Raw genomic sequence first — 72,089 nt, forward strand, 5'->3', positions numbered from 1 at the left:
GGGGATTGGGGTTCTCAAAGATGGTGCTATAAGAACCCTCAATCCCCTTGGAACACGTCCCACGTCCTTGTCCTTTTCCAATGAAAGTTTCTCCCACCATTTAGTGGTCTTGGTTCTTAGTAGTTTCTCAAGTTTTTTCAATTTACTTTTTAAATCCATGGCCACTTCCCCCGGTTTAGCGGTGTTATTGCTGTAGTGTAGTTCCTAGTTTCCCACTAGGCCCTGCGCATTGGAATAACATAAACAGTAGTATCGACGTGGAACTGCAGATATTCCAGGCCTCCACTGACTATGCTAAACTTAATTGGGTTGTGTTACCAACTAGCTCAGAGGTCACTGGAAACTTTCTTCTCTGCATAGGAAGTGATCAGCTTCCTTGGCACAGACAAGAAGGGATTCAGCTTTCCAACAACCGTGCAACATGACAACTTTGCTCCTCAGATCAAGAGTCAATCTCTAGGGTTGTGTGAAACAATAGACATGTATTTCACTCAGTCAGTCTAGTGCAGTTTACTTTCACGAGATGTAGAGAATAGAGAGACGGGCGTTTGTCAATAAAGGGTTAACATTTATTGAACAGTCTTTCTTCTCGTACAAGAGAAATGTATTGCCACAATTGCAATAATTGTTATTATAAAAAGTACGTACAGTAAGATAAGTATTGCGAAATAGAACTGTAAAAGCATTGATATGGTTTCTTAGCCATACAATGGTTTAAAAGTAATAAAACATATATACAGTCATATATACATTAGGCTAACATACTCAACTGGTGCTTCTAACTAAGCCTACCCCAGTGTGCCTGACCTAAGCCTAACACGTGAAAGGGGAGTAAGTAAGTAGCTTTAAGTTAAGTTGGTTTTGCCAAGGTTTGTTTCAAGAATTCTCGTCTAAGGGTTTAGTCAACACCATACCTCTGAATAGAATGATGGAGGATTGGTATCTCCTTCAGGGGTCTCTCTCGATATCCCAGTCACCTGCGAGGGTAAACCGGAAACGCTGTAGCTGGATTTCTCTGCACGAGAAAGGCAGCGGCTTTTCTTCAGCGCGTCGAGGAAAGAGGGGGGACAGCGTCCGCGGGCAGCTGGAATCTGCTGGATGTCTTCGCAGAGGGACGGTCTGTTCAGCTCCTTAAGCGTACTGCACCATAGTTCGCACTTTGGCAGCGATAATGGTATCAGCAGCTTCACCACCACAGGATAGCAGGCTGCAGCGACAGAGTGCTAGATTTACCAACACAGGGTCTTGCAGGCAGCCAGCATCAGCAACAGTAGCTTGCAGCTCACATTGCTTAAGGCAACGTTGGTAATATTTATACCTGACAGGTGCCGGGTTTGACGCAAGTTTGCTGGACATAAGACGTCAATTAAAGATGTCACTAGGAAGTGATAGTTATCAGTTGCTCATTAGAGTTCCATTACTAATCAAAACATAGCAAGCGGGGATTTCCAGGTTTGCTAAGTTTTTATCTTGTTGAAGAACTCGGAGTGTTATCTAGGAATATCAGATAGTGACTACTGCTCTGTCATTGCACTAATTGGTCGCAAAGGAAGTGGCAGAGGGAACTATGTTGGAATGTGGCTCTGTTCGTGTGAGGCCAGAGATGACTTTTCTGAAAATTGCACTTGAACGGTTATGCCAATATAGGGAATAAATGGATTTATAGCCGAATAGGGGCATAAGGTCACAGTATCGATCAGGAACCTAGATAAACACGCAACACCCACTCCACGGGTTAATGTCCATCAAAATTACTAAAACTAAAGCAATCAGATGCATGTGTAACATTGCCCACCCCAAAATACATAAATGCATTCGAAATAGGCGTACTCGTAATACATGGAATTTAGGTACTGTACGTTTTTTAAAGCATAGAAATCATTCAAAAAATATTGCATATGAAATCAATGAACGATTATGCATAAAGAATTACTCATGAAGTATCTCTGACAGAAGAAAAGCGAGATAAATCATCACATAAAAATGCATTGTAATAACATGTGTGCTAGAGGCTGGTGTAATATTGTTATGTCTCTAGATGTGTTTAGAAATAGAAGTGTGAAGCTTCTGTTCTCTAAGAATAGTTTTTACGTTAAGCAAGGAATTGTTCGTGCCAAAAAGGGTCAATATTAAAAATGTCCAATTAAAAAAAAAAAATTTTAATGTTTGAAAGGGGAAACATAGAGTTCCAAAGCTTTTTGCAGTCTTTGTTGATCAAAACTGAAGGCCGAATTCAGAGTTCTTGGGAACACTGTGTGTCGGAAAGCTTCTTAAAAGTTATTGTTTCTCTACGGGTGAGAACATCGTATCAGACAGGCTCTCAAAGAATTGGTCTACAAATTCAGGTGATAGTTCAACCAAATTAGATAGCGCTGTAACTTGGCAGGTGTGAGAATGATTGCTGTCATCGAAGGCAGGACCAGCAATGCTCACAGAACGTTGTACCTGGATGATGTTGCTTTTGTCACTCGCTCCACTGTTACCACTTGGGTGTAGTACAGGAGTCTCCACGAATGCCGTCATCAGGATTGGTAGCCGCTGGGGACAACACAATGCGTGAGCCGTTATTGGACTGAGCAAAGTATCGACGTCCATTGGTACTGCTGATGGAAGTGAAAGACAGATGTCCAACACGCATTCATCGCCGCAAAGCATACACCGTAGCACAGGTAAAATGCAATTTTGCCATATCGGTCTGAATGAAAGGAACCAGGTCATGTTTAGATCTCTCAGCCTGGCTAATCCGAGGACGTTAGTTATCCTGTCCCGGTAGCGCATTGCTAGGATTGTCTCTTCCATTCCCATGGGAGCTATGTCTGAGCCGAGGCTTGCCATAACGTAGCAGGAGGGTCAAAAATAGAATCCCTGCGACGAGTCCCAAAAATAATTGTATGCCGCCAAAAATGGAGTGCACAAAATTAGGAAAGATTCCCAAAATTGCCTGGAAGGGTGTTAGCAGTCTCGTAAAGACTGTCTTAAATATGCCTGGGATGCTTGTTGCACTAGACATGTTAAGGAGTTGGCTGAACATTTCTACGAAATGCACGGGGCAATTTGTTGATAAAAGGTCATGAACTTCAGTAGCTGTCCTTGCAACTAGAAGATCATACGTCTCTTTAGATGACGTTATAGGCACTGTTGTCTGAAAAAGTACAGATTTCATTTTGCTTAATGTATCAATTCGTATAGAATAGAGATTCAGACGAGGCCAGATGGGAGTCACTATGTCTGGAGGCCCACTCGGAAACAATGCTTGCATACAGCATTTGACCATGGATGTTACTTCTACTAGATAACTTTTCCCTGGCACGAGGCCACAACATCTGTGATCCGTTCTAAGAATGTAACTCCCGTTCGCGAGTTGCATAAAGAAGGGCTCTATCTGAGTTGCAGGTGTGACTAGCTGGTGGCATGAAAGGTTGTTTGAATTTCCATCACATGCTCCGTGTAAATTAATACCCTGACACAAAAGTATACCGCTTAGTGAATGTTTACAGTTCTCACCACTAAGAAATACATTTTTGTCGCTGTCACTATAGCAAGAATGAGTGTATGGTAATTTCCATATAGATTTTACAAATCCTTTACCCAATTGTTCATATTGGCCAGCAGGTATGTACTCAAGGCACTTTTTAAATCGGAAAGTTGTTATCGGAATTGTGATAATTCCGTGTATTATCCATTCAATGACAGGACTCTCTGACATTGTCAATGGTAATCTCTCGAGTTTTTCGATGCTCAGGATTGTATAGTCTGCTCCTTTCTGTGCCAAACTGATCTGTTTATCAGTAAGGTTAAAACTGGAAAATAATGACGTTGTGTTGATTAAACGCCAAGGCACATAGCCTGAACGAAGATTTTGCAGCGTCCAGCCTAATTCTATAATAGAGCGTAATTGAGACTGGCCATGTTGTAACATAAGCAAATCTCTGTCTATCACATCAAAGGCAGAGGATACAATATTGTCCAACGAATATATTCTGGAAGACAGAGTCATTAACCCATTGTCTACCACAGAAAGTGATTTCTTCAAATTAATATGATCAATTTCTCGTATTTTTTCAGCAGTTTCAATTTGCTTTACTTTCCAAGCCTCGTTGTAAGCAGCATAGATACTGGTCGCTATGAAACGCTTTTGACGCTGTTTGCGTGGTCCAAGAATGAAATCGCGCAAATCAGCACCATCTTTTAGTAAAGACAAGTGTTGCTTAATTTCAGCCAGTGTAGATGATTTTAGCCATTCAAGGCAGAGCTTCCCTACACTGTATGTTGTTATAATCCCTGGATGTTGTCTCTGGGAATATCTTGAGTCTAATCTGGTCATTTTTAAACCCTGTGTTTTGGTCAGGAATCTATCTTGACAGCTATTTGTGTCTGTAGGCCAGATTAACCACTTTTTCCAATCAGGATGTGTTCTGTTGAAATGTAAAATTTGTGACACGTCTAACTCAATATCTGTGGTTGCATTCTCAGGTATTGGCTTTGGTATAGACGGTGTTTTAAGGTCTTTGATCTTAGCTAGGCCAAGACAAGATGTTTGGTGTATTGTGTCATTTAAAAACAACATTTGTTCTGGTATCATGCAGGTTCTAAATAGTGCTTCAATGCCTTGCACCTGCCAATCTTTTGTACCCCAAATTGTTTTCGTTTCAATATTATTTTTCCAATAATCAAAACCAAATGTCATCATTTTGTCATAAAATGCTTCTGAATATATCAATTTAGAATTTGTCAGCATCGTTTTCATTCCTGTTTTATCTAACAGTTTGTAATAAAACGTTTCTGCATCACTGGTGTTAAACCCTGAGAAGTATTTGAATTTCTCAAAAAATGCTTTAGAACTGCTTTTAGGTGGTGTAGAACAATGTTCCCATTGATTATACATAAAAACATTTCTAGGCTGTGCAGATTTATGCAAGTAATGATCCCCATAGTGGGTGTAACAGAACAACTGCTCATAACTAGATGAACCTTGTAAATAATCATGATCTGTGAATCTAGCTGACATTACTAAATCAGACATCATGTCATTAATACTGTTAAAGTCCCAATCATCAGAGTATGTACTAGGTGTCACAAAGTCACTTAAGGAAACCTTTAGTTGATGAGGATACTTCAGGATTTCGACCGGACCATAGATCTCATAGTCTGTTTTCTCCCATACTACCCCACCAGGTATTGGAATTGCTGTGACATTTACTGTTGACAGTTCTCTTTTCTTCACGTGGGATGATCTGTGTGGTTTCAGGACTAGGTTGATGTTCTGACTTGCTGTGTCCATTCAATTGTAATGAACTTTCCTAAAATTAAAACTAAAATTAGGCATAGTAGGAGTATGAATACCCCTGAGATAATCCAATGCTCAATCAACGGTGAATCCAGATATAGTTCTTTGATTTGTTGAAGGAGTCCTGTTGTATTTTCTTTAGAATACTTTTTTGTTTCTGGCATCACTTCGGGGTCATTTAAATCTTCAGAGAAGTTGTCGAAGTTGATGAAATAACCAGAGGCAGTTCTGTCAATTGATGGGATTGTTCTTTCAATCTGTCTCTCGGTAGCACTTTCTGATGCCACATTATTGTAGACTGGTGTTGTTTCTTGACAAACTGTTTCAATCTGTGTCTCAAGAGGCACGAGTTCCATGGCATTATTGCATAGTCCTTCATTGTGCACTGCAGGCTGATCGAATGTGATGAGTCTTTCTGTTTGAACCTCTTGGATTGTTGCAAGTTTGGGTATTCTGTTGTTTCTTGGGAGTCCACTGGGCCTACTGTTGATTATAGGCCACATGCTTGTGGTTTTACCAGATCGATGGACACGACTCTGTTCTCCTTTTTACCAGCAAGGGGCAGTAGCACAACTGATCTTGTTCCGGTGACTGCCAAGACAGGTACTGCTTTTCTGTAAGAAGGCCCAAATTCCTTCTTAACCGCGATCTTTTCTCTGACTAGATCCCCAATCTTTGGAATCCAGACAGGCCTTGCTGGGGCTGTTGCGGGTGGTGCCTCGTCAGTGGTACTTGGCTGTTGCTTTAACTTTATGTTGCTTAAGGATTTTCTTGTTTCATTCAGTTCCTGTAAAACAGCCAAACGATCTTTTACATCAAAGTGCGTTGTTTCTTCTTGTACCACTGACATTTGACTATCGAGGTCCTGAACTCGCATTCTAATTCCGAACAATAGTTCGTATGGGCTGAAACCTTTTAGAGAATTTCTTGGCATGTTGTTAAGACTAGTCTGGACACTTATTAAATGTTTGACCCACCCAGCGCCTGAACCTAATACCTTCGCTGTTATAGATTGCTTTATGTCACGTTTTTTTCTTTCTACCACACTATATCCTTCGGGGTGCGACGGACGAGAATACCGCAACCCAATTCCCATGCTAGCCATGGCCTCCCTATAAGCTCGAGAGCTGAAAGCAGGACCCTGGTCAGAATGGAACGTGGTAATTGCGTATGTGCCGATAAAGACTCGCAAATCTTTTATAACCGTTCTAGCGTCAGCCGAGCGCTGGGGCCACATCCATATGAACCTCGTACAGGAATCCACTGCTACCATGATATATCTATAGTGGCCGTCCCTTTGTAGGGGACCACAGTGGTCCAGGTAAACGCATGCAAATGGTTTATCCGAGATTAGAAGGGGTGTCTGCGCTGGTCGTTTCACTGTTGATACTTTTATCCTTTGGCATATGTCGCATTCCAATACATACTTTTTAGTTTGTATTCTCAGGCGAGGCCACCAATATCTCTGTTTTAATAGTGATATTGTTGCGGAAACGCCAGCGTGTGCAGAAGCAAGCCCTTCGGGTGCCGCTTTGATTAGTCCTAGTCTGTGTTCCCTGTTTGGAATTACTCTATCCCCCACTCCAGGGATTCGAGCAAAAGGAACATTATTTGTATCCGTTAAGTACAAGTACTTTTCAGGAAAGCCTTTTGGGAGTGTTTTCTTATCATTTTTTACTGACGCACTGACAGCTTGTAGAATATCGCTGTCTATTTTTGTTTGTGACCGAGTTATCGCAGCTACGGAAGCCGTTTGCACAGCTGCCTTCGCGGCTTCATCAGCCAATGAATTCCCTGCAACGTGAACGCCATCACGTTGATGACTCAGTGTATGTATCACGTGAGTCTTTTGTAGTTCTTTTTGTAAAAGAACTACCTGTTCCCAAAGCATTTTATGCTTTATTGTGCCACCTTTTGCATCTTTGTAACCATTTTCCACCTAATTCTGCAAGTATTCATTATAAGATTGTACGCAATAAAAAGAATCGCACACTATTAGTGTGGGGAATTCGCGATCGGTATTTTCTAGCGCCATCTTAAATGCTACTAATTCAGCTCGTTGAGCCGAGCAATCTCCTAGAGATTGTGTTTTAGTGACCAGTGGTCTAAATTTTCCTTTGTGCCAGCGACCTTTTACAATCGCGCACGCAGCACTGGAAGCTTGCTTACCCCCAACTGCGGGTTGTGCTGATCCGTCAGTATATATAATACTTCCGTATTCTTCGAGAGGCAGGATTTCAATTGGCAGAGGACATTCATATTCATATTGTAAAAATTCCTGTGTTTTTAGGTTAGGATCAAATTCGTAAACTACGTCTGTTGCAGCCAGAGAATTAACCCACTGGATCCATCTCGGATGCAAAGCTTTAGCATTAGGAATGCTTGCTTTAGTTACCGCTTCTAAAGCTGGTATAGGTGTTACGATTATTATTCGTTTACCTTGTGCTAGGGGCCTTTCTTTCGCTACAGCAGTCTGAACCGCAGTTAGAATTTTCTCAGTTGAACTGAATTTTATTTCAGCCTTTGGGTACAAATGTGATTTGTAAGCTATTGGAACCTTTTCTCCCTCATTAGAGGTTAGGTACGTGAATCCGCATCTTCCTGGGATGACTCGGATTACAAGATCTCGTGTGTTGTCACGTGTATCTAATTTTGTTTTTGCTAACATGTCTGTTTGCAGTGATCTCAAAATTTCTGTGTGTTTTTGAGTCCAATTGATTTGTTTAAAATCAGGTTTAATTAGTTCGTAGAGAGGTTTAACCCTCTCTGCGTAATTTAGGATGTAAGTTCTTCCGAAATTCAGAAAACCTAGTATGGATTGTAAATTCTTCAGCGTTTTTGGAGCTTGGAGTACAGCGCACTTCTCTAAGAAGTTGTCCGCTAGGCTTTTCCCTTCACTTGATAATTCGTACCCTAAGAATAGTACTGTCAGATGGGCAATTCGGGACTTTTTAAAGTTGAATTTGTAACCCTCTGCTGCGAACCCAAGTATTATGGTGTTCACTCTTTTCAAGTGAGTATCCAAGTCGTCGTCTGTGAGATAGATATCATCTACGTAAGACAATGCTTCATCATCATAGATTTGTAGTAACTCTGTTACCCTAGCTGAGAATAGTCCTGGGCTGTTCTTGAACCCCTGTGGGAGTCGACAGAATTTTTTCTGTGACCCAAATGCGGAGAAAGCGGTCAAATATCTGCTTTCTGGTGCAATGTTTTGACAAAAGAAGCCATTAGATATGTCTAATGTCGTTTTATATTTTTTCCTAACTATATTATTCATTAGGGCTGCACTATGCGAGTTTTGTACTGCAAAAGTTTTGCAACATGTATTAAGGTGTCTGTAGTCCAAAACTAGACGATATGAATTGTCTGGCTTGGAGACAGGAAACAAAGGATTGTTCATTTGAGAGGTGCATGTTTCAATCACCCCCTGGTATTCAAGTTGATCTAAGATCTCCCTGACCCGTTTTTTAGCTTCTTGTTTTATGGGATACTGCCGTTGGGCAGTTGGTTCACTTTTTAGCTGGATTTTGTGAGGAGGTGAATCCTCATCCCATCCTACATGATTTTTATACAATGCAGGTGCCTGGGCCACTGCCCATTTCCTTGCATATGTATATTTTTTGTGAATCGGTATGTGATTCGAGAAGGCAGGCATAATCACTTCTTCGCCACGAGGGCACTCCCTGACAAACTCTGGGAGCCAATCTTTTTCAGCTAACAGAATATCATAGCCTTTTGAGAGCTTATCCCAAAATAGACCCTTAATTTTCCTAGTCTTATCACCCTCCATACGCAATGTTATTTCGTATATTTTATGGGGCTCGCTAAGTCTGGCGTCGGCAGTTTCAACTTGAATGTATTCATTCGTGTCCACTGTCTCCAGATGACTCATCAAGATCTTGCGCGCTATACTGATCTCTGCTGCACTGTCTAACATTGTCAATGCCCACTCCCCGTTTTTCAACTGTGTCCTCAGTATTCTCGGCATGGTTGATTACTCTAATACTGGCTACCTTCTTTTTCTGAAATTGAGATTTCTTATTTTGAGCAGGTTCCTTGTCTTTGGACTTGGTGTGCTCTCCTGGGTCTGACCGTCCTCTTCTTTCCGAATTCTGTGGAAGAGATCGAGAGGGACGTGTATCAATACTTTGATATCTATCAGGTTTTTTTATATTATCCCTATTTCTAAGGTTATATCTTTTCTCAGAGGGCTCCCGTTGGGGAGACTGGCGTTCTCGAGTCGGTGTTCTTTCCCTCCGTCGAGGAGACCTTCCTCTGGACTGGAAAACTTTTTCCTTGGGAGTGGATTGTTTATTTCCATCCCAGCTCTTTTTAGGAGTATTTAAATTATTTTTAAGAAATAATTTTACTAACTCTCTATAAGCTTTTGTTAATTCTCCTATGTTAAATAAGAGTTCTTCTTTTGACATTTTTGCAATGTCAGGGTGTGGTGTGTAGCTGGCTAGAACCGGCCACGTTGCTCCTGGTCTACCTAGTGGACCGAGCCTAGTTATGTGATCATTGTGTTTTAGGGCGCCATTAAACCAGAGCAGGTGCTCTTGAAATTTAAGTGGAATTTCAATCTCCTCGAAAGGAGCGTACTCTTCCGGAGGTTTCTCTATTTTGTAATAGTGAAACTCTTTTGTTATAGCGTTTACCGCTGGAAAGTTTATCCATGAATAGAATACCTCTGTCTGCCGATACTCGTGAGCCTCGATCACGAAGACGACCGTACCACCTTGAGGTGTCAGTCCGTTTTCTATAAGTTTTAACTTTATAGATCTTCTTAAGTGGACCGGGATGATAATAGCATCCGGGTCTGTGTGTTCGGGACCCTGCTGAGTCGCATCTACTGCGCCCCCAGTGGTTCCGTTATTCTCTGGCATTGTAAAAATGCAAGGTTTGCAGAGTAGGTCTCCAAGGAAACAAAGATTAGGTGCACAATATTTTGGAACACTGTATTCTTCAACGTTGAATAAACCAGAGCTTTACATAGGAATCTCTTCCTACTAAGGTCGGGCGGATTTTAACCTTTCACCCACTCCAGACGTCTATTGGAGTATTTACGGGAGAAAGGGGTGTGAAATATGCACGACTGAGTTACTCTAAAAGTCTTGCGTTAGTTTATCGCCTTACCAAACGTTAGGGCGGCATGTAGTGTAGTTCCTAGTTTCCCACTAGGCCCTGCGCATTGGAATAACATAAACAGTAGTATCGACGTGGAACTGCAGATATTCCAGGCCTCCACTGACTATGCTAAACTTAATTGGGTTGTGTTACCAACTAGCTCAGAGGTCACTGGAAACTTTCTTCTCTGCATAGGAAGTGATCAGCTTCCTTGGCACAGACAAGAAGGGATTCAGCTTTCCAACAACCGTGCAACATGACAACTTTGCTCCTCAGATCAAGAGTCAATCTCTAGGGACGTGTGAAACAATAGACATGTATTTCACTCAGTCAGTCTAGTGCAGTTTACTTTCACGAGATGTAGAGAATAGAGAGACGGGCGTTTGTCAATAAAGGGTTAACATTTATTGAACAGTCTTTCTTCTCGTACAAGGGAAATGTATTGCCACAATTGCACTAATTGTTATTATAAAAAGTACGTACAGTAAGATAAGTATTGCGAAATAGAACTGTAAAAGCATTGATATGGTTTCTTAGCCATACAATGGTTTAAAAGTAATAAAACATATATACAGTCATATATACATTAGGCTAACATACTCAACTGGTGCTTCTAGCTAAGCCTACCCCAGTGTGCCTGACCTAAGCCTAACACGTGAAAGGGGAGTAAGTAAGTAGCTTTAAGTTAAGTTGGTTTTGCCAAGGTTTGTTTCAAGAATTCTCGTCTAAGAGTTTAGTCAACACCATACCTCTGAATAGAATGATGGAGGATTGGTATCTCCTTCAGGGGTCTCTCTCGATATCCCAGTCACCTGCGAGGGTAAACCGGAAACGCTGTAACTGGATTTCTCTGCACTGGAAAGGCAGCGGCTTTTCTTCAGCGCGTCGAGGAAGGAGGGGGGACAGCGTCCGCGGGCAGCTGGAATCTGCTGGATGTCTTCGCAGAGGGACGGTCTGTTCAGCTCCTTAAGCGTACTGCACCATAGTTCGCACTTTGGCAGCGATAATGGTATCAGCAGCTTCACCACCACAGGATAGCAGGCTGCAGCGACAGAGTGCTAGATTTACCAACACAGGGTCTTGCAGGCAGCCAGCATCAGCAACAGTAGCTTGCAGCTCACATTGCTTAAGGCAACGTTGGTAATATTTATACCTGACAGGTGCCGGGTTTGACGCAAGTTTGCTGGACATAAGACGTCAATTAAAGATGTCACTAGGAAGTGATAGTTATCAGTTGCTCATTAGAGTTCCATTACTAATCAAAACATAGCAAGCGGGGATTTCCAGGTTTGCTAAGTTTTTATCTTGTTGAAGAACTCGGAGTGTTATCTAGGAATATCAGATAGTGACTACTGCTCTGTCATTGCGCTAATTGGTCGCAAAGGAAGTGGCAGAGGGAACTATGCTGGAATGTGGCTCTGTTCGTGTGAGGCCAGAGATGACTTTTCTGAAAATCGCACTTGAACGGTTATGCCAATATAGGGAATAAATGGATTTATAGCCGAATAGGGGCATAAGGTCACAGTATCGCTCAGGAACCTAGATAAACACGCAACATTGCTGGTTTTCAGTGCCGGCAAATTTACAAACATGGCGTCCGCCAATGCTTCCTGGTTCCGTAAAGCCTCTGCTGGGGTCGACATTTTATCAGGGCAAAAACTGATACTTTAACCAAGAATTGTGAATGGCCAAATACTTGGTTGAATATAATGTTTGTAGCGTTAAATTCCTTTCTCCCGCTCAAATGGTATTATGTAACCACAATGGTCACCCTTCGCCGGCTTACCCTACAGGTCTCAGGTGGCACTTCTTCGACGTCCTCCGACTTCTCCGAAATCCCGACAACAAAACCTTCCGGTGCTCAGACGAAGGGCTCAGCGTGAAACCAATGCGGGGGGCTGTATGCTCAATATATATATATATTTATTTATTTATTGGAAGAATAAACCAAAGAAATGTAATGAATTTTATTTTATTCACAATCTTTATTATACAATACCATAAAGCAACATCATAATAAGTGTTTTATTTTTTGATATGTAACATTTTGGTAAATCCTTATGTATAGAATAAACAATTTTAAGCATAGTAGGTCTGAAACAATTTTAGTTATTTTTTATAATGTAGAAGTTGGAACATATGTATATTTTTTGCAAACATAAGATGTAGTTATTTACGGTTTGCTATATATTCATTTCATATATATTTATTTTGTAACAGTTATACAATTTATTTTCTATTGTCAATATGTATTAGATAATGTTGTACAGTTTACATTATTGTTAACATACATTTTGTAAACAAGTTTTCATAGTTTTATCCTTTTTTTATTTTTTATTTATTTATTGAAAATCCACAGTATCGAAACATTGATTAAAAATAGATGAATCATGATTCGAAAGCCAATAATGAATACATATTAGTTGATTCCATACCATACACATAAAATCAAAGAGTCAGATGATCAAGCATAGGACCCCATATTTGCATACCCAGCTCACGCTTCCTTGAACCTTTAAGCGAGTACAAACTGAATTCTAGGTTAAAAATATTATAAAACCTAGAGTGCCACATTTCAAAGGAAGGTGCCTCTGGGTGAAGCCATGCAGATGCTATACATAACCTTGCTTCCCCCCACAGCTACAAAAATAAAATACCTATATTTAAACATCAATGTCCCTTGATGCAGATCCTCTGCAGTACCCAATAACATGATCGAAGCAGAAATGTTTATAACCACATCCACAACCTCTTATAAAAACCTCTAAATATGTTGTATATATAAGGCTAATTTAGTGCATGAATAAAAACATGCAAGGTATCAGCATCGTCCCCACCACAGCGAAAGCATTTCCCATTGTACAGACTCTCCCATTTCTTCATCTTTGATTAAGGTTAAATATTGTTTTATAGTGCTGTGTTTTTAGGTTCGCCGCCATAAAGATATTACCTGCTAAGTCAATTGAATCCTCTAAAAACACAGCTTGTAACCCAAAGACGCTCCCCCACTTAAGATTGTGTTTCTCAAGATCATCAGTTTTAGCACCCTGTAGTATGTCATAAAGAACCCCAATTCTTCCCTGAGATCTAATACCTTCAATTATCTTATGTGGTTTTAAGGTTGTGACATGTTTGTTTAAAAACTGAAGATATTTGAAAAAGTAACATGTAGGGAGCTGATACTTTGCTGACAAGTCAGAAGAGGAAATATGCTGCCCTCCTGCATCCATGAAAGGTTCCAATTGTGTACTTCCAGAGAGTCTCAATTTCCCTGCCACACAATCATGAAATATTGATGGGAGAATCGCTGCAGCAGACAGGGGTATATAAAATGAAAGTCCTTCGAGCTGCAGATTTTTTCGGACTGTCTTACAAACCTTATAAACTGCCCCCAAGGTCTTAAAACAAGTTCTCTTGTAATAGCTACCATCAATTCTTAGGAGGAGACAATTTTTTGCCTGAGTCCCAAGCACCATCTGGTAAATTGATGGAGCTTCAGCAGGTTTATCCACTACTTCCCCCGTTAACAAAAGTCGAATATTGGCTAATATACAAGCATAATAATATAGTGCAAAGTCAGGAACAGACTACCCCCCTCTGACCACCCCCCTCTATCTCGGGGTAGAGTCATACATTTTGCTGCTCTACGTGGTTTCCCTGGGGCTCACAAGAATCTAGAACAAAGAGATTGCAATTGTTGCAGTTGCAAATGGGAAATTTCCAAAGGTAAAGATCTAAAAAAGTATAACACTTTCGGCAAAACATTCATTTTAAGAACATTGGCTCTCCCAACCAAAGATAAATGGAGACATTGCCACCTCTCAAGAGCTTGTTTAACGTTTCCAATGATGGCTCCCCAGTTGGCATTAACCAGCTCTTGTTGTTGTTTTGTTTAGTGCAGAGAACTTGGGGTTTAGATGTGTTGAGCTTATAGCCGGCCATACGGCCAAAATTAAATGCAAGATGTTCAATTTCAGGTAGTTTCATCACTGGGTCAGATGTTTTGATGGCAATATCATCCGTTTTATGCACAGACTGGAAACTCATCTTGCCCCACCATAAAGAGTCTTATGCTAGTGCTCCACTCAAGCATGCCTAAAAAAGGATTGATGTAAAGCACAAACAAGAGCGGGGAGCATGGACAGCCCTGACGTGTACCTCTCGTGATCTGAACTACCTTAGATGTTAGGTCCATAGAACAGACCAGAGCGCCAGGAGAATTATATAAGACCTGTAAAGCCTGGATAGAACCCTGAGGAAAGCCCATCGCATATACAACTCTCCACCGACAATTCCACAAGACACATTTGAACGCCTTCTTGGCATGGAGCAGCACTATACCGACGTCTCTGGCCTCCACTTGGGCAATGTCAAGTATAGGGATAGCTCTCGATATATGGTTCACCGTCCCCCTGCCAGGAATAAACCCATGCTGTCTGAGGGAAACTAAGAGGGATATAACCTTGGCCAGTCTATTTGCAAGAATGTTCACATAAATCTTCCAGTCACAGTTTGAAAGTGAAATTGGGCGATACGACCCCTGGAGATGAGAAGGCTTGTCCTTCATTTTAAACACAATAATAGTAGCGCCATCCTATGATTTAGGTGCCACACCAGTTTGAGCGGCCTGGCACACCACCAAAAAGTACATTTTAAGGTCTTGAAAAAAAATCCGATAAAGTTCAGATGGAGGCTTGTCTGGCCCTGCAGCTTTACCATGAGTCATAGAATTATTGGCCTGCTCTAATTCATCGATTGTAATAGGACTATCTAATACTCCAGCCTCCTCCTGAGCTAACCGCTGAAATTGCACATCCAAAAGTCCAAAAGCCACATCATCAATTTCTCCCTCTTGTTCAGTGTAGAGTTTTTGATAGAAGTTATGAAACATTTCTAAAATCTCATGGGGATCATGTGTCGATCTACCCAAAGCATTCTTCATACCTTCTATTCTTTGTGATGCTTCTTTGGAACATAACTTTTGAGCTAAACAGCACCCTGTAGCCTCATAACGATCTTTCTTGAAAAGCTGGTATTTTAGGGCGATCTCTTTGCTCCATGTCAAATTAATATTGGCTTTACATCTAGCCACTTCAGTTTGCATCTCATTAAGGTTGGTTCCGGATTGAATCCAGCACATTCTTTTTCCCTCTGCTATTTTCAATTTATCATACAGCTCCTGAATCATACGTTTGGCCTGTTTTTGTATGTACAGTCCCAAACTGAATACCTCCCCTCTAAAACAAGCTTTGAAAGTATCCTGAACATTCCCACAGTTTGAAGAATAACGGTTATTTAGAAAGAAATCTCTAATCCATTTACTCATATGCTCGCCAAAACCATTATCCAGTTTTCTATCATACGTAAATACCCTTGGTACTAAGTTGCGACCTAAAGCTGGAATATCCAAGACAACTGGAGCATGGTCAGAAGTGATTCGGGGAAAGACATGAATTTGGGCTTCTGTTAACAGTAAAGGAGAAATAAAAAAGAATCCAGATGAACTAATTTATCATGCAGGTGAGAATAAAACATATAGCCAGGATCAAGTGTTATAAGCAAACCCCACACATCAACTAACCCGCAATCCAATATTAATTGAAGCGATACCAAAGGGGATGATGAACGGAGCGCTTGAGCAAATCAAACACTGATGGGAACAGTCCAGCCTGAGCTGCCAAGATCAGTTGACTGGGGGTGAGAGTTTGATTTGCTCAAGCACTCCGTCCATCATCCCCTTTGGTATCGCTTTGTTCACCCTAAGTTGGCAGGATATGCTCAGACGTGGGTCCCTTGCTCACTTTGCCACTGGATTCAAGTAGCCTGGCTGATGACGGCTGATTATCCAGAAACTGGTCCCAGTATGCTTGTTTCCGGTCCAGGGTAGACATGGCTTGGCAATTCGGGCTGGACTGTTCCCATGAGGCACAGGGCCAGACTGATTTGCATATGGCTATGTCTGAACTGGGGTGGTGGAGTGAGCTAAAGAATGATTATAGATTAAACCCAGATCAGTTGACTGGTGGTGAGTGTTTGATTTGCTCAAGCGCTCTGTCCATCATCCCCTTTGGTATCCCAATATTAAATGATGCAACGCCTTAGGTTTCCGGCCCTTATACCTCTGAATGCCTGCTAGTAGTTCGCCCTGTACCAGATTAATATTAAAGTCCCCACATAACACAAGAGGGGTGGGCCATGATGCAAGTTCTGTGTTTAGGTGTCCAAGAACGGTGGCTTCATCTAAATTAGACCCATATATTGTACACAGCGTAAATGTAAAGCCCCCCTTGATGCATTCAACAATTGCCCACTGCCCATTGCTATCTACAGTTATACGTCCCGAAGTTTGTACACTAGGTTTAGCCAATACGGCCACCCCCCAATTTATAGTTGTCTGTTGTGAGGTAGCTAGAAGTACATGCCCCAAATCTACTGACACTTTACGTTTTCCCCAGGGTATGTGTGTTTCCTGTATGCATACAAGATCTGGTTATATCACCCTGAGCTCTGCGGTAACTCTTTACCTCTTATTAAGGTTGTTGACCCCACAAACATTAAACAAGCATATTCGAAGTCCTAATTTAGCCATATGATAGAAATGGATACCATCCTTAGTTAATTCCTTTGCGTAAATTTTAATGTTTCTCAATTTCACATAATCGATAATACTGTGGATTATTTTTCTTTTTTTCCCTCCCCCAGACATCTCCCTACCCCCAGACCCATAACCCGCCCAGCCCCCCGTCCTTGAGCCTCCCTCCCCCTCCACCACCCCCCTTCCCATCCCAACAAGAAGGCAATAGTACTCATGGTCCGAGTTATGACAAGTTCTTGCCACCTGGGTGCCCCCGTCCCACACTCAAAAAAACACCATATGCGCTAATAAATCCAACAGTGTATCAAAAAAAACCTGTTAATGAATAGCCCATACCTTACTAAAGCCTGGAAGTACTTTTTTAAAGAGAAACAAAATTGTCTGCTAAGGAATACGTATACTCCAAGCAAGATGTACCCGCAGTACTAGCCTTCCCGCAATATTAAAGAACAAGCCATCGTACACATACACATAGATCATTTTATATTAGATGGAGTTTAAATACTCCTTGGTCTGAACCTCTAAGGTGAAAAATCTAGTGTTGTCTTTACACAACACCTTTAACTTTGCAGGGTTGAGCAAAAAAGCTTGTGCCCCCTTAGCCTGAAATAATGATATGAGCTGACGAAGCTGCCAGCGTTTTTAAACTGTATGATGACAGTAATCAGGTAGAACAAACAATTCCACACCCTTTCCTGTCTTCTTTCTATCAGGGCAAGCAAGCTCATACAGTACCTTCTCGAGCAAGGAAATTATTAAGAGAGATTAGAATTGCTGGAGGTTTAGCTGTTTGATTTGCACGAATAGGAAAGGGAAATCGGTGTGCCCTCTGCACCTCTCTCTGCCAATCCCAGTGTTTGAGTTCTGGAAAACCCTCAGAAAATAGTTCCATGATGAACTTGCAAGGATGTTGGCCCTCCACCACCTCAGGAATCTGCAAGATTCTAAGATTATTGCGGTGAGAGCAGTTTTCTAAATCGGCCAGTTTCCACTGGATATCGTCATTTGTAGTATGCAAGGTCTCAGTTAACATGTTCTGTGCAACTAGTTCATCCTCTAAGGAGGAAATCCTTGCCTCAGCTTCATTGAGACTTGTTGTAAATTCTGTACAAGTCTTCGCTATACGCTGAACTGAGTTCTGTAACTTGTGACAAGAGCTCTGTACTTTCTGACTTTCTATCTGCGTTTCCTCCCTGTGAGTCATTATGGTCTGATAAATCAGAGTTAGCGAGATCTCTTCAGATGGATCTATAATTTTACCTTTAACCACCTCTGTACTAGTACCAGAGCCACATTAATGTGTAAGAGAGTAGTCCCATTGTGGAGCATTATCACTATTGGTACTATCCACAAATGCAAGGCCCTGTTTGCTCTTATACTTTTTCAGCACTGTGCTAGGACTGTCATTAGAAATATCCCACTCTATGCCATCCGGCTACATGCTACTGAAATCGGTACCACCCGCTCCCTGTGGTTCATCACAAATCTTGGATCCTAGCTCAAGATCATCACTAGAGTTGGAGTGTTTTGACAATGAATAGAAATTGTCACCAGAGTCTATTTCCTTCACAAGCGACTTTTAATTCCGAAAATCCTTATCTGACTCTGCATGGGCAGCCATTGCAGTGGTTATTAAGTGCACCGATTTTCCCTCAATATTAGAGATATTCCCTCCTTCACCCATGGTTGTTGACAATAGAGGATTTGTATCAGGGTCCCCCATATTCCGAGCAATTATCACATCTGGGGATTCTTGTGGTGATATCTTCATAGCTCCATCTATAACTTCAACTTGAGGGTAGTTAACAATTTTTTTCCTTTCCTTACCACCCGAAAACAGCTGGGGAATAGTGCATTTACCGCTAGTATCCTTATCCTTGCTAATTTTCTCATCTGCAGTATCCCCCTTTTTGCCTTTGTTACCTTGGGCTGTATGTACAGAGTTTCTGTAGTGCACAGCTCTGGCCCCCGCTCCACCGCCAGTAGAGTCAGCCAGGGGGCAAGCTCTCCCTTTAGCAACCTTCAGAGGCATCTCTGGAGAAGAGCAGCGTGAACCTAATCTGCCTCAGTAGAACGCTGCAGTCACGAGAACACCACGCCGAGCGCTCCAGTAGCCATTTTGTAGTCGTCACAGCCCCTGCTTTATCCCAGCCACTGCGAGACACAGCATTCCAGGGAAAGCATTTAATCCTTTACACTTTACACCTTTGCCAGGTATTATTTCCCATAGTTTTTGATAACGTATACACTACCACGCCGGTGTGCCACTGTTCCACTGTTCTTACACGTTCATAAAGCAGGAAAACCGAAAGTAGCCCCAACAGCAGTTGAGGGCACCAGTGTTTCCCGCGCGTGTACCGAAGACTCTAATGTGTTAAATCTCAGTCCACGGAATAGTTTTGCTCCTCCAAAAAAAACAGCGAGTGCAGATGCAAGATAAATCTCGGATTAACACACCATTCTGAGCCCAGACGGGGGGAAGCCAGGAATGGTCAACTCACAAGTCTGAGCTCGCGGACGCCCTCTTCTCAATTGTTTTTCTTAACATAATTGATAATAAATCATAATATATATTATTATTGAATTTTTATCAAAAAATAATATTCTGAAGATAACAAAGGATTTTACGAAGAAGAATATTTTTTAACATTAATACATTTATTCCCAGTTTTGGCAAGCAGTACAGAAATTGTTTTCATAATAATAAGTCATGTGATGCGGTCCCGCTATCTTCCCCGCCAGGACTGGACCCTCTCAGAAACATACCGTTATCGTATGCACCAGGTGTAAGCCCCTTCGGTCATTCTCCTGTGCCGGGAAACAGTCCCGGATCAGAAACCATGACAAGGAGACCCCCGCCCCTCTCTGTATTGCAGGAACCAACCAGAGGTCGATGTCAACAGGAAGCACTTCCCTCCGACCACGGAAGTCCCACCCATGAGGCAGCGACAGAACAAGTGAAAAGTGAATGCGGAGCCCAGAACGCCGTTGGAGCATCGTGGCAGGACACTCGGACTGGCGCAGAAGACGGAGAACAGGCGAACCCCGAAGAAGACGTATGGACGGAAGATTGGTGGAGTCCCGAGGAGGTGGCTGAAGAGCGGCCGTGACTCACTGGAGAGTTGTGGCGGACCGTGTGAGTACCCGTAATACCATCTCAGAGTACGCTAGGTGCTCGTTGTAAATACTGTGTAAATATCTCTCTCTTAGGCACGAACCTCGTCGTAGTTGCATTGTATAATAGTTGTAAAGCACCATCACTATGTAGAAAGCCCTCCCCCCTCACGAATTTACCTGACACAATCTCGCTGTATACCTATCCTTCATTCCCCCCCCCCCCCCTCTCGATACCTCCCTTCCTCACGGTCTTCTCTCTCCCTTCCTCACTACCCGAGTGACGGTGAAAGCAATCTCACTAGAGTCCCAGCCAGGACTAACAGTACCTTTGTTTCTCTTATTGCCCCCGAGGTTCATCCCCGACGTCAGACCCGCGACAAGTCCCCGAGGAAGGAACCGGACCCAAGCCCCGAAGAAGGACCCGGACACTCTCCTATGGATCTCTTTTGTTTATGACCCTCTTGGTTTCTGACTTGTGTCTAAATAAACACCGGCATAGCCCACTATATCCGGCCTCCTTGCCTGATTTTCCAGCCTGCGGCACACCCACCATCACATGAGTCATTACAATTTATTTTAATGTATAATAAAAAAATAATATGTCTGTTGCAATGTTTATTATTATGCATTGCACCATTTTTTACACAATAAAAAAATATGTTTTACATTAGTAATATTTATAAGTATTTTAGACATCTTTTTGGTTTTCAGTTCTAATTTAGATTGCATTTAATGTGGAAATGTATTTTTTAATTTAATTAGGTGGCCATTTTTTGAAATAAGTTCTCCTTTCTCGGCTATCGGTGTTGTTTTTTGGTCATTTCTGAAGGGAGAAGCCCGCGGTTAGGAGCTCCTTTGTATCGGTTAAGGTACGTTTATTTTATTTACTTTTAGACTTAATTTAGGAGTAGGGAGAATGTAGCTAGGTACTTTATAGTGTATATGAGGTTTATATTTTAGGTTTGTTGTGAGGTGTTGATTGTAGTTAAGCGTATGTGTATTGCTTTTAGTGCGTTGGTAGTTTAGTGTTATCGTTTGGTATATATATTTAATTATGTTTAGAGTATTGTGTTAACTAATTATTAGTATGTTTATGTGTGTTTTAAAAATAATATTACTGCATGTTTGTGCGGGAGGGATTGTTGAGTTTTTTACCACAGGTTTTCGAAGTTTACAAATTACCGTGGGAAAATGATGTCGTTTTTTACATTTCCTTTTTTTTCGGGCTTTCTTGGAGCGTTTCTTTTTTTAATTTATTTTTCTGGTTTTTCTGGTTCTACTCTATGGATATTTTGGGGTCTATTACGATAGCGGACGGACAAAGTTCGCCCACCACCGCGACTGCAATAGAGACCACCCGCCATAAGTGCGATGGTCCCCCCATTCAAATTAGGATGTGCCCGACACACTGGCGGGCGCATCCTGCATTTTTTACATTGCGACGGGCGTGCTGTGAGCAGCACCCACAGCAATGTAAAAAATGTATGTCATGCATTTGCATGCACAACGTGACAGGCACCGCGCAATGCCTGCCACCTTGTGCATGCAAAATGCCGGGGGTACTATAGGTACCCCCAATGTGCATCCTCCACCCCCAACACCTTGGGGGCCCCCAACGGGTCCCCAACAGCTGAAACTGAATGCCTTTCCATGGTGGCAGCTCCGCCGTGGAAAGGCTGCTCTCTGCCATGATCATAATATGGATGGTGGTGTCTTGCAGACACTGCCACCATATTATACACGTTTTCCACCCACTCGATGAGTCGACCGGCGGAAAGGCTGCAGACGTTCTTTCCGTCCGCCACAGACCCCCCCAGCCATACTAATATGGTGGGGGGGTCAATCAGGCATTGATGGTTCGGCGATCCGTCCGCCATCATAATAGACCCCTATGTCTGCAGAGTTTGTTTTACACAGCTGTATTTTTCCATTTTGCTTTGGGTGTTTTAACCAAGTTTTGGTATATCGTTAGTTTGATATTTTTTGGGCTCTCTGGATGTTTTTCTTCAGCTACAAAAACATCATTATTTTAAATTAATTACAGTGGGAGGGAAATATTTATATAATTATTTATATTTTTCAAGATATAAAAATATTTAATATGTCCATTTTTTCATTAAAAGGTTAAAATTATTTGACATTATGTTTATATTGTTACACATTAAGGCGGTTTTCGCCCTTGAACCCTGCTTTCTGCACAGGAAACTACCATATCCAGAATTCTCCATAGGAGAGATCAGGTTGTGTGCACTCCCAGACCCCATCAGGTGACCTAGCAGCCTTAAAAGAGGCCTGCTCCTAAGCTCAGGTGCTTGGCAATCTACTTTCTGGTGGACCACGCCTCCCAACAGACTCCCCACTCTGGATCTCACCCATCTGCTGCTATGTCATACTGAAGACTACTTCATGTGCACTTTGCCTTTTTTTCTGCTTATGTCTTTCAGCTAATGTGTTCATAAACAAGGTATTGACTGCATATATGGAAGTGGCTTTTCTAGGTATTAATACCAGTGTTGTAGCTCTCTACACAACATAGATTAACTAAATTATAATTTATCTTATGTCAAATTGAGTTACGGACCAATTTTTGTATTCCCGAACTGCACCCAGGTCCGTTCACTTGTTAGGTTACCTCATTTTTTCATAATGCATATTTGGATGTGGCGGTGGTTTGTTTCCTTTAAAGCGCCGGTAGCGCTCCTTTTTACTTTCTACTATCGCAAGGATGGCGACCTGAGTAGCTCACCCGGAACCAATTTCCCTATCGCCTCTCTGCATTTTCCCTTCCCTAACCGGTGTGATAAAGTGAAAACTGCTTTATTTTTGGGAAGTTATCCCTTGTTTATTTTTTGCTGCAGACTTCAGTGTTTTCTGTGCCTGTTGATCTGACATTGCTCGCCTGACACATTGCTTCCGAATGTTTGCCTCGGAGGGCAGGCGTATGCCTAATTGCAACTGATTACCTGGACGCTATTATTTTGTGATTCCTTCTCACTGCCTTAAGGAATCATTGCATATTAAAGGACGTCGCTTCTTATGGTGAGTCTAGGGTAGCATGCAACAGAGGGGTAGGTTATTGCTCTGGGGTATTGGTAATAGAATAGGGGTGTATTCTATCAATGAAAGTCATTACTTGTTTTTGTTTGTCTTCCCAACTGGCCACAGATCCGAGATCAGGTATTCCTAAAGATCCTGCATTTGTGGGTTTAACATTGAAGTTTCCTCTTCCTGGTGGTCCTGAGCTGTCTCTTCTCTCTCCACAGGTAGTTATCCAGTACTCCGTTTGTGATCTGATCTGTTTGTGCCCTAAGGGAGAGTAGAGGTCTTCTCTTCGCTCCAGAGGATTTGGTCCACCGCAGTGCGGTGTATCTGTTAGAAAAGAAATTGTTTAGTGAACTGCTTAGTTTACAATTCGAATTTATCAATGTTTATGTGTTAATGTTTTACAGTAGGGATTTTGCTATTGTTTCTAAATATTTTAGTCCTTTTGTGTTTGAGTAGAGTCTTACTTTATATTGTAAATTCTTGTAAATTGTTTAAGTTTGTTAAGTTAGTTTTGGACATAGTTGTGTTACAGATTGTTTTAGTCTTAGTTGTTGGTAGCTTTGTTCTTTTTGTATTAATTCTGGAAATGTATGTATTGTTGGTTGATGTTTGGCCTGTTGTGGTTAAGAAAGCATTATGGGGGGAGGAGCTTCGCGGGCAACCAAGATGGCCGCGTAAGCTCGGAGCTCCGCGGACCTTCCGATCCTCCGCAACTATCCTGCCTGCAATCCTGATCCACGAGGGTGGATACTTGTTGCTGATGGTCTACTGAGGCAAGAACCGTTTTCAGATCACGAATCGGTGTTTCCTACGCTGAGCTACGTCGAGTGGGACTCCGTGCCAGTGCAGTGCCATTGTCTCTCCGGACTCCGTCACTACGCACGGCCGACCTGCGGAGTGCCTGCCTGTCTTCATCACCGGTGGGGTGTTATTGCTAGCAGTGCGTTCCTGAGACGGCCTCCTACGGTCCGGCCCGGACAAGATCTCCGGCTCCCTGGGCTCGGGCTTGCCTGGCGACAAGACATCGAGCAAAGGCGTCCGCGGCAAAGCACAGAAACAGCAGAACAGGATTGAGCGCTATACCCAACCAAAGACGCCGCCTGTCACTGGACCCTCTGCCAAGAACATCCCGCACTCGGGCCCGCCGGACGGCTCTGAGCCTACCCTGAGCGACATTATGGGGGCCATTACTAGTTTCCGGGCGGACATGCAGCAACAGCATGAAGTCCTTACACATAAAGTGGACACTATGGCCGTCGACCTGACTCTCATTAGAGCCGACTTGGGTAAAACTAATGATCGAGTCAAGAATTTGGACATTAAGACATCCAGTCTGACGGGAGACGTCTCGGACCTACAAACAGAGGTCCGGAACCTGCAGAGGACCGCGGAACAATTCGCAAGGCGGCTGGAGGACTTTGAGAGCCGTGCCAGGCGGCAGAACGTCCGCATTGTCGGGGTACCGGAGGGGTCAGAAGAGGCGGCGACGGACCTCCTCGTAGAAGACCTGATCAAGACCCATCTGGCACCGCCTGGCCTTAGCAACTTTTTCTCGGTGGAGCGAGCTCACCGAGTGCCGGGTGGCACGCCGAAGTCGGGCGTGGCGCCCAGACCCATCGTGGCCCGGCTGCTCAATTTCCGAGACAGAGACGCGGTCCTGCAGGCTTCCAGACGGCAAGGACCGCTTAAATTCCAGAACGCCGACGTCCATTTCTATCCGGACTTTACCAGGACGGTACAGCGACAGCGCCAGAGCTACGCCGGGGTGAAGCGAAGACTACGGGACCTGGGGTTCAAATATTCCATGATGTTCCCTGCCAAGCTCCGGATCGAATACGAGGGCCGTGCCCTCTTCTTTGACTTTGCTGAAAATGTAAGTGACTGGCTGGACACTTTATCGCCGCGCCGAGACGCTCAGGATGAACATGAAGGTGGTGCTGCTGGTGGCCCGGACCTATGAGACTTGGCTCTATAGTGGGTGATTCATCGTCTGTTATTTCTACCTCATATGACTATCGGATGTTGCCTTATTATACCCTGTTAACTTTCCTGTCTGTACATGGAGGGTGGCGGGGGGTGTTCGCGGAGATTCCTTACTCCTCTGGGTATCTTCTTGTAGAGTAGTTATGGGGTGACAGGCACACTGCTGGTTGGGGGGGCTTTTCAGTCATATGCAGGGGTGCAGGGTGGGGGGTGCAACTATGCAAGTTTATTTGTTCGTTTGTTCTTTCTCTTTCCCTTTCTTGAGGCAATGGATTGTGTTTTTTACTGTATACTTGATGATTGAGTTGGTTGGAGTCGGGTGGGGCGGGTTGTTGGACGATGGGGGGTAGGAAATTAAAAGTGCTTAGCTGGAATGTCAATGGGTTGGGTGACCGAGTTAAGAGAGGGGTGGTAATTCAATTGATAAAGAGACATATGCCTGATGTTGTGCTTCTGCAGGAGACGCATTTGGTAGGGAACTCCTGCAAGGCCCTAAACCGTAAAGGCTACAAAATGGTTGCCCACTCTGGGTTCTCCTCGGGTTCCCGGGGGGCGGGCATCCTTGTGCGTGCGTCCCTTACCCTTGAAATAGACGTCACATTGCTTGATGATAGGGGACGCTACGCCGCTGTGGCGGGAAGATGGGAGGGGCGTTCCCTAGTGCTGCTTTCGGTTTATGTTCCCCCAGGCCTCCAATCCAGCACCTTTCAAGACCTTGGTGGCGCCATCTTGTCCCTGCCTGCGGGCTTATTGATCGTAGGGGGTGATTTCAACTCAGTCTGCTCTGGCACCCTTGATCGCCAACCGCTGAGGGACCACCGGAGTTCCCAAATGTGGCTGCCGGCCTTCCTTGACTCCATGGGTTTGGTGGATTGTTGGCGACTGCTGCATCCTGCGCTCCGCCACTTTTCCTTCCTCTCCGGTGCCCATGGGAGCCTGTCCCGTATAGACTATGTCCTTACCCTGGCGGCGCATTCGCCTGCCGTGTCTGAGGCCCGTTTTCTGGCAAGGGGCGTTTCTGATCACTCTCCGTTGTGGGTCTCGTTCGACTTTGGCATCGTCCTGTCCAGCCGTCCGGTAGCGGTGAACCCTTGGTATTTCCGGAACCACAAGACGAGCGCACTCCTGGCTAAGGCCATCGACTTATATTTTACCGAAAATGCTGGCTCGGTTGGCTCGGCGGTCACCCTGTGGGAGGCATTCAAGACTGTGTTGCGGGGTGAAGCCCTAGCTCTCATCGCGGAGGCTAAGCGAGCTCGTGATGCCGACCTTGTGCATATTGAAGAAGAAGTCCTGGATCTCGAGTCCCGTTTGGGGACTGAGCCAGACCCTTCTCTCCTACACGAACTCGCCCTGAAACAGTCGGAGTACCATGATCTCGCTACGAATGCCGCCCTGGTTTTGGCCAAGGAACAGCAGGGCCGCATTTATGACGTTGGTGATAAGGCCGGTAAGTTGCTGGCCTGGTTGGACAGGCGCGAGATGGCAAGCCGGGTGGTTCCGGAGATCCTGGGCAAGGACGGAGTGGCGGTCACAGACCCGAGCGCTATTGCCGAGTCTTTTGCAGACTACTTCCGGGGTGTCTATACTGCTGGTTCAGACCGCTCCGAGGCCGATTCATCCGAGTTTCTCTCGACGATTGACCTCCCCTGTCTTTCTGACGAGGAACGTGCTGATATGGATCGAGATATAACCGCGGATGAGATTGCCTTGCGGTCGGGTAAAGCTACCGGCCCCAATGGCATACCGGTCGAGTTATACAAGATCCGGCCGGACGTAGTCTCTCCTCATCTGAGAGATATGTTCCTGCGGGCCCGGGAAGAGGGTGTCCTCCCCTTAGATCAGCGACTGGCCACCATAGTGGTCATTCACAAGGAAGGCAAGCCGAGGGACGTTTGTAGATCCTACCGTCCTATCTCTCTCCTCAACGCGGAACCCAAGATCCTGGCTAAACTGCTTGCTAATCGGCTGGTCGGAGTCATCAGCGACCTGGTACACCCGGACCAATCAGGTTTTATTCCCCGCCGCAATACTGCCCTCAACCTGCGACGGCTGCATGGTGTCATGGCCAGAGCTCACGCCCTGGTGGAACCGGCGGTACTTGCTTCCCTTGATGCCACGATGGCCTTTGACTCCCTGGAGCGGAGCTATTTATGGGCGGTGTTAGCAAAGCTTGGGTTTGGACCGGGCTTCCTGGGCTGGGTGCAACTTCTTTATGCATGCCCACTGGCTGCTGTCACAGTTAACGGTCGCATGTCGGCTTCCTTTGCGCTCCATCGTGGCACTAGACAGGGTTGCCCCCTGTCACCACTCCTGTTTGCGCTGGCCCTGGAGCCACTTGCGGCCATGTTACGCTCGCACCCTGACCTGCATGGAATTACCTGGGCCCCGGGCTTTGAAGACAGGGTCTCCCTATATGCGGACGACATCCTGCTTTACCTTACCTCTCCCTGTAAGTCGCTTATTGTGGCGTGCGACGTGATCAGGCTGTTTGGGCGCTATTCGGGCCTGATCATCAACTGGGCCAAATCCTCCCTTTACATTCTCAAGGGAGACACGCCGCGCCTCCCTAGGGGCTGCAATATACAACTGGCCGGACAAAGTTTCAAGTACTTAGGAATCTATATATCGGGTAATCCTAAGGCGAGATATGACTACAACTTACTCCCACCTCTCCAACGACTGCGGAGGGATGTGGATAGTTGGCGCAAGCTTCCGCTTTCTCTCCTGGGCCGGGCGGCATTGTTCAAAATGATGTCCCTGCCCAGGTTTTTGTATGCCTTGCAAAATACCCAGGACCTTGTTCCGGCTCGCTATTTTAGAGAGGTCGAGAGCCTGCAACGTGCCCTGCTCTGGGAGGGTCGGCCCCGCGTCGCCATCCAGAAGCTTACATTGCCGTGGTATGACGGGGGCATCGCGCTACCAGATGTGCGGACGTACTACTGGTCCTCTCAGCTCACTGCTATTCACCATGGCCTCTATGGCCCTGCGGACAGCCCGGGTTACGCTATGGACAGGTGGCTTTTGCAAGGAGGCAACTATTACCGCGCCCTATATTCCAGATCCTTTGATCGGCGCCTTACGGGCCCGACCAAGGCAGCGGTTCACACGTGGCGGACGATTACCAAGATACTGGGCTGGCAGGGCAGACTGACGAGATTCACCCCTCTGTATGATTCCGATATCCTAGGCAAGCTCTGGCACACCAAGGGTTTTGATAAATGGGACCTTATAGGTATCTCGAGGGTGGAAGACATGGTAGCTAAAGGGGAGGTCAAGACTTTTCCCCAACTACAGGCTGAATACCACTTGGGTGGATCGGAATTTTTCCGTTACGCCCAACTGAAGCACGCGCTAAATGCCGCTAGGCCAGAGGAGGGCGAAATCCCCGAAAGCTCCCCCTTGGAGGACAGGATTCTGGACGGCCATATGCCTGATAGTGCCATTTCTTTGTCCTACAAGAAGCTGATCAATGTTAGAGTCGACCTCCTCCAGCGCCTGCGAGAACAGTGGGTAGCCGACGGCCTGGAACTGGACGACGAGGACTGGCAGAGTGCTGTGTCTTCCCCTAAGGAGGTCGCCATTTCCTCGCGTCTGCGACTAGTGCAGTTCAAGATCCTCCACCGGGTGTATGTTACCGGCCCCCGGCTTGTGCACATGGGCTTCTCGCCTGATGGCTTTTGTTGTCGTGGCTGTGGAGCCCTTGCTACCTTCATGCATATATTGTGGGAGTGCCCCGTTATTGCCCCCTACTGGGAGAGAGTACACCGAGTGATGAGGGAGGTAACTGGAGTTGAGTTGGCAGCAGAGGCACGTAGGTGCCTCCTCAACGTTTGGGAGCCGAACGACTACAACACGGCGCAGACTCGTTGGGCTACACTGGGCAACATGATTGCTAAGAGAGACATAGCGCAGAAATGGGGTTCTAGCACGGCCCCCCTGGTGGTGCAATGGAAGGCCAATATGGATTGGTGTATGTTACGAGAGAAGACGGTGTACGCTGCCAGGGGGAGGCCTCAGACATGGAATAAGGTGTGGGGGGCATGGAATGCTTACAGGGGTGACCTGTGCTTACCACCGGTGCCTATTCCCCGCGATGAACACCTATCACCGTAACCGATGACACCAGCTACTTTACACTTGCTGTAATTCTCCTGCTTTCCTTCCCCTCCCCCCTTCCTACATCCTACTTTCCGTTCTTGTCTAGATTCTTACCTGACCTCCAATGCCTCCTACTGACTCATACGCATTTCTTTTCTTCCACTGCCTTTCTCATGCGCCCTTTGGCGCATCTTTCTTGGTTTTTGTTATTATATAAAATAAAAAACAACCTGCATTGTCCTGATGTGATTCGCTTTGCACTTTACTCCTCCTGGTACCATGCTGCCTTGCCTCCGGGATGTTAGGCTGAATAGCTGTGTGCTTTGATACAATAAAGGTTTTAAAAAAAAAAAAAAAAAAAAAAAAAAGCATTATGCATCCTTCAACAGCATTATTAGTTTTGGTTCTTCTTTTAGGGTACTGTTGTATGCATTCCACCATGGAATGTGGAATTTTGGCTGTCTTCTGTGTCCAGATCTGTGTAGCCTTCCCACCAAGGTATCATCGAAATAGTCTAGTAGGGGACTTAGTTTATGTTCATTTGTATGGGAATAGGGGCTTTCTATTAAAAAATTGTAGTCTTCAGCTACTTCAGTTATTGGGATGTAGGCTAGTGCAATTAGCTTACTTTTTTCATATGCAAAATTACTGTTGGTTTCATATTCTACCCTAAGGGCCCGATTCCGATCTCGCTAGGAAAGCCCTACTTATGACTTTCCAGTCAAGACGCACTGTGCATCATGCTTGGATCGGGGGACCCAGGCGCACCCCCAGTGACTGATTTGGAGTGCTCTGGGTGAAGGGGCGGCCTGCTGTGGCCCCCCGAAGTCTGATTCTGACAGCTGCTTACACTCGCTGAGAACGAGTCGATACAGCTTTCCAAATCGTGCACCGTACTTGGCCTTTGGGAATCAGGCTCCATTGCACGGCACAATTTGGCTCTGTATGGGTCAGACGGATAGATTCAGGTCGTAAACGATTCGATCTACGCAGACGCGATCTTCGCTTTGTACTTGGTCGTTTGTAACGGGGGACGACTTGGATGGAAAGATAGGCTCCAATCGGATTTTCTCTTTACGAATCCCATTTGAAGGCCTTCCCTACGAGACCGGAATTGGGCCCTAAGGGTAGATTTTTGAAGGTGTCTCCATATGCATTGATTATAAGTGGTAATAGCAACTTTGTATTGCTGAATGAAGGTAATTTTTCAGGATGGCCTGTATCATTGACTGTTCGAAGTCTATGATCATTTTTTGTGGGTAGTAGTTATTAGTTTCTTGTTTTACTTTTGTTAGGAGTTCGAAATAGGTAGTTGTTTGTTGGTTTGGTAACAGGGCATATACAAAGGGGATGTTGCTCTTGTGATACTGGCCATGAATTGTGTATAATTGGTAAAATGGTTTGGGACATATTTTAAATGCCCCATCCATCATCCATATTTCACAATTTTGCTGTTTAAGTAGGTGTGTGGGAGTTGCAAATGTTATAATTATTTTTTCATTGGATTTATTATCATAAAGAAGGAATTGATCCTCATTATGAGTTATAGTGCGTTCAGGTGGTCTTGGAACTGCACTAAAAGTTTTGGGGGCAGGTGGGGAGTTAGTAGTTGATTTTTTTGTTCTAGCTATTAATCTTTTTAAACATGGGATGCAGTGCAATTGCGACTGTTAAAGTGATAACTATCAATTTCTTGTGATCTACACAGTGTTCAAAAAAGGAGACAAAGAATTAAAGAAAATAAAGGGAACGGGAAGGAAAAACTCTATTTCTTAAAAGAACCCTTACTCACCCTAGTGGTGACATGTTTCATCATGGGGTTCCCACAGGGGAGACCGAGTGTCCCCCCTGTGTGTTACAACGCCTGCAGTTGCAGCGGAGCTGGTTTTTTCTGAAGTCAGGATGTGTGTGCTCAAGTGTTGTGAGTGCAAGATTTAAAAGATCCCAGCTGTACCTAAATAAACTTTATTAATGGGCCAGCTGTTCACATTAAAAACAAGTGTGGACTACGTAGTGGATTTTATTAGAACCACTATGTCCTAGTAACAAAAGGTCGACATGTTTCTGCTGCTTATTGCGTCATTCGGCTCAGCTTTCATCAGGACAATAAGGTTAAATCCTCCGGGGGGTCCGCGCACGCTAAGGAGCGTCCACTCCGTGAGGATATATATGTAAAAAAGTAAACAAAATTATTACAAAAACTCACGGTTTTACCCGTATAAACACTCCCAGAGATCACCAGGAGCCAACTCTGTAAATGAACAGATTAGATAAGACAAACATTTATAATGCGCAAATGTCATGCATTCATTTCATCATACTCTGCCAATTCCTTATGCCATTAGGTTCAGAATTGTTCTCTTTTACTGTGGTTCACTTCCAAACCCGTCTCCATACACCCACAGAGTTCTATACTGTTTGGGCAATACCCTTGTTCACCCTTGCCAAATTTTAGGGAGGGTTTCCTTTGGACCAAACTCAGTCCCACTGTGTGCTAAGTCAAGACTCAGGTAGCTATTCGCCTGCGTCGTACCTATGGCGCCATGCGTACAACTATGATGCTTAAAATTACTGCAACACACCTCATTAAAACAAACGTCCCTTCATAGTAGGACGATGAATTCATATACTCAGACTTAAGGAAGCTTTTTGCTGTGGTATACAGTGTCATAAAATTGCCAAACACTTACAACACACGTAAGTCAAATGTGCTGCATGGACTCGCAGCGGGGCACAATCTTCACGTCGCGCTCCGTCTGAAAGTTTAAACAAAAACCAGCATGGATAATAAAGCCGTTACAAGCCCCGGCATCCCATAATCACACGGGGGCAGAACCGGAACGTTGGTGGACTTACTTTTTGCATGACGAGTCGCCGCTGTCAACCTATTCTGTTGGAGCATTTAAAAAGGGCTTTCCACCCCCCATTGAATTTCAGAAAGGAATTTATTTATTGCTTGTGAATACAATTGCTGTGCTAACGACCCCTAAGTTGAGATGGTAAACAGCTTGCGAAAGGGAAAGAACTGCTATGGACTAATTCCCTTTGGGATTCTTTATGGCAGCCATAGGGGGGAGAAGTTTTCCAAAACCAGAAACCTTTGTTTTTTTAAAAGAACCCTACCAGCATTAACGAACACAGGCAGCTTTAAAAAAAAAAGCTTTACATTTTGGAATGCAGTCATAGAGATGGTGGTGTGCTGTCTATTGCAGACCACCATCTCTGTAATTACTGCCAATCACAGAGGGTCGCAAGTTGGCACCTGCATACGGTATAATAATTAGGCAGGTCATTTTGCAACCCCCGGCTATTCAGTGTTTTGTGAACCAACTGAGCAGTACATAGGTCAATTTGTAAAACACTATTTAATTCCCAGGAATTATGTGCTTAACTTGCAAACACTTTTTGAGACTGAAATATTAATAATACATCAGGACCCTAACTTTCATGTTAACTCCTTCTTTTGCAGTTCTACCTGGTGTAAGTACATGTTGCAATCTGCATAAGGCATAATAAAACAAAATGTAAGCGGTTTAGGCAGCAGCCAGGTAAATAGTGAGGTTCCTCTACTGGTTACGTTATGCACACTGTCTAGTATTCAGCCAGCCACCAGGTACAAAATACAAATTTTGGACAATGCTGGAGCTGCAGGGGTAAAATCATGCCAGAAGGAGCTGCCTTCCTGCATTGTCGCGCTTAACAGTGCTTTAGAACTCCCGCAGCATGGGACATTGCTGTGTTGTATAGCATTTTAGGACCCTAGTGTAATTTTCCCGATTCATGCTCTTATATAGGTATAATTCACCATATCCTTATATAGGCATAGAAATCATCACCATATTAAGACATAGCTCATGCAGCCCTAATGCGGCATGGCTACTTCAACTAGTTCCGAAAATCTACAACGATTTCTTGGAAAATCCTGCCTTCAGCAGTCAGGGACTTCCCCCTGCTTGGGTATTGATTTCTCCAAGAACTCATGGAGTTTTCAAAGAACTGAGACCCTTTAATGACGTTACTATGTCCACCCTTACGTCAAACTCGGCACCTTCAAGGTATAAATATGCCCACACTTGCCCAAGCAAAACACACAGTGGTTTGGAGCAGTTCGACTATCTACTTGCCCGACACAGCTCGCTACAGCAAGTGCCAAAGGGAGGAGACCCTCCAGCAGACGCACTGAGAAAGATGCTGTCTTTTCTCCTGCCGAGAAATCCAGCTTAGGTGTTTCCAAGTTCCCCTTGCAGGGTGTTGGGAAATCGTGTCCTGAGACAGAGAGATACCAGACCTCCTTCATTCTAAACCAAGGTACGGAGCTGATTAGACCCTAAGAGAAATCTTGGATAGATTCTTGGCAAAAGAATACTAAACTTAAGCTACACCATACTTACTTCTTCCCTTGTACTAAACCTAGGTTAGGTACACCGGGGTAGGCGTATTTTAGATGCACCAGTTGAGTACTGTTAGTATTTATTATTTATGTATGTATTGTATATATTTATGGCTTAGAAACCATACCATGCTTTTACAGTATTATTTTATAATACTCTTCTTGCTGTATGCATTATACTTTACAGCCAGTATTACGATTGTAGCTGTTCATTTCTTCTGCATGAGAAATAAGACTGTTCAATAAATACATTTATTGAAAACGCCCGTCTCTCTATTTCTCTGCACCTCTGATGAAATGAAGCATGCACGATTGACTGAGTAAAATATCTATCTATTGTTTCCTCGACTCTGAAGATACGTTTTATCTTGGGGAAACAAAGTTGTCTTGTTTATGCGGTTGTCAGAAACTAATCCCTTCTTGTTTATTCGAGAACGTTTCTAGTGACCTCTGAGCTAGCTGGCACTCACAATTAAGTTTAATATATTCGATAGAGACCTAGTCCACCTAAGTCCTACGTCAATTCTATAGGATATATTATTCCAATGCGCACAGCCTATTGGGTATATAGGAACTACACTACATGGCGCCCAACATTTGCTAAGGCACTAATTTAATGCTAGATACTAGAGTAACTCAGTCGTGCTTGTCACAAAGACTCCCTTTTCCCGTAAAATACTCCAATAGACGTCTGGAGTGGGTGAAAGGATAATATCCGCCATAAATGAGTAGGACGAAAATCCTATGTATTAGTTTTTTGGTTAGTTCAACGTTGAAGGATGCAGTGTTCCAAAATATTGTGCACCTTATCTTGGTTTCCTTGAAGCTTGCTTGCAAACTTTAAGTCAACAAAAATGCCTGAAAACGAAAAAGGTGGAGCTGCAGAAACTGCAGCTCGGCCAGGCTTTGACATTACAGGTTTTAATGAAGACGATGCAGATGATATAATCATCCCGCAAAATTTAAGAAAAACCATCACTATAAAGCTTATAACAAATGGCCTATCATCAAGAGGTGGTAGGGTAATATTTGTCATAGAGGCACATGAATACCGGCAGACAGAGGTATTCTATTCATGGATTATCTTCCGAGAAGCAAATCCATTAACACACGTGTTCCACTTCTACAAGATAGAGGAGCCTCCAGCGGAATACACTGCTTTCGAGGATGTTGAAATTCCATTAACATACCAAGAGCATGCACTCTGGTTTAAAGGCGCCCTATAACATCAAAATCATATAACCAGGCTTGGTTCACTAGGTAGACCAGGAGGAACATGGCCGGTACTAGCCACCACATTCCGCCATTGAAGGAATGACAGGTCCAGAACTTTTAGTTCAACTAAAACAACTAATCAAAATACATAGACAATTGGTTCAATATACCATGCGGACTATAACAGTCCAACCTGCTGTAAGAATTCCACAGCACATCCCTCACCAGGGGAACACAAACAAAATTACACCACAGACAATACAAACAGTCATTGCCAAATTACCCGCAAAACAGGAACAAATTCCGTTCTGGTTAGCTCAAAAAATTACTCAAATAGAGGCAGTATTTCCGGATAGTACACCTCATGAGAAGCACAGGATTTTAACAATCTGTTTACCAATGGGGATTGCACCACATGTGGAGGACTGCAACACTTGAGGTACAGTCTTTGCTTCAATCTACACAAAAACACATGGTGTTCCGTCTAATACCAGACGTCCTAAGACAGATTCAAAATGAATACAGACCAGAACCTGCCTTGAATCTTGGTATGAAATTACTAAAAGATTATAAACAGGGCTCGGCTATACTATTAGCTAACATTAAAGGTGAAGCAGCATCTGTGGCAATCCTCCAAAAGCTAAAAGAAACCCTGATATGCAACACCTCCTCAGTGGGCACAGACACTGCAAGGGTAGGTTTGTGTGAAGTTCTAGTGACAGGAGAGTCTATTGCTGGTGATGGCTTTGCAGCATGTGAGCCTGATGTCTGCCTGGTTGATCTTCTGGCCTTGCTCTTTCCTGACTGGCTCTTGTCTGTGCATTCTGGGGTGGACATGCTCTTCAGCGGGGATGGTATCTGTGGGCGGGAGTGTTTGGCTTGTGTCTATTGTGTGCTCCTTGTGCTGTACCTTTTCGTTGACGCAGGCAAACCGTGGTCACTGTCATCTGATTTGGCCACTGACTGGGGGGTGGACAAAGGCACCTGAGCTGCAATGGGAGCATGTGCCTGTTGAATGGCTGACGTGACTGTGGATGACAACGCCTGGACTGTACGTTGTAGCCCACCCACATCAGAGTGTATGCCCTCCATGTATGCAATCACCTGGCCTAATTTCTTGTCATGGTCACTGAAGGCATTGAGCAGGGCGGTCTGGCCCATACAAAGCTGGCGCAGGAGCTCAACACACGCTGCACTGAGTGCAGCAGGGGGGACAGGTGCAGGGGCAGCGGTGCCAGGTGTGAATGTGACTCGTCCCCTCTTACTGACACGGATACGGGCAGCCCCAAAAGAAGTGGATGGGAGGCTGGGCACTGGCCGCTGGGTTAGATGATGATGTAGACTCCCAATCTCCTGTGGCTGCCAACATGGATGCATCCCCGCTGGCATCAGATGACGTGCTACTCTGTGTCTCAGCCACAGATTCCTCCTGCATACTTCTGTCCCCTCAGATGCACTGGTGGGCTCTGTGAAACTTGCCTCCACTGCAGCTGTAGTGCTATTCTCGCCACCACTGGTTTCTGGCTCATGTTCCTCCGTGGTCTCTTGTGAATCTGCATGAGAGAGAGATACAGGGTTGTGTAAGTGCCATCATCTGGTCATATGAATTCTAATCAATGCAGTACAGGAGAGGCCTAAATCTACATGGTAACCACCACTCCCTGCAATCACTGTGCAGCAACACACAACATGGACCACAACAGTGCCTGTAACGTTGAATAACTGCCAGGAGTGAGGCATATTGATGCCACACAGCACTACACCCTTCCCGTAGATGGAGTGCCACCCCCAACTTGACCTGCCCTAGGGACATGATGTGGGTACAACACTTATTACCACTGACAGACCTTCAGGGAACAAGAGGGGACAACACACACACCTATTATGACATTATATGCCACAATGCCAAGTAGGCCGTAGCAAGCACCATGTGGTAATCTCGGTCATATTGTTGTCAGATGTGTTGGCCTAAACCATCATGGTGCATGCAGAGTAGGCATACATGAAGTCACACTCATAAAGTTGACACTGCAGTTCACCACAATATAGATTCCTCACACTATCCCAATGATGAATGACCATGTAGAGCCTAACACATCTGGCAATGCGAAAGAACAGCAGGGAGGATCAGCTCAGTAAGGCCAGGGTGGGCCAATGCCTCATACAAGCACACATCACAGTAGCCACTCACATCACACAGCACAGCATAGCAACACACGCACATCACATGGGTCACCGCTGCCACAGGCCCTGTACATATGCATCCACTCCCAGCTAAAGTCACCCTCCCCAGATACTCACCACCCCTGCCTTGCTGCTGATGCTCCTTCAGATGTTTATCCAGGCCTGGATGAGTCACTGCCAGTATGCAGCCCATCAGTGGAGTCATGCTGCGCCGTGCCAATCACCCTGTGCGTGGTAGCATCCCCAAGGTCATCTCTGCCACTTGCTTTGCCAGCCGGCTGATGTCGTCCCACCTCTTGTGACAGTGGGTGCGTCGTCTGCTGGAAACACCCAGGGCTAACACCTTTACTGCAATGGCCCTCCACAGGGCCTTACGCTGCTGTACTTTGAGCTGCAGGTATGAGAGAAAAGAAGGGTAAACAAACAGTTACACAATGTCAGATAACAATATCTATCAGTACAGTGGCAAGACCCAGACTCAGGACTCATTGTAACCTCCCTCCCTCCAAAACTGGGTGACCCCTCACAATGGCACTCTGCATGGCCCAAACATTTGTGATTGCAGGCACACATTTGGGCTTATAGGCTCCATGATAATCTCACAAATGCAGGATGCCGCAACACAATATGCATCGACAGAAGTGTTTACGTCTGGAATTATACAATGCACAGATGGGGCATATCTACTATTCAGTGTGAAGAAACAGGAGCATGTGAGTCTGGTGATATTTTATCGTTTGGGTGGGCAGCCACTGAAACTACTCTGTGGGTCACACTGACTCAGATGACAGGGGCACACTGAAACATTCACACAAGCAACTACTGTCCTGGCACCTACATGGCTAACATCCGTTGGCTCTGTATGGCTGACAATGTACCGCACCCCACTCACACATACAAGTACAGGCATCGAAAGAGTGACATTGGGACACACACACACTTCCTGGCCCTGGAGACAGCTTGTCTGTTGGTGTCGTACACAACCCCACACCCTCAGGCATATACTGCAGCTGCACAACTACACGTCTGACACCCCCCTGCCCTACAGCTACCTTCATGGAGACTTACCACTACATTGGGACCACCAAACAGCCTTGGGTACTGTGCCAGCACCTCGTCCACAAGGACCTCCAGCTCCTCACTTGTAAATGGACTGGCACGGATCTTCTCTGTCCTTGCCATCCCTGTGGACATGGAACACCTGTGGTGGAAGTGAGTGGTGAGGGGTCCCAAGCAGCAGGCTCTTCAGGCAGCAGCAGGAGAGGGTCCCAGGCAGCAGAAGGAGAGGGTCCCAGGCAGCAGGCTCTTCAGGCAACAGCAGGAGAGGGTCCCAGGCAGCAGGCTCTTCAGGCAGCAGCAGGAGAGGGTCCCAGGCAGCAGGCTCTGTGAGCAGTGGAAATGTGAGGCTCACTCCCACAGATTTATAGCCCCCTGGGGTCGTTTGGAAGCTGAAAAGCTGCTACAATTGGTTGTCCAGGTCTGCCTCTTTCAAAAGCATCCAAAGACCGCCTCCGCGGTGGCGGTGCACACCTTCCTTGATTTTCAAATCTGCATCCTGCCACCGCGATCATCGCTGCCATTGGCTGTAGGCAATGATCCATGGCAGAGACGCACCGCGGGTGCCGGGGGTGCGCTACCGCAATGGTGCATCATTCAAATGTATCCATTCACCGCCTCCGCGGTGGCGGAGCATGCCCACTGCCATCTACACATGTCTCCATGCCAATGGCTACCGCACTTGTGAAGGGGGTGGTGCTGGTTTCACAACGCCGGGGCCAGGCGGTAGCTACCGCGATTTATGCAGCGGAGCATGCCCACCGCCATCTACACATGTCTCCATGCCAATGGCTACCGCACTTGTGAAGGGGGTGGTGCTGATGTCACACCGCCGGGGCCAGGCGGTAGCTACCGCGATTCATGCGGCGGAGCATGCCCACCGCCATCTACACATGTCTTCATGCCAATGGCTACCGCACTTGTGAAGGGGGTGGTGCTGGTGTCACACCACCGGGGGCAGGCGGTAGCTACCGCGATTCATGCGGCGGAGCATGCCCACCCCCATCTACACATGTCTCCATGCCAATGGCTACCGCACTTGTGAAGGGGGTTGTGCTGGTATCACACCGCCGGGGCCAGGCGGTAGCTACCGCGATTCATGCGGCGGAGCATGCCCACCGCTATCTACACATGTTTCTATGCCAATGGCTACCGCACTTGTGAAAGGGGTGGTGTTGGTGTCACACCGCCGGGCCAGGCAGTAGCTACCGCCATTTTTGTTACTTAAAATTACTATGTCCATCGTGAACACTGTATCAGTACCCAGCAGCAACATGGTGAAGGGCACATCCTTGTATACACAATGCCATTCTTCCATGTCATCCACAGGTGGATGACGTTCTGTGTGACACACTTTGGTCTGTGTTCCCTGCCATGTTAGTTATGCATTCAATGGTTGATGATGCTTGACACTCTTGAGCTGGTGTCAATGATGTTGAAGAAAGCAATGTGTTGTGGGTCAGTGCTGACCTTGACAAGGCTTGTGTCACTGTATGGTTTCATACCAGACTGGTGCTTTCACATCAGCTCATGCACAGAACTGCAAGTTTTCCTGCTACTGTGATGAATGTGTGGATGGATGTGTGCAGACTTTACATGAGGTATTGAAGTGTGACAGGTACAGCATATGAGTATGATACAGTCATGGTAGTTTCAGACACATTCACGGATGTCACAGCACCTGGTGTGCACAAGTGACATGTGTGGTTCAGTATGTGTGCATTCATATTCACCAATATGTTTGTGGCACTCGTGTATTGTTAGTGGAGAGGTGTACCCTCTGTGTGCATCAAAAGGCCACCCATGTAACCTGGTGTGCTATGTATCTCTCAGGCAGACTTTGTATTTCCATGACATTGTTGATGGCATGTGCTGTGGCCATCTCATGATGGTTGTCACTGACCTTTTCTAATTTACATCTCAACTAGGAGGAGACCAAATCTCCTACGTCACCTGACAGTGCTGGAGGACATGGAGAATGTTGCAATAATTCGGAAATTCCGCCTGGACAGACCAACACTGAAGATCCTCTGTGATCTTTTAGAGCCCCACCTGCAGCCTCGCCGTCACTATCCATCTGCATTCACACCCACATACAAGGTGATGGAAGCCCTCCACTTTTTTGCAACTTGTTCCTTCCAGGAGACCGTGGCTAGTGCTGGAGGGATGTCGCAGCCCATGTTCAGCCAGGTGCTGCGGGATGTTCTTGCAGCCATGATGCTCCATAGGAATCGCTACATTAATCCTAGGGGAGCTGAATTGGCCGGTGTGAAGTGTGACTTCTATCCCCTTGGGCTCATCTCACATGTTGGTGCCATCAATTGCACCCATGTAGGTCTGGTGCCACCACAGGCAACAGAGCACATTTATAGAAACCGTAAACATTATCATTCTATCAATGTGCAGGTGGTGTGCCTTGCGGACATGACCGTTTCCCATGTGTGTGCAAGATTTCCTGGCTCTCCACATGATTTGTACGTCACGAGGAACAGCATGGTGCCCCGGATGATGGAAAATCTGCATCCCGAGCGTGTTTGGATTGAGGGTGAGTATGCCTACTGATATTGCGTGCTGTGTGTTACCTGCTGCACTCTGGCTGGGCAACATTGCAATGGGTGTTTGTCATTCACAGGTGACTCTGCATATCCCAGTAGGCCATGGCTGTTGAGCCCGCTGAGGAATCCCAGGACCCCAGCTGACATCCGGTACAATGAGGCCCATGGCAGGACCCGACGTGTAATTGAGCGGACTTTTGGCGTGCTGAAGTCAAGATTCCGCTGCCTTGACAGGGCAGGATGTGCACTGGCATACTCGCCTGGGAAGATATGCAAGATCGTTGTGGCATGCTGTATGCTGCACAACCTGGCCATCCACAAGGGGATCCCCCTGCTCCTGGACGATGATGAGGAACCAAGGCCACCACCTGCTCAAGGACCTGAGTCCAGTGGTGAGGACAGTGGAGAGGAGGAAGGAGTTGACCTGCACCAACAGCTCATCGACCGCTACTTCACTTGAAGGTGGGTGACGACGTACAACGTGTATTTTGTCTGGTGTGGTTGCTGTTGTTGTGAATGGCTATGTGCAGATGTAACAGACAGGCACACGTACAGTCACCTGTGTGTGGTTAATGTTACATTGACGTTCCATATGGGGACGTATGCTGGCCTCTATTTGTTCACACCTGCAGCCCATTGTCTTGTATGCCAGTAGAGTCTTGTGTATGTTTTGTGTAGAGTTCTGTCTGTGATACCACAATGACATCAGTGACTGTGGTTCTGTTGTGTCTCCCTAGGTGCTTCAGGATAATCCTACCCTACATACAGTACATCATTTGGACACATCATGGACATTGTCAGCACTGAAAATGTTGTACTAAAAAAGATACTGCACAAAATCTGGTGTGTCAGGTATTTTATTAGTAAAGTGGACATGTGATTTGTGCGTTAATATTTACATGAAGGTGGGGAATGAGCTGTGAGTTGACAGTCATGGTCGATGAGATGCAAGAGTAGACACCACATGGATGTGGTGACCCAGTCCAACTGACAAGTGCCATTGCCAAGGAAATTTGGGGAAGGACAGTCCAAACAGTCAATGCAGTGGGGAAGAGGGTTGCCATCAGGGCTGACTCTGTGACTGGCGTGTGGCAGGTGCTTTGCCTCCGGAGACTCCCAGCCTCTTCTTTGGACACCTCCTTTGTCAGGATCTTTAAAATAAGTTAGTATATAATTTAGGTTCCTCAGGAGCAGTACCCAAAAGCCCATCTTCCAGCAGCTTCGGCTCTGCACTACAAGTTCCGCAGAGGATCGAAGTGGCTAGACAAGGGGAGGTAAGGAAGGGTACTGTGGGGAGGGAGAATTGGAACAAAATTAAACACAACAGGAACACGAGAACTCCGACTTGCTGATGAAGATACCTATGCAGATGTCTCAGGAAGGTATATGGAGTTGGATTCTTAGTACCTAAAAAAAACTATCATGTTACCTAGAATATTATTGAGTTTCATACACTCAGAATATAATTGCCATGTACATAGTATCAAAATGCAAGAACTAAGATAGATTCTAATTATAATGCTCATCACATTTAGTCAATGCCAATTCTGTGTTTAGTTCTGAGAATTCAAATCAAAAGATCAAATAATCTGTTTATGACCTATACATAAATAGGACTTAGTATTTGACTGACGTATTGTAGAATACCCAAAGAACTAGGTTGATCAATGATATGACATTTAAAACAGAGGATTAATTATTAAATGCATTCCTGTTGAACCTTTCATTGCATTGTTTTCATGCTTTAATTAAAACTGCACTCAAATAAACAATTGCGTTATTTCAATTATAAAACCTTTTACATGCTAGATTTCTCATAGGGTTAATAATGTTGCAATAAACTGAGTAATGCAAAAAGAGCCACACAATCGGTTCAATATAGTTTAGGAGACTCAAGTATTAATTCTCTGGTAAAGTAAGGCTAAAATGACATTATTTTAGGCAAGACGCGCTGTAAAAGGAAAACCGCACGAAGAGAAACGTCTTTTTCTGACACGCGGTAAAATGAGCATAAACGTCTTTCTCTCACTCCGCTCGGCAAAGTGTTCTCAATAACCCGCATGGTTTCCTGGGCGTGGCTCTTTATTTAGCCCCAGAAACCAAGATGGCCTTTGTTTCACTACGGAAGCTGCAAAGGGATAAAAAAAATTCCAAGCAGCATACAGAACACACAAGCATTGGTACATGCTTAAGGCAACAAGTACAACAAGCATTGACACCTGTAAATAATGCATACATAAATTAGTACACCAGAACCAAGGTTTTTTTTTAAGTTAAGGCATTATCAGACAGTATTAGTGTGACCTTAATGTAATTGGAGGACATAAATCCTGACAGTTTCCCCCATCAAGAATAGAAACACCCCTTTCAAAAAGATTCAGGCTGGACTTTCTGGATGACGTGCGTGAAATTGTCGTATGAGTCGGGGAGCATGCATTGCTTCCTGAGTTACCCATGAATCCTCTTCGGGTCCATAACCTTTCCAGGAAAGTAAATAGCAAAGTTTCCCTCTCATACGCTTACTGTCCTTAATACATCGGACCTCAAATTCTTCTTGATTTCCAAGATGTATTCGGGCGGACGTGGCCTCAGTTTCTTGGTAGCTGCTTTTAACAGGGAGGTATGAAACACTGGATAAATCTTCATGTTTTTAGGCAAAAGTAACTTAAATGTAACTGGATTCACACATTGCACAATTTTGTAGGGTCTAATACATTTTGGGTGGAACTTGTAACGTTTACGGAATTGGAAATTCCTAGTGGAAAGCCATACCATATCTCCTGGTAGATATACTGGACCTTTTAGTATTTTTTGATCTGCAAACATTTTGTAAGAAGTTTTTGCTTTCATCACATTCTTTCGTAAAGTCTTAGTAATAACCTCCATTTCTCAGAAATGTGAATCCCAAGAGGGTATGTTTGTTTTTGAGTGTGTCAATAGTAATGGTGAACAATGTGGATGTTGGCCATAATTAGCAAAAAAGGGTGACATTTCAGTTGAAGAATTTCATAGATTATTGTATGCAAATTATGCTTCACAAAGGAGTTTAGTCCAAGAACCTTGCTTTTTGAACACATAACACCTTAAATATTGTTTTAGGATCTGATTGACCCGTTCGGTCTGTCCGTCTGTTTCAGGATGGAAACTTGTGGAAGTGTTACTTTTAATGTGTAAGGCATCACACCAGGTTTTCCATACCTTTGAGATACATTGTGGGCCTCTATCTGAAGTTATGGATCGTGGCAAACCATGTAAACGTGCTACATGTTTTAAGAGTAGTTGTACAAGTTGAGAGGCGGTAGGAAGTTTGTTGCAAGCCACAAAATGTGCCATTTTTGACAAATGATCTACTACTACAAGGATGGTGTTCTTTCCTTGGTCTTCTGGTAGATCGGTGATGAAATTCATTGCAATATCTTCCCAAACCTGTCTTGGAGTAGGAAGAGGATGTAGTAAGCCTTTTTTACTTCCATGTTCAGTTTGAGCTTGAGCACAGACATCACAAAGATGAACAAAAGAAACTACGTCTTTGTTCCAAGTTGGCCACCAAAAATGTCTTCGTAGTAAGTCTTTTGTTTTTGCAATCCCTGGATGACCAGCTAACTGTTTTGTATGACACCATTGTAGAACTTGTGTTTGTAGACTTTTAGTCGGCACATATATTAACTTCGAGAAAAAAGGCAAATTCTGATGAATGGTTCTATTTGAACCTTCTTGTACCCAACGTAGGAGTTTTGGTAGGGGCATAGCTAGTCTTATTTGTTGAAAAAAGTTGTCTGGCATTGTGATACCAATTATTTGGTTACTAGAAAGCATATTTGTGGGCCTTGGAACACTAAGAGATTCATTTTGTTTAATGTCATATCGTGATAAAGAGTCTACTTTGTTGTTTTTGGTACCTGTTCTGAATGTAATATAAAAATCAAATTCAGCAAAGAACAATGTCCAAGAAAGTTGTCGTGGAGTTAGTGCCTTTGCACAGCGTATAAATTGTATATTTCGGTGATCAGTGTATACTGTCACAGTATGTCTTGCTCCTAGTAAATAATGACGCCATTCTTTAAAGGCATGTCTAATAGCCAAGAGTTCTTTTTCTGCTACTGTATAATGAGACTCTGCCGGCAAAAATGTCTTTGATAGAAAAGCAACTGGATGTAACTCGTTACTTTCTGTATCTTTTTGTGAAAGGATTGCTCCAATAGCGAAATCCGAAGCATCGGCTTCAACTATAAAAAGTTTTTCAGTGTCTGGATGTCTTAGAACTGGTGCTTGAGTGAAAGTTTTCTTGAGAGTTTGGAAGGACAAATCAGCTTCAGGAGTCCAAACAAACCGAACATTCTTTTTTAACATCTGGGTCAAAGGAGTAGCTAAAGTCAAAAAATGTTTTATAAATCGACTGTAAAAATGAGCAAATCCCAAGAACTGTTGAATATCCTTTAGGGAAGATGGAGTAGGCCAATCAATCGCAGCTTGGATTTTTCTTGGTGCCATGATAATACCAGATGGAGTGAGTATAAAACCTAAAAATTCAACTTCTGTTGTATGAAATTCACACTTAGAAAGTTTACAGAACAAACCATGTGTTCTTTAAGTAGTTAAAATGGTTTTGACATGTTGGACATGTTCCTCAGTAGAAGAAGAAAGAATTAGAAGATCATCAATGTACGCAATGACGAATCTGTCAAGATAATCCAGAAGGACATCATTAATAAAAAATTGAAATGTGGCCGGAGTGCTGCATAAGCCAAAGGGCATTACGCAATATTTAAATAAACCGAAACGAGTTCGGAAGGCCGTTTTCCATTCGTCTCTAGGTCTTATGCGTACCAAGTGGTATGCCCCTCGAAGATCCAGCTTTGTATAGATAGTGGCAGAACGCACTTGGTCTAAAAGAACCGGAATCATGGGTAGAGGGTACCTGTTTTTAATGGTGATATTATTCAAAGCTCGATAGACTATACAGATACGCAATTCTCCATTGCTTTTAGGCACAAAGAAAAGTGGCGAGGCTGCAGGAGACTTCGAGGGTCTAATGAATCCATTCTTTAAAAATTTGTCAAGATATTCTCGAAGATGTTGGTTTTCTTGGTCAGTTAGTGCATAGTCTCTGCTGCAGGGTATTTTAGCCCCTGCTACTAAATCAATGGCACAATTATAATCCCTATGAGGGGGTAGACTTTCAGCACTTTGTTCACAGAAGATGTCAGAAAAAGATTCATGAACGGTTGGTAATTCTATGTCTTTTTCGGCTGCCGTAGCAACGTAAAGAGTTGAAACATTGTGAAGAAAATAACTTGGAGATTCTGTTATCCTGTTCTTCGAACAAAAACATTCCTGTTTGCACCAAAGAGAAGTGAATTCTATAGAACGACTAGCCCAATCTATGGCAGGGTTATGCAAAGTTAACCAGGGTATACCTACAATTAATCTAAATTGAGGTGCATCGATTACATCAAATGAAATGGTTTCTTCATGTTTATTATTCTGAGTATTGCAGATGAATATAAGGTCAGAAGTGAAATGAGTGATCATTCCTGATGTCATTTGCGTGCCATCTACGGCATGAACCATTTCAGGTCTTTGTTTTAAAACGGTAGGTATATTCACTTTTTTAGCGAAAGCGGTGTAAACAAAATTCCCTGTAGCCCCTGAGTCCACCATGACTGTTGTCATCAATTGTCTCTGATCTGGTAACACGAGCTGTACATTTAAAATTAGATGGGGAACTGCTAATTGAAGAGTATTTGCTACAGATTGTTCAGGAGAATACTGTAGACTCGAAGACGTCTCCTGATTCGACCTCGAGTCAACTAGTTCCCCAATTTGCTTTCTATTTTGTCACGTGCCAAGATCCTTTTGGTTTTAATAGGCAGTCTCTAACAAAATGGCCTTTTTTCCCCGCAATAAAGGCAAAGTCAACTTTTTTCGCCGACTTTCTTGAGTGGTAAGGTGTGTTTTTTCTCTGGCTTGGGTAAATATTCTGACATCCGTTCTTCTTTTGTCTCCTTTTCGATCCGCAACTCGATGATCTAATCGAAGACTAAGAGCTATTAAATCAGCACATGAGCAAGGTTGAGGATCGATTGGTGCTATAAGATCTTTTAACTCATCTCTAAATCCTTGGTAGTATAGGGCAGCTCTCTTGTTTTCAGGCCATTCAGTTTCTGCCACTAAACGATTGAATTGCGTAAGATAATGAACTGAATCTTTATTACCTTGTTTTAGTTCTAACAATTTCCTATCTGCTGAACCAGTAATTGTTCGCCTATCGAAGACCTTCTCAAATTCACGTTTAAAATGTATCCAATTATATAACAAAGGATCATCAGATTGTACTAACGGTACAGCCCACATAGCTGCATCCCCACTTAAATACGAGATTAAAAAAGCAATTCAAGACTGAGCATCTGGAAATGAAGCTGGTTTTACCATAAAATGTAATTGTACTTGAGTCAAAAAGGTTTGGAATTTGTTTGGTTCCCCAGCAAACCTCTCAGGTGGTGCTAAAGGAACAGGTGTTGGAACGGAGACTGAAATAGAAGAACTAGACCCAGAGGTAGTGGACTGAGAAGGAACTGTCGATGACCCTGAATCAAGATGAGTCTGTAAATGAGTTACTTTGTTGGCTAATGCTGCGGTTTCCTGTCGGCTAGCAACTAGCTCTTTTTGCATATTTGCCAACATGGCACAAAGATCATTCATGGTGACCATCTTTTGAGTATTGCTCGGGAGGAACTAAAGTCTCGGGCAGGTTATTCTGTCAGGATCTTTAAAATAAGTTAGTATGGGGGCGTGGCTAACAGCCGTTCATGGCGGCAGCTAAATAGCGAGGCTCCAGGAGTGAGGCGGCATCCCCCGGCAATCCTGCACATATATCCGATAAAATATTTAATCTGAAGGGGCGAACCGGGTCGAGGACCGAGTGGCGTCCAGCAGGGCAAGTCTGAACACCGTACGACATCGGGAAGTGCTGTAGTGCATTCCTATGCGGCGAGGCCTGGAAGCGGCTGCAGGCAGCGAACTGTTGTACAGCAACTGGCCGGGCAGAAGTGGTGGTGCAGCGGGGCCCCGGCGCCGGAAGCCAGCGTCCTAAGCAAGACCATGAGTGAGGCTGGCGACAACGGGAAACAAGCACCATCTGACGCCGTCTGGAAAACCAGTGGAGGGTGCGGACATCAACGGGGGCCCATTGGGCAGCGGGGAGGCGGTGAAACGGACTGGAGTCTCAAGGAACGGCGTAATAGTGCTGCGCGACCCACACCGGCATCAGAAAGAGACCCAGCGGGAGGTCGGCAATCAACAGGAGGGACAGCAGTGCTACCACTCCCCCCGCACGGTAACTCGGAGAAGGCATCAAAGTGGGGGCGCATGGCGCGACTTGCAGTGCAAAAGCAGTGGAGCACTGCGGGGGACCGCTGTAACTAATGGACCCAGCAGACAAGGTGCAGGAAACTTAAATACCGGATCACCGGCACCAGGGACTCGATCTCCCGTATGACACCAGGTGAAACAGCATTGGGCTGGAACGTGCCGATAGCGGGACAGTGTGGGCGCGCAGTCAACCCCGGACAGCAACCTGAAGAGAGGGCAGGAAGCAGCGAGGGCCCGCAGTGAGGAGTTCAGATCGGTGAAGGGGCCTGGGGGTCTCAGCCGTGTGCACTGCCCGAAGGGCGGCGAATAATTGAGTGGGGCTGTAACGAGTTGCGGTGAGGTCTTGGAAGAAGGCATAAGGCAGAAGCAGTCATTGAGGACAGCGATCTGGATAGTCGAGCGCGAGTATAGCGCGACAGCATTACTGGTGGCCCCACACCACATGGTCGCAGCTATATAGGGGGCTTCCCCCCCCACACGAGACGGTAGGGGGGACATTAGTGAGAGCGACACTGTGGTATTGGGTTCTCCAGGCCTACATACTCCGCAGAATACCCTCTACACCATAAGAACAGTTGGCACAGAAACTAGAAAATGCAAAAGACAAGTTTATTAAGACCCCATGGGGTGGTGGTACATTCCTACAGCACCCTTCGGCAATGCAAGAAGTATCACACCGAACATCGGTGTAAGTCCTTCTTTTATACAGTTTTACAGACATTAAAAGATGGGCGGTACATGGTTACAGAGTTTTAGGTACATATATGGTCATTTTTGGAACACAGCCACGAGGCGAAGCATTCTCTAAAATGGCCGCCGTAACATACAAAATGGCATTTAACAGCTATGGTCAAGATAAGGGAATAATGTGTAGCAAAGCTCAACGCTAACCCAGTCATTGTCAAATTACGACAGACGACCCTTTTAGCATTCAGCTGAAGCTACCTCATAATGGACATAATCAGGATACTCATCTTCTATATCGATGGACATAATCTGGGCCACTTCCTTATGAATCATTTGTTCATTTTTGGCAAAAGCTCGTCTGGATGGAATACAGGCTGATAGACACATAGAACACAATGCAGGGACACATTGAATACATAAGCATAAGAAGAATAATATCCCAATTATTATACATAGAATCGTCAGTAACTTCCAGCCCTATGTACTATGCATTGACCAAAACCACCCCGAAAAGGTCCATGTACCATTGTTAGGATGTATCTCAGCAGCAATTTTATGTAATTTGGATATGGCATCATACACAGATGGTGAATTATCTGGCACGTAAACACAGCAACTACTTCCGATAATGCGGCATGCCCCCCCTCGGTCGGCTAGAACTACATCTAGAACCATCCGGTTCTGGAGCGTTACAATTCTAGAGATCTGGAGCTCCTCAGTTAAATTCCCTTATGCAAAAGCAGTATCATTGGCAACAGCTTCAACAGCACAGGTTAATTGTCGTATTTTTCGGCTATTTAAGGCAGCTCCCACAAAAGAAAAGAAACCCAAATTAAAGTCAACATATTGTTGCAACGCAGTGTCTGTTTGGCCAATATCATCAAGAACTACTGCTCTCTTTACTCTGTTCAATATAAAGTCATGGTACAATACGTAATCATTATGATACATGGGCGGAGCAATAAATACAGGGGGCAATACAAAAGAGATGTAGCATGTTCCTAACCATCCTAAAGGGAGACGATGATAACCTTTATTACCACATATGAAGTACGTATTTCGGGAGGCCACAAATAAAATGCCATTCGGGGTATCAAAGGTGAGAGTGGTGTTACATTCACTTCTGCCAACTGGGATTGTACCTTTATTACGTACACAGAGATTGGCTTTTGTATCAATAACATTAATAACATGAGAATTGGACATGTTAACACTTCGATGATTGCTGTAAACTCGTGGTGCAGACACATTGTCCGGGCGGTACTCCTCCCATTCAAACTTAGTTCCTTCAGCCTGCGGATAGCTATCTCGATCATTAAAACAAATTTTATTTAGACGAAAAAGCAGTCCCCCTTTTGTTGGCCATCGCAAAGTGAACAGGAGGGTGTACCAGGCATTGCAAGACCCATTATGAGAAAACGGGAGTGGGATAAGCGGTGTGCCTCCTTTCTTCTGATGTCCAGGCAACATCCCACATACCCAACAGTTAGAAGTGTTCGTCGTATTGTGAGTGTGATGCAGAATTTGAATAAAACTATTGATCAAGTAAGTCTGTCGGTGCCGTTCTTCATGATATGGTAGAGTAAAATGAAAATGTTCAGATGGAGCCGGGGTAGTCGGCAGCAAATGTTCTCGCACAGGTACCACAAGTTCTACTACCCAGGCTATCACAGCTATTACCACAATTCTCAACACAAATAATACAGCACCAAGGATTCTTTTGTCTCGTGCTGCAGAAGACGCCATAGTTCAATAGTTCACAATGTCTCAAAAGTACAGCTAAAAAAAATAAAAATATGAGTGCTGAGCTCCGAGGTAGCCATTGGTTTCTTCTCCGGGGTCAAGACGGGTGTCGCTACACTTGGCAGAACGGATCCCCCCCCCTTGAGATTCCCGGCTTCCGGTTCACAAACCTGGAGCGGTAACTCAACCAGTCTCGCACCAAAAAAAATTCTTCCTATCGTGGTCGCAGATTGTATCTTTCTCGTCCAGAAACAGTGTGGTCCAGGAAGGCTCCCTCCGATTCGGCAGACGTTACAGCTGGGCTCTTCTCCTCGTCCAAGATGTCTCGGTAGTCAGACAACGCAATCGGGCTCACCAGATCCGGAGAAACACGACAGCAGTGAGTAGAGTGCACCCACCGCTTCCTGTTGGTAACTCGCACAGCCGTTCGAGTTGCGAGCAATACCTGCTCGGGGCCACGCCACCTCGGTTCCAAGCTGTTCGTCCTCTCAAACGAGCGAATCATCACATGGTCGCCAGGACGAAGATTGTGAGCCTCTCCAATGGAATTGTCAGGGAGCACTTCTCGAACCTGTTGATGAATAGAGAGTAAATCATTTGTTAATCGTGCCAAATAATCGTTCATCATTATACAAGGCACATCATGTAACAATCGGGGCTTAGGAACTCCCCATATGTTCATCGGCCTTCCAAACACCACTTCATAAGGTGTGAGGCCAGTTTGGGAATGGGGCACTGATCTAATAGAGAGTAATGCTAAAGGCAGGGCATCCGGCCACTTCAAAGACGTGGATGCCACAATCTTTGCTAACTTTAGTTTCAGAGTAGCATTGTACCGTTCAACATGACCTGCTGACTGAGGATGGAACACAGCGTGAAACTTCTGCTGGATTCCCAATCCCTTCAACACGTACTCCACAATTTTCCCAACAAAATGGGGACCATTGTCGCTCCACAAAAATTTGCAAACGCCGTAGCGAGGGAAGTACTCCTTGAGCAAAACCTTAGCTGTTGTCAACGCTGTATTATCCTTCGTGGGGAAGGCCTCAACCCATTTGCTGAAAGCACACACCACCACTAAGACATACTTAAGGTTATTGCAACGCTCAAGCTGGATGTAATCCATTTGCAGTACCTCAAACGGTGCAGTAGGTGGAACGAATCCTCCTTTCGGAGTATGCGTCCCTTTTGCAGGATTGTGCTGTAAACATATCAAACAGGTCTGCACTACTCTCTTGGCCGTATTGGCAATCTCAGGATGCTCCCAAACTCGCGTTAGCAATCGAGTAATTGCAAGAGCTCCAACATGTGCCAACCCATGTGTCATCTGGACCATCGCTTGCAAGTAAGCTGCAGGCAATTTCCATCGTTCCATATCTTTGCTCCTCCAACAACCCTCATCATCCAGCACTCCCTCTGCTGCCCAGGTTGCAAGTTCTGCTTCAGTCGCTGATTTCTGAATGTCTAATATCTCCGCTCTAGCATCATGCCATCACTCAGCCTGCGACTTCACCACATACATTGGGGAGTCATTTCGTGACATAGCCGTTTGTCTTGCTATACTGTCTGCAAAAGCATTACCTTGTCCCACTTTGTCAGTGACCTTTTTATGTGCACTGCATTTGATTATCGCCACTTTCTTTGGACAAAGCAACGCATTCAAGAGATCACGCACTAGCTCTACATGCATAATGTGTACTCCATGCGAGGTCAAAAACCCACGTTCTCTCCAGAGTAGGCCAAAGTCATGCGCTACTCCGAAGGCGTTCCGGCTGTCTGTGTAGATATTCACACATAAGCCAGCACTCAATTTGCAGGCTCTTGTCAAAGCTATCAGCTCCGTTGCTTGGGCCGATTTCTGTGGTATTTGTGCTGTTTCTACCACTGTCTTAAGTGTTGTGATCACATATGCTGCAGAAGTTGTGCCATCTGGCAGCCTTAAACACGATCCATGAACCCACAGTTCCCCATCCACATCTGGAAGTGGCGTATCCTGTAAGTCGACACGACCCTTTGTTTGTTCTTCAGTCAGGAAAACACAGTCATGGTGTTCTTCCTCTTGGCCCTCCGCAACCGGATACGGCAATAAAGTGGCAGGGTTCAGAGTAGCACATCTCTTTAGTGTGATATGTGGCGCCAAAAGTGTAAGTTCGTATCCTGTTAAACGTGCACTCGTAAGATACTGGGTTTTCGTTTGGTTTAGCAGAACGTCCACCGCATGGGGAACTAACACCAACAGTTTGTGTGACAAAACTATTCCCTCACTCTGTCGTATAGCTACTGCTGTTGCTGCAACTGCTCGGAAACACCCAGGTAACCCTCGTGCTACAGGATCAAGAATGGCCGAAAATTACGCACAGGGCCTCTGCTTATCCCCGTGTGTCTGCACTAACACTGATAATGCGCACCCATCTTTCTCGTGCACATACAACGTGAAAATCTTTGTGTAATCTGGTGTACCTAACACGGGTGCAGAACAAAGGGCCTGTCTCAATTGTTCAAAAGCATTCTGACATTCATCTGTCCATTCAAGGGGCATTGGTGTAGTTTTGGACAGTAACTCTAACAAAGGTTTTATAATGTGCGAAAACCCCATTATCCACTGTCTACAAAAGGACGTTAATCCTATGAAGGCACGTACATCTCTCTGAGTGCGGGGGACTGGTGTATCTAAAATTGCTTGAATTCGATCAGATGTTAATGCACGTCCTTCCTTAGACAAAAGATGACCGAGGTAGGTCACCTTTGGTCTACAGTATTGTAACTTTTTCCTAGAGACTTTGTGATTATTCTGAGCCAAAAAGGAGAGCAAGGCAAGAGTACTCTCCTCACATTGTGCATAGGTGTCTGCAGCCAATAGGAGGTCATCAACGTATTAAATAGGAGCTACTCCAGATCGCAATTCAAAAGAGTCAAGCTGTCTTTTTAAAGCCTGGCTATAAATGCTAGGACTTTCTGTGTAACCTTGAGGAACACGACAAAATCTATACGATTTATTATTTAACGTGAAGCCAAATAGGTATCTGCTGTCGGGTGGATGGGAATGGAAAAGAACGCATTCTTAAGATCAATAACAGAAAAAGTGGTGGCAGTGGGGGGGACCAAAGTAAGTAAGGTGGTGATATCAGACACCACCGGGTACTGGGGTACTACAATTTTGTTTATTTCTCTCAAATCAATAATAAATCGATAGACTTTGTCATCAGTGTCTTTCTTAAGGATCGGAAGAATAGGGCTGTTACAGACATTGTAGGGAACTTCCTCCACTACTCCTGCAATAATCAAATCCTGAACGATATGCGTCAGGGCAATCTCACCTTCTGTGGATATCTTATACTGAGGTACACGTGGCAAAGATACTCCCTCCTTGACAGTAATTCGAATAGGCGAAATGAGCATCTGTCCCACATCCGTATCTGATGTCGCCCATAATGTGTGTGGGAGAGAGGCTAACGCTTCAATTTCTTGCATGGTACATAGTCTGCCTGCATCTGGATAATTGTCATTCAGGATAACCCGCACTCCTTCAGGAGCGCAGCGTATCGTTGCTCGAAAATATTTGAGCAAATCTATGCCCATAATATTGTCTGGGGTATGAGGCGACAACAAAAATAGGCATAGACCAAAAAATTTATCAATGCAAAATGCAAGAGGTTGTGATAATGGGCTTGGAAAGGGTGTGCCATCGAACCCTATACATGTAATCGTTTCGCCAGACAGGGGAGCCCTTGGAACCAAGTTTTTAGACAGAGCACTACGAGTAGCTCCTGTGTCAACTAAAAACTGATCAGTAGAACCCAAAACGCCTGCTGATACATATGGACCTCTTTGATCTACTGGCACTTCAACCGATTCCACACCCCATCCTACGCAATCCTATGCATGCACATAATCCTGACTCTCCACGTTCTCACCCTCCGATATCTGATACTGATTTTGTCGATCAAAAGTATTTCGTTCATCCTGACCACGACCCCTCACCTCAAACCTACCACGATCACTTCGGCCACCTCTCGCTCCCGAATAACTGTTCCGTGTCCTTCCACCACCTCGTACACGCTGGCTACGTTGCTCACGAAGCACCGGACAATCTTCAGCCCAATGCCCAAACTCTTTACAATATGCACATTGGTCCTCAGCAATATCAGTACGACCATACGACACATTACCCCCTCCTCGCCTGCCCCTATCATTCCCTCTAGATTGCGCACCACGAACCTGTGCCAACATCACCTTCGTCTTCAACTCCTTCGCTTTCTTATCAACACTTTCTTTAGCCTCTAATTCCTGCCGCTAGTAATACTGAGCCATAGTTAACAAAGACGTAGGGGTCGCCGTGGTCCAAGAACTTTCACTAGTTTTCAACCGTTTTGCAATCTCCGGTAGGAGATTAGCCACATACTTGTCGACAAACAGATGCCTACCCGTATCGTCTATTAACAATTGTCCACTGTAATCATGAAACGCTTCTTCAAAACGTGTGAAGAAATCAGATACCGACTCGTCTTGTTTCTGTTTGCACGAGGCTAACATAGTCCAATCAATCTCTTTAGGGGGAACAAGCATTTTCAATTTATTCAAAATAGTTGTTGGGAGATCTAAAATCAGCTGACAGGGTTTACATGCAGGCTCACTGTCTAAATCAGCTTGGCTTATATCTTTCCAATTTGCTCCTAACATCGTTTGATCATCAAACTTACGAATCGCTCTCCACATATCAGGGGGAAGTATTAGTCCAAAGAAAAGATCTATATCAACTAGTGTCATAACACAGGAAGAAATAGCCCCCTCCACTCCTTCATAGAAAGCTGCCGGATTTTTACGGGGATCAGGTAAAGCATTTTTCAATGCCATTACATCCGCTCTGTTCCAAGGCGTATACACCCAATTATATATGAAATACCCTTTTGCATCCCCAGACAATTTATCATCACTAGTACCTTGCCCTTTAGGGGGAACATACAAAGGTGCAGCTTCACGCATAGGCATAACATGCACTTTCGAACTCTTATCTGTTCCAAAGATAGAACACTCTTTGGATTGCTCCGTCGACCCCGGCACAGACTTCTCTGATGCTTTTCGTGCTTCCCGCAATCTGGACGCCTCATCCCGTAGCTGGACCAATCGTAGGATAAAGGCATCCGCATCTGAAATATCAATTAAACCTTTACGCATATTCTCATGATGGACTGATATATCCTTAGATTCTAAATCCTCTGAATTCTTACGAAATCGTTCAACAACTTCATCTGCAAAAGTACTTAAAAAACACAACTGTTCTCGTTCTGACCACTTATTCCTTTCAGCATTAATCTCTGACATAGTTATTTTATTCAAATTCAGTTTCCTAGCGAAACTGCGCAAATCCGCGGCTCTACCAGCAGTTAACCTCGTACTCGCACTATCTCGATCTTCATCACCGAAGTCCTCGTCCGGAGCCGTAGGCTGAACATACGGAGGCGGAGACCAATCTAATAACGAAAAATCATCAACTTCATTAGTAAGGACAGGATAAAGCGGACGTCGAATAGGAAATTGACCGCTCGTTTGCAAATTACGTTCCCGTGCCTCCCTCTCTTTCTTCTCCTGCAACTCCTTCTCCTCCAGCTGTAAAGCTTTATCTCAAGCAGCCTTGCGCTGCTCTTTTTCCGCCAAGGCAATCTCCCGCTTCATACGTTCACGCACTGCTTTCTCCCACATTCGCACACAGTCAAACATATCCTGTCTAGACCTGCGATGAAACAAACATTGCTCCACAAACTGAACCTTTCGTAAATCAAACGACCCATGTAGTGGCCATTGCAACTCGGGATCAGACTTGGTGTATTTGTTCCATAATTTACTATACAATATAGAGGGAAGGTCGAATTTCATATACATTTCACGGTTAGGAGTCCCCTCTGGGGGAGCCGGCTGAGACTCGTTTAATCGGTATGTGGTACCATTCCCAAGACAGCATATCCCTCGGAGTGTGCTTAAAACAGGCATGTTCAAAAAGTACCACGTAAACGTGATACCGTAAAAATGGCACTTACTATACTTCACACAAATGTGCCGCTCAAAATACAAAGTAAGTTAGAGAAACATCTCTACATGCCTGCCTATGTGAAGTGCACTACACATATACATCAATTCATAGACTCAAATGTTAGCTAACACAAAACATATTCATATTCATAGAACCACAGTAAGCGTCCGCAGACTACCTTACCAATCACAATTCTTACCCAAATCTCAAATATCCAGGTTCCAACTGCCAAGGTCTTTGATCAAATCAGCCAAACCGGCACTGTACGGCAACGCAGACGAGCAGGATCTCAGTCGGGGACCGGCGCCACCTGGAAGGTCAGATCAGAAGGAAGGGAAGAAAACACCGTGGGTGCCAAGACTCGGGTCACTCAGTGGCAGCGTACGCGTCCATGGTGAGTTTCCAATCCTTCGTCACGACCTCTCCTTCGGGCATCTGAGTCGCCGATGAGTCCCTACGTGGTCGCCACTTTGTGGTATTGGGTTCTCCAGGCCTACATACTCCGCAGAATACCCTCTACACCATAAGAACAGTTGGCACGGAAACTAGAAAATGCAAAAGACAAGTTTATTAAGACCCCATGGGGTGGTGGTACATTCCTACAGCACCCTTCGGCAATGCAAGAAGTATCATACCGAACATCGGTGTAAGTCCTTCTTTTATACAGTTTTACAGACATTAAAAGATGGGCGGTACATGGTTACAGAGTTTTAGGTACATATATGGTCATTTTTGGAACACAGCCAACTCATGGGAGGGGTTACAACACCACTGGTCAGTTTGGCGAAACATTCCTAAGCGATGACGAGTCAGTCGGAACTGCGCATGTGCGGGCTTGACCGTTACTAAAAATAGCCTGTTGCTGGGCAAACTCAAATGGTCAGTGGTACAGAGAAAGGACCAAAGGGCATGCTGACCACGAGGCGACGCATTCTCTAAAATGGCCGCCGTAACATACAAAATGGCGTTTAACAGCTATGGTCAAGATAAGGGAATAATGTGTAGCAAAGCTCAACGCTAACCCAGTCATTGTCAAATTACGACAACACCACTGCGTCAACACAGCACGCGAGGAGGCGCGCTCCCTGCGAACCCTGCCCATGTCTAATAGTGCCTGCCCGCCCAACGTCTAGCACTGGCAAGCAAGGGACTTCGAACGACCCTGCGGCTGCGGTCGGAGAAGAGGGTAGGTGGACCGAAGGAGGGCCCTCAAGGCACGACGAACGCACAGCGAGGGGCATGAGGTGGATTCAGAGAATACCATGACGGGCAAGGGCCCTAAACACAGTTCAACACAGTCAAAACTCGACAAGTTCACATATGATAGACGCAACCCTCCCCAGGCGGAACCCCGCAATTCCACTGGGAAGACACCAGAAGGTGAAGGGGCAAAAAAAGCTACGCTAGAGGATGTGATGCGTGCACTGGCACAGGTACAAGCCACAGTAGGAACCACAGCCACAGAGGTCAAACTTATCAGAGCAGACCTCCAAAAAATGAATGAGAGAGTGAAACAAGTGGAGGTGGTGAGGAAATCCTTGGTAGAGGACGTGTCGGAACTGCAAGTGGCAATGGAGAAGATGGTGGCCAAAAATAAATCCCTCAGGGAAAAGATGGACGATCAGGAAGGACGCTCGAGGAGGAACAACGTCTGAATACTGGGGGTTCCGGAATCCAAAGGTAAAGGCGCAATGGACCTTTATGTGGAGAAACTGATTAAAACGCACTTAAACTCCAAGGGACTCTCACACTTTTTCTCGGTGGAGAGGGCCCACAGAGTACCCGGTGGGAGATCAAAACCGGGGTCCCCCCCCCCCCCGAGACTGATCTTGGTGGGACTCTTTAATTTTCACGACTGTGACGCAATTCTGCAGGCAGCGAGGGTGTCTACAGCCATTCAAATCCAAAACTCCACAGTTGCCTTCTTCGCGGACTATACTGCTGAAGTGGCGCACCGGAGGAGGACTTTCCGGGATGTCAAGAGGGCGTTGCGGGCGAAGGAACTATCCTATTCCATGTTATTCCCGGCTCGGCTTGGAGTGGTTGCGGAGGACAAGGTCTGGTTCTTTGATACCCAGGAGGCGGCTCAGGACTGGTTGGAGGGCTGGAGGACTGCAGGGCAACCCTGCTGCCCGCACAAGAATACCCGAAACCACAGAGAGAGCAGCCAAGTGAGTTCACAGGCGTCGGCAGAGGTGGTGTAACCAGGTCGCCAACGCATGAATCCGTGGGAGCGGAAGAGGGTGTAGAATCCTGAACTCCCGGTGGTAGCTTAAGTGCTGTCCGTTGAAGAATTCTGCCAAATGGACGCACTTGGACACTGGCCTGGGGAGCCCGGAGGAGGGCAGGGATGCCGCCTGCTCCGGAGGACACTCCACCCCAGCGTGCAAGTAAACTGTTAAAGGGATGGGTCAAGCACTCTGCTATGTTGGGGAGTCGGACGGTTGAAAGTCCGTTAAGCAGGGAGGTAGGGAGGGGGGAGGTGAGGGGGTTTGTTTAGAAGTTTTTGACGTTCCACAAGTAAGGTCGAATATCGCAAATAGGTACTTGTACTGTTTAGGCCATGCAAACGGCGGGTGCACCCCAGGAGTAAGATCCAGTTTCCACTACTTTAGGCGCAAGACTGACCATGCACGACTCCCAACTACATACAACTGAGGAGGGGTCATTGAGTTCACGGGTAGCGCCTCTCTGACTCATGTCATGGAACGTAAGAGGGTTGGGTGGTAAGATAAAGAGGGGGTTGGTGATAAACGCGGTGAAGAGGCAAGGACCAGCTTTGGTGCTTCTCCAGGAGACACACCTCACCAGGGGGGCATCCAAGACTCTCGATAGAAAGGGATACAGGATGGCAGTGAATTTGGAGTTCACCACGGGGATAAAAAATAAAAAAAATAAAAATAAAAAAAATAAATAAGTTAGTATATAATTTAGGTTCCTCAGGAGCAGTACCCAAAAGCCCACCTTCCAGCAGCTTTGGCTCTGCACTGTTCCGCAGAGGATCGAAGTGGCTAGACGAGGGGAGGTAAGGAAGGGTACTGCGGGGAGGGAGATCGGGAACGAAATTAAACACAACAGGAACACGAGAACTCTGACTTGCTGATGAAGATACCTATGAAGATGTCTCAGGAAGGTTTATGGAGTTGGATTCTTAGTACCTAAAAAAAACTATCATGTTACCTAGAATAATATTGAGTTTCATACACTCAGAATATAATTGCCATGTACATAGTGTCAAAATGCAAGAACTAAGATAGATTCTAACTATAATGCTCATCACATTTAGTCAATACCAATTCTGTGTTTAGTTCTGAGAATTCAAATCAAAAGTTCAAATAATCTGTTTATGACCTAGACATAAATAGGACTTAATATTTGCCTGACGTATTGTAGAATACCCAAAGAACTAGGTTGATCAATGATATGACAATTAAAACAGAGGATTAATTATTACATGCATTCCTGTTGAACCTTTCATTGCATTGTTTACATGCTTTAATTAAAACTGCACTCAAATAAACAATTGTGTTATTTCAAGACGCGCTGTAAAATGAAAACCGCACGAAGAGAAACGTCTTCTTCTGACACGCGGTAAAATGAGCATAAACTTCTTTCTCTCACTCCGCTCGGCAAAGTGTTCTCAATAACCCGCACGGTTTCCTGGGCGTGGCTCCTTATATAGCCCCAGAAACCAAGATGGCCTTTGTTTCACTACGGAAGCTGCAAAGGGATAAAAAAGATTCCAAGCAGCATACAGAAAAAACAAGCATTGGTACATGCTTAAGGCAACAAGTACAACAAGCATTGACACCTGTAAATAATACATACATAAATTAGTACACCAGAACCAAGGGTTTTTTAAGTTAAGGCATTATCAGACAGTATTAGTGTGACCTTAATGTAATTGGAGGACATAAATCCTGACACCCTTGATCTTTTTGGCGGTGGGGGGTCTGCTGACTGGCCAGCGGCGTCAGGGGACTCGTCCCTCTCTGTTGGCACAGGGGAGGATGGTGCACTGTCATCCTGCGGCACAACAGGAGGGGGCTGTGGTGTTGTTTGAGACACAGGCCTGTCCCTCTGCAATGCCACTTGCTGGCCCATGAGGTCCACCATCTGTCCAAGGTGGTTTTCGATGGACCTCATCAGCAGGATGAGCTCCCTTAATAGTTCATCAGACTGGCCACTTTGTCCCTGGACCTCTTGATATGCCTCCACAACTCTGGTGAAGTGATCCAGGGATCGTGTCCACTCCTCCCGAGGTCTGGTGGTGACCTTGGCCCTCCCACCTGCCCTGCTGCCACGGTCCTGTTGCCTCACCACTCTTGGTCCAAGCACACGCTCCCTGCCCTCCACAGTTGCTGGTGTGGCCTGGTCATCCCCTGGGACAGGGGGGGTACTGCAGGGCGTACTGGTGGTACTGGTGGTGGTGGTAGTGCTGGCGGTGGTGGAGGCAGAGGCCGTGACTGCAGGGGTCTGCTGAGCTGTTGTTGGTGCAGCAGACGTGGTGGTGGGGAGGATGGGATCCTGGGACCTCTGGGTCTGTGGCACACCAGATGGGCCGGCCCGTAGCTCATCGTCCAAACTGTCCTGGGAGTCAACATCTGAGAGTCCATGTACCAGGGGTGGAGACTGGCTCTGCTGGTCGATGTTCTGGTCCTCAGCAGTGAGTTCTTCATCACCTGTGGATTAGATGGGGAATGGTCAGTGTGGTGCACTGTGCAAGTATTGTATCATCTTTATTTCATTGACTGTCTGTACACTACACAATTATGAAGTCTCCACTAGTATTATTGATGGCAACACTGTGTGTAATTTCATAGTGCAGAGGAACATCATTTACTCATATATGTCAGGTGTTGATGCATTGCATGAAATTGTTGCTATGTGTAGGGATGCAGGTCTCACACACACACATCAGGAAGAGTTAAGATGGATACCTACCTGTTAGCTGAGGGCGAACAGTGTGATGGCTGTCACATGCTCCTGGGTGGGGGAGGCCTCCATGCTGCTGGAGTGTGGGACAGGGGGCATGTTGGGAGTAGTGATACAGGCCTCCCACCCCCAAGCAGTGCTCCAATACAAGATGGCTACCTACCTGTATGTCTGTTTGTTGAACAGTGCAATGGCTGACACATGCTCCTGGCTGGGGGAGGCCTCCATGCTGCTGGAGTTTGGGACAGGGGGCATGCTGGAAGTAGTGATAAAGGCCTCCCACCCCCAAACAGTGCTCCAATACAAGATGAATACCTACCTGTTAGCTGAGGGTGAACAGTGCAATGGCTGACACATGCTCCTGGTTGGGGGAGGCCTCCATGCTGCTGGAGTGTCGGACAGGGGGCATGCTGGGAGTTGTGATACAGGCCTCCCACCCCCTAACAGTGCTCCAATACAAGATGGCTACCTACCTCTAAGTCTGTTTGTTGAACAGTTCAATGGCTGACACATGCTCCTGGGTGGGGGAGGCCTCCATGCTGCTGGAGTGTGGGACAGGGGGCATGCTGAGAGTAGTGATACAAGCCTCCCACCCCAAACAGTGCTCCAATACAAGATGGATACCTACCTGTAAGTCTGTTTGTTAAACAGTGCAATGACTGACACATGCTCCTGGGTGGGGGAGGCCTCCATGCTGCTGGAGTGTGGGACGGGGGGCATGCTGAGAGTGGTGATACAGGCCTCCCAGTCCCAAACAGTGCTCCAATACAAGATGGCTACCTACCTGTAAATTTGTTTGTTGAACAGTGCAATGGTTGACACATGCTCCTGGGTGGTGTTGGGGGGTTATACATCTTGGTAGGCTGTGGTAGAGGGGGTATGGTGTGAGTTGTTGTGTAGACCTCCCTCCCCCATACAGGCCTCCTATGCAAGATGGTTAGCTACCTGTTGGGTGTGGGTGGACAGTGTAATGGGGTTTGGGTTGTGCAAGGTAGTAGTTCTCAGTGTGTTGGTTGCCATTTGTTTATACTTACCAGCCTCTGTCCCGAGGCTACTCCTGTGAGACTCTCAGGATGCAGTATGGCAAGCATCTTCTCCTCCCATGGTGTGAATGTTTTCAGTGGGATGTGAGGGCCACTGCCAGCCATGTTCGCCAGATGCCAGTTCTTAGTCCTCTTCTCTTTGACCACCCTCTTGAGATCATGCCACCACTTCATGATCTCCTTCTTGGATCTTGGGGTGGTCCCTACTGCATTGACCCTTTGGACTATCCTTTCCCACAGTTGTGTGCTCGTGGCTAATGGTGTCTGTTGGACCAGGCTACCAAACAGTTGTGGCTCTACTCTCACTATCTCATTGATCATGACTGTCAACTCACTTTCTGTGAATTTGGGCATTTTCTGAGATGTCATGGTGTGTGGTGGTTGAAGTGTTTGTGGGTGCAGGTGTGTGAGTGGGGGTTGTGGTGTTGGTGTGTGAGGTGTGTTGTGTGCTGGGGAATTGTTGGTGCTGGTGGGATGGTGGTAGTGATAGTGGTGGTGGATGTGTGTTTGTGCCATGCTCTTTTGCCTCTCCTGTCACATGTGGTGTATGGCCTTCTCTTTTGGAGTGTTGCAAAGGATTGTGGCCAGTGAAGGTGGTGGTTTTATACTCAGCTGTGTGGGTGTGTCCAAGTAGAATTTGGCTGTCAGGTGTTTTATTTTTTAGGGGGGGTGGCATGGCTACTTTGATTTATGCAATGTTTGGCATCACTGCCGTGTTTTAGAATCGTCCGCTATGTTTTTCATGTTCTGTCCGCTGTGGTAGCTATGCTGCCGCTCTTCCGCTATCTCTCCCATTCACTCCTGTGTGCGACCGCGGCGGTCGGGAACAGCGGTTCCAACCGCGGGACCCTCAGGGATATCCTAATTTCCTGTGTGATGTCTCCGCTCTCCTTGCGGCGGGTTGTTGCTTTTCCGCTGCTTTTACAACTGCTGCGGTCGGTATTTTATACCTCACCGGCCGCGTTGGGTGGTTTTGGTAGTGCTGCTACCACCGCGTTGGTCTTTTGTGGCGGTTCATTCTAATTTCGCTGCCGGTTTATCCGCGGTCCTGGCGGGCGGTTGTTTTCCGCCTCCATGGCGGTCGGGGTGATTTTCCGCCCGCTATCCTATGAGGCCCTTAAGCTCTTGTTGCAAAACTTTTGCAGTACAAAATGCGCAGTGCAGCACTGAAGAATAACATCGTTCGCAAGAAATATAAAACTACATTAGACATCTCAAACGGTTTCTTCTGTCAAAATATTGCACCTGAAAGCAGGTATTTGACCGCTTTCTCAATAATGGGGACACAGCGACAATTTTACCATCTCCCTCAGGGATTCAAGAATATTCCAGGGTTTTTTTCAGCCAGAGTAACAGAGTTACTACAAAAGTATGATGATGAGGCATTATCTTATGTCAAGTCGATGACATCTATCTTACAGACGATGATTTGGATGTACACTTGAAAATAGTGAACACCATAATACTTGGGTTTGCTTCTGAAGGGTATAAATTAAATTTTAAAAAATCACGAATTGCCCACCTTAACGTCCTATTTTTAGGATACGAACTTTCAAGTGAAGGCAAAAGCCTGGCAGCAAACTTTCTAGAGAAATGTGCACTGCTACAACGTCCAAAAATGCTGAAAAACCTAGAGTCAATTCTAGGTTTCCTGAATTTTGGAAGAACTTACATTCTAAATTACGCAGAAAGGGTTAAACCTCTCTACGAATTAATCAAAAGTGATTTCAAACCAACTGATTGGACTCAAAAACACACAGAAATTTTGTGTTCAGTGCAAACAAACATTTTAGCAAAAACACAGTTACAAACACGCAACAACGTACGCAACCTTGTAATCCGAATCATCCCAGGGAGATGCGGATTCACATACTTAACCTTTAATGAAAGTAAAAAGGTACCAATAGCTTATAAATCACATTTGTAAACAAAAGCTGAATTATATTCACTTCAACGGAAAAAATTCTGACAGCGGGTCAAACTGCAGTAGCAAAAGAGAGAGCCCTCGCACAGGAAAAACGCATAATGGTTGTTACGCCTGTACCTGACTTAGAGGCAGTAACAAAAATGAGCATTCCAAATGCTAAAGCTTCACATCCAAGATGGATGCACTGGGTTAATTCTCTTGCTGCAACAGACGTTGACTACGTTTTTGACCCCTACTTGAAAACACAAGAATTTCTACAGTACGAACAAGAATGTCCTCTGCCCGTTGAGATTCTGCCTCTAGAACGAATGTCTGATAGAATATAGAAAGACAAAATATCGACCTACAAAAATATCGGAGCAATAATATCGATGTCAACAATATAGACATCCTATCTACAAAAAGGTAAGTACAAAAATATTGGGGAAAAAATATTAATGTCAAAAATATCGTTTTTTAAAAATATCATTTTTTTTTATTTTAAAAAATATGTAAAATTAATTTAAAAATACTTAAAAATGAAATAAACATAGTACAAAATATATTATATTACTTAAAATGAATAAGTAATATACATATTTATAAAAAAAATTAAACATATGCATATAATATATATACTTAATAATCAGTTGTAATATGTATTGCAATAACTTATGAATATTAAAAAATATATATTACAATTTCATCTAGACACATAAAATAATAACATAAATAAAAATTAAATAATTATGCAAAACAAATTTTAAGGAATTAATTTAGTTTTAATATGTGTAAAATAATTATATACTACATTAACTAAAACAATACAAAAATATTAAGTACAGAGGGAATAAAATACTATTCCAACTCCAAAAAAAACAATAGTAAGGAAAATGTTGGATAGCGTAGGGGTAAAAATTGCTATTCTCATTCCAGAGAGTGCAACAGTAGGGAAAGTGTTGGATAGCGTAGGGGTAAAAATTACTATTTCAATTCCAGAGAGTGCAATAGTAGGGAAAGTGTTGGGTAGCGTACGGGTAAAAATTACTATTCCCACTCCCGAGAGTGCAACAGTAGGGAAAGTGTTGGATAGCGTAGGGGTACAAATTACTATTCCAACTCCAGAGAGTGCAACAGTAGGGAAAGTGTTGGATAGCGTAGGGGTAAAAATTACTATTCCAACTCCAGAGAGTGTAACAGTAGGGAAAGTGTTGGATAGCGTAGGGGTAAAAATTACTATCCCCACTCCAGAGAGTGCAACAGTAGGGAAAGTGTTGGATAGCATAAGGGTAAAAAATGACTATTACAACTCCACAGAGTGCAACAGTAGGGAAAGTTTTGGATAGCGTAGGGGTAAAACTTACTATTACAACTCCAGAGAGTGCAACAGTAGGGAAAGTTTTGGATAACGTAGGGGTAAAACTTACTATTCCAACTCCAGAGAGTGCAACAGTAGGGAAAGTGTTGGATAGCATAGGGGTAAAAATTACTATTACAACTCCAGAGAGTGCAACAGTAAGGAAAGTATTGGATAGCATAGGGGTAAAAATTACTATTCCAACTCTAGAGAGTGCAACAGTAGGGAAAGTGTTGGATAGCGTAGGGGTAAAAATTACTATTCCCACTCCAGAGAGTGCAACAGTAGGGAAAGTGTTGGATAGCGTAGGGGTAAAAATTACTATTCCCACTCCAGAGAGTGCAACAGTAGGGAAAGTGTTGGATAGCGTCAAAGTTAAAAATAACATAATTATAAATAAATTAATATTTTAAAATATTAAAAGAATTATTTATTAAATTAATCTAAACTATTTACGAATACCAATAAATAATTATTAACAAAATAATGACCAATTAATAATTAATATCCAATAAATTATCAATACCCACCTATAAATTTAATAACTACTTAATTACATATCAATTACTTTACACACTATTAACACACAACAAACGCCAATAATAAAATAATACACTTAACATAATTATCAATTAATCAATTATTTAAAATTAATTACCAATTAATTAAAATTAATTACCATTAATCATTATTTAACAATAATATAATTAGCAAAAACAATTATTTATTACTTAATTGCATTTAAATTACTTTCCACCCCATTCCCCTATAAACCCATAACCCGCTACAGAATATAATTATCAATTAACCAATGAATTAAGGTTAAATGCCAATTATTAAAAATTAATTACCAATTAATTAAAATTCATTTATAATCCCTAAAAAATTATTAATTAATTTAGTATAATTAAATTACTTCCCACCCTATTCCCCTATAAACCCACAACCCGCTACAGAATATAATTATCAAATAATCAATGAATTAAGGTTAAATACCAATTAATAAAAATTAATTACCAATTAATAAAATTAATGTATAATCCCTAAAAAGTTATTTAATTTAGTATAATTAAATGACTTCCCACCCTATTCCCCTATAAACCCACAACCCGCTACAGAACATAATTATCAATAATCAATTAATTAAAATAAATTACCAATTTATAAAAATGTATTAGAAATTAATTAAAATTAATTTATAATTCCTAAAAAATGTATAATTAATTTAGTATAATTAAATTACTTCCCACCCTATTCCCCTATCAACCCACAACCCACTACAGAACCTAATTATCAATTAATCAATGAATTAAAATAAATTACCAATTAATAAAAATGAATTACTAATTAATTTCAAATAATTTATCATTCCTAAAAAAAAAAAATTATTTAGTATAATTAAATTACTTCCCACCCTATTCACCTATAAACCCACAACCCGCTACAGTACTAAAATCCATTTACTTAAATGACATTTCTTTTTTAAATACATAATAATATACATAAAAATATTATAAAAATAAATATTAGTAATATCGATATTACTTACATCGATATTAACAAAATCGATATTACTTACCTTCTATATTCTGTCCCTTCAATATTAAAACATAGATATTATGGTAAGTCAGCATTAAAAAATCGATATTTTGTCTGCATACCCTTTAGAATATTACGGCTGTATCATTTATACAGATGGATCAGCACAGCCCGCGATTGGGGGATAAACAAGCATAATAGAGCTGCGTGCGGGATTGTTAAAAGTCGCTGGCACGATGGTAAATTCCGACTAATAGTCACAAAAACTCAATCACTAGGAGACTGTACAGCTCAGCGAGCTGAACTACAGGCTTTCAAGATGGCGCTTGAAAATGCCGATCGCGAATTCCCCACACTCTTAGTGTGCGATTCGCATTTCTGCGTTCAATCTTACAACGAACACTTGCAGGGCTGGGTACAAAATGGTTTCAAAAATACAAAAGGTGGCACAATCAAGCATAAACTGCTTTGGGAACAAGTAGTTCAATTACAGAAATAACTACAAAAGTCTCACGTGATCCATACACTGAGTCATCAGCGTGATGGCGTTCACATTGAAGGGAATTCATTGGCTGATGAAGCTGGGAAGGCAGCTGTGCAAACGGCTTCCATAGCTGCAATCACTCGTTCAAAAACGAAAATAGACAGCGAAAAAATGCAAGCTGTCACTGATTCAGTAAAGGACAGTGGTAAAACACTTCCAAAAGGCTTTCCACTCAAGTACTCCTATATAACTGATGCAAATAATGTTCCTTTTGCTTGAATCCCTGGAGTGGGGGATAGAGCAATTCCAAACATGGAACATAGATTAGGACTAAATTTAGCAGCACATGAAGGGCTTGCCTCTGCACATGCAGGTGTTTCCACCACAGTATCATTATTAAAGCAACAATATTGGTGGCCACGCATGAGGAAACAGACCCGAAGCAATGTTTTGGAATGTGAAATCTGCCAGAAGATGAAAGTCTTTACAGTGAAACTTCCAGCACAGACGCCCCTTCTAATCTCAGATAAACCACTAGCATGCATTTACCTGGACCACTGTGGTCACTTACAGAGGGATGGCAACTATAAATATATCATGGTCGCAGTGGATTTATGCACAAGATTCATTTGGATGTGGCCACAACGCTCGGCTGACGCCCGAACTGTTGTAAAAGATTTGCGAGTCTTTATCGGCACATACGCAATCGGCACGCTACATTCTGAACAGGGTCCTGCGTATAGCTCTCGAGCTTACAAAGAGGCCATAGCTAGTTTGGGTGTTTCATTGCGGTACTCAAGTCCATTCCATCCTGAGGGAAATGCGGCAGTGGAAAGAAAAAACCGTGACATAAAGCAATCTATAACAGCTAGGGTATTAGGCTCGGGTGACGGGTGGGTCAAACATCTAATAAGTGTCCAACGTAGTCTTAATAATCTGCCAAGAAATTCTCTGGGTGGAATCACTCCATACTGTTTGGTACTAGAATCATCATCCAGGATCTTGATCGTCACACTTCAGTGGTGGAACAAAAACCCTTTGATATCAAAGACCGTTTGGCTGTTTTGCAGGACTTAATTGAAACAAGGAGAAGTCTAAGCAACACAACGTAAAAGCCAACGACCACTGAAGAAAAACCACCTGTCCCAGCAAGGCCTGTCTGGATTCCAAAGATTGGGGATCTGGTCAGAGAAAAGATCGCAATGAAGAAGGAATTTGGGCCTTCTTACAGAAAACCAGTACCTGTCTTAGCAATCCACGGAACAAGATCAGTGTTACTGCCGCCCCTTGCTGAAAGAAAGGAGAACCGAGTTGTGTCCATCGACCTGGTCAAACCATATCATGTGGCCGATAATAAGTAGTAGGCCCAGTGGACTCCCAAGATGTAGCAGACAACCAAATCTGGCTACAATCCAAGAGGTTCAAACTGAAAACTTATCACCTTTGATAAACCTGCAGTGAGAAAAGAAGGACTATGTAATAAAGCCATGGAACTTGTGCCTCTTGAAACCCAAATATCAGTTTGTCAAGAAACACCTGTCTACAATGATATAGCATCTGACTATACCATCATGATAAAGGATGAAGCAGCCCCAGCGATTTCGAGAAATCAGGATGCAATCTCAACAATTGACAGAACTGCCTCTGGCTATTTCATCAACTTTGATACATTTTCTGAGGATCCCAGTGAACCGGAAGCAACGTCAGCAAGTAAAACTTACAAAGAAAAAATAACAGAACTCTTTCTTCAACTTGACAAAACATACCAGGTTTCACCATGGGTAGAATTTTGGATTGTGTTAGGTGTATTTTTTCTCCTACTTTGGCTCATCATTGTTTTAAGTTTGGGAAAGGTGACAGATGGAAAATACAGTACAATGGACACAGTAAGTAAGAGTATCAACTTGCTCCTGAAGCCACACAAATCATCTCATCGTGAAAAAAGAGACTTGTCATCAGTGAACATCACAGCCGTTCCTATACCAGGTGGTATAGCATGGGACAGAACTGATTATGACATCTATGGCACTGTAGAGCTGTTGAAGATTCCACATCAATTTAAGGTTTCTTTAAGTGACTTTGTTTCACCCAGCACTTTTTCATGATGATTGGGACTTTGAGACTGTTATTAACATGATGGCAGACTAAGAAATGCCAGCACAATTCACAAAACATGAATACTTACAAGGTTCATCAAATTATGAACAAATGTATTGTTTTAATCATTATGGTCCTCATTATTTGCATAGATCAGCAAATCCTAGAAATGTTTATACTTATAATCAATGGGAACATTGTCCAACACCTCCAAAAGGGAGCTCGAAAACGTTTTATGTCCAATTTCCATACTTCTCAGGATTCAATGTCTCAGATCCAGAATCTTTTACTTTAAAAATATAAATAAGACAGGATTGAAAAGTATGTTGACCAATACTAAGAAAATGTATTCTGCTGCCTTTTATGTTCAGCTGTCTACATTAGGCTTTGACTTTTGAAAAGACAACATTGAGACAAAAACTGTCTGGGGCACAAAAGACTGGCAGGTGCAAGGTTTAGAAGCCTTATTCAGAGCCAGCATCATCCCAGAACAAATAATGTTTTTAAATGACACTGTTCAACAGACATCTTGTCTTGGCCTAGCTAAGATAAAAGATTAAAACAAACTGTCCATACCTAAACCCAAAACTGACAGTAATAGAACTACAGAACAGAATTAATCCTGATTGGAAAAAATGGTTAATCTGGCCCACAGACACGAATTAACTGTCAAGATAGATTCCTGAACAAAACACAAGGATTTACAATAACCAGGCCAGACCCAAGATATATCCAGAGACAACACCCAGGGATAGTAACAACATACAGTGTAGGAAAACTATGCCTAGAATGGCTACAGAAATCCACACTTCCAGAAATAAAACAACACTTATCTTCACTTAAAGATGGCATTGATTTACAAGACTTCTTACTTGGACCTCGTAAACCACGTCATAAACGTTTTATATCCACCGGTATGTACGCTGCTTACAATGAAGCTTGGAAAATCTCGCAAATAGAAAGTGCTGAAAGAATACGAGAAATTGATCGTATTAATTTAGAGAAAGCTCTCTCTGTAGTGGACAATGGGTTAACAACTCTGTCCTCCAGAATTTATTCTTTGAACAGCATCGTATCCTCTGCCATTGACATAATGGAACAAGACCTGCTAATGTTACAAATGGTCAGTCTCAAATACGTTCTATAATGCTGCAAGGCTGGACGTTACAAAATCTCCATTCAGGCTACGTGCCATAGTGTCTAATCAACACCACGTCATTGTTTACTGCATTTAACCTTACAGATAAACAAATCTCTTTGGCACAGAGGGGAGCAGACTATACGGTGCTGAGCATAGAAAAACTGGAAAGATTAGCATTGACAGTGTCTGAGAAACCAGCCATAGAATGGATAATACATGGCACCATCATGATACCAGTGACGAATTTCCAGTTTCAGTATTGTTTGAAACACATACCAGCAGGCCCAAATGAAAGGTCGGGTAAAGAATACATTAGGTCGACCTGGGATTTACCATACACTCACACATGTTGGAGTGGGGGAAAGGAAATATTTCTTAGTGGCAACAATTACAAACATTCACTAAGCAGTACACTTTTGTGTCAAGGTATTAATTTACATGGAGCCTGTGAGGGTTCTTCAAATACCCTTTCTTGCCACACGCACGATTCCCCGGCAGCAGTGATAAATCCAGTTTTTAGGCAGCTATCCAATGGTAGCTACATAATGTTGAATGATTGTATTGTATTGTATTGTATATGGATTTGTTGAGCGCGATTGCTGCCCAAGGGCGTCCAAGCGCTGAGTAAGTATACAGAGATGGGCGGTGCAGAAGAGGTTAGAACTCGGTGGATTTGGCAAACAGTAGGGTTTTCAGTTGTTTGCGGAATGAGAGCAGGTTCGGGTTGGATCGGAGTTGTAGAGGTAGAGTATTCCACAATTTCGAGGTGTTCAGGGAGAACATCCTGCCTCTGGTCCTAGCTCTCCTTACTCTAGGTACCACCGCTAGAAAGGCCTCCGTGGAGCGAAGGTTTCTGTTTGGGAGATACGGAATGACTAGCTTGTCATTGATTGTTGGGCCTGTTTTCCAAAAGGCCCGATGGGCGATACAGAGCGCCTTAAATGCCACTCTCTGCCTTACTGGTAGCCAGTGTAAACTTTTTAGTCCGGGTCTAGCTGACTGGGTGCATGGGATCTGTAGCAGGGTGCGGGCTGCACAGTTCTGAACCACCTGCAACTTCCGAAGAGTCATCTCGGGGGCCCCCACATATAGGGCGTTAT

The sequence above is a fragment of the Lissotriton vulgaris genome, chromosome 10 (genome assembly GCF_964263255.1).
Source record: "Lissotriton vulgaris chromosome 10, aLisVul1.2, whole genome shotgun sequence".
Classification (NCBI taxonomy): domain Eukaryota; kingdom Metazoa; phylum Chordata; class Amphibia; order Caudata; family Salamandridae; genus Lissotriton; species Lissotriton vulgaris.